Genomic DNA, 72,089 nt, shown 5'->3' on the forward strand with positions numbered 1-72,089 from the left:
TCTCCTTCGTATATTGGATTAGTCGGCATTTATTTGAAACGAAAATCAGCTAATAATAAAGCATGAGTAACATATTCGGAACTAAGCTCGATCCCTACGCGGAGATTAAAACAATGATGGCTATGAAAGGTAAGAAGCAGCGTGTAAAAGTAAGTCATGTGCCTAGTACGATTAATCAGAACGAGGATTTGTATTTTGACATCCCCAACATGGGGCAGAACGATGTAATTTTTCCATCTAGTATCAAACTACTTTTCGATCTGGAACTTACGGGAACAAACACGAAGCAGACTATCGTCAGCAATATAGGTAAATCCTTGGTGCAAAATCTTCGTATCACTTTGAATGGCAACGAGGTGCAAAATATTAGCGACTACAGGGTGCTCGCTACCTACAAGGACCTATGGTTACCCAAGTTTGATCGGGAAAACAACTTGATCCTAGAGGGGATCAATCCCAACGACGGTACAATCCGCGCCCTACAGGTAAAAGCGACTGATCATGTAGGCACGGACGAGGAAAAAGCGATCGTCGCAGCCTATGGCAGCACGTTTTGCATCCCTATCGGTAAAATGTTTGAATTGACACGAGACTTGCCGTTCTACCAGCCAGGGCTACACGATAGGTTACAGTTTGTGATCCATTTTGCGTCGTACGGTGACGTTATCAAAGATGGTGGTACGGCAGCTATTGGAAATACCGCAGCTAAACCACCGGATGCTGCCTACAAGATCACTAATATTTCGCTAGAATTCGACAAGGTTGTAAACGAGGGTCTCGCTAGCGCTATGATGTCGAGATACAGCCGTCTCGCCCTACCATATGAAAGAGTACTCCGTAGCAAGGTTGTCACGATGAAAAAGGCTGACACAAGCTACAATTTGCAAATTAATACGCCTGCAAAAAGTTTGAAAGGCGTCTTATTATTGTTCGTAGATCCGGGGAAAGTGAAGGCTTACTCGGGTGCTAACGAGGTCTTCTACAACCCAAAGATCGAAAAAATCTCGATCACTGTCGAGGGTGAGCCTAATGAGTTCTACACGCACGCGATGCTCCCGAAAGATCACCTCGAGCAGATCGTAAACTTATTCGGTAGCCACGATTCAGGGGTGACAATTGGGCAGTTCATGACTGAGCGTTATGCGCTGTTTGTTGATTTCCGAGCATCACCCGATCATAGTCTCCACGGTTCCGGAAGGCAATTACAGAGATTGTCAGACGGTATAACATTGCATATGACAAAGAAGGCAGACGGAACAACGGGGGATATTAAGTGCTACGTTTTCCTACTTCAAGATGCTCAGCTGAACATCTTAGATGGGCGTTTTCACAGTGTTGAATATTAAAATAAAGATGGCAAGCATATTAGTACTCACGGGTGGGGCTATAATCAATGCCCTCGCGTTTAGCGGATCGAATTACTTAATCAGTAAGCTGTCAGGCCATGGCGAGGCCGAGCGTAAAAAGCGTGATAAAGCAATTGAACAACTTCAAGCTGCTCAAGCACAGCGGGTAAGAGATCGGCAGGCAAAGATCGATTGGTATAACCATCAACGAGAGCTGAAAAGGCATGCTGGAGAGAGCTTGAAGGAGCTCGATGAAGGTATGAGAGACTATTACATCGCAACGATCGAGAAGGCTCCTAAGTTATCCGACTTCTACACGCCCAGCAAGCAGCAACAAGACGGCGAACTGACGTTCATCGTAGGATCACTAGCCCTCCTTGGTTTTGCAGTGTACAAATAGGCGTAAAATGTTTTCGACATGTAATAAACATGTCGAAACATATCATTACCCAGGAAGAAGCGGAAAAGCTAAGCAGTATTTACTATACCCCTGAAAATTTATGGACTGGTCGGAAGGGTGTTAAATTGCTCGCTGAGCACAGTGGACTACCTAAAAAGAAAGTCGTACACTGGCTATCTCGTCAGTTGCTCTGGCTCAGACATATCAAGGGGCCCAAGCGCATCAACTACCCGCATTTTACAATCACAAGGCCTAATGAAATGCACCAATTTGATTTGCTCTACATGCCTCATGATCGCCTGTATGGCTCGAAATACAAATATATCCTCACAGGGATCGATGTAGCCTCGTGCTACAAGGTAGCTAGACCACTGAGAACGAAGAAAGCCAGCGAAGTCGCCGACATGATCAAGGACATTTACGCGAAGCCCGGAGGCAAAGCAGGACCTTTACGCTATCCGAAGATCTTCCAGTGCGACAACGGTAGTGAGTTCAAGTCAGATGTGACAAAACTGCTAGAGGGCAAAGGGGTCGAGATTAAGCGCGCAACCACCAAATATCATCATACGTTCACAGGCTTTGTCGAGTCCTATAACAAGGGGCTTGCGGAGAGACTGTTCAAGTCCCAGGACGCGCAAGAGTTGGTCACTGATGAGACTAGTACCACATGGGTGAAACATCTGTACACCATCGTGAAAAGCATGAACAATACCAAGACTGCCATGATCGGCATGAAACCTTCAAAAGCGATCAAGATGGATGAGGTACCGCTTACGAAAGATCGCCTGGAGCAAGAAAAGCCTCTACCTGAGGACGGTCTTTACTTGTACCTGCTACAACCTGGAGAAGAGCACGGTAATGCGAGAAGACGTGCTACTGACGCCTGGTGGAGCAAAAAGACGTATAGACTCGATCGTGCTCTTGCTGAGCCGCTAGGCGATATCGAGCAGCAACCAAACAACCGTGTGCTATATTACTTGCAAGACGGGCCAGAGCGGAGCTTTGTTTCAGAAGAACTTATGGAAATTCCGGAAGATGTTGAAGTACCTCCAGAGCATGTGAAACAATGGTAAATTTCTCGAGCCCGACCCATTTCACAGGTTCCCCTGCTACGGGGGAACCGCTCAGTTGATACCCATAAGCGTAGTTTTTGTAATCTATCAGGGTTACAAAAAAAATCCTAGATCTCGGCAAGCACCATCAATCTCTGATGTGTATAATTACGACCTAATCGAAAGTGTCTTAGACGTTCGGGATTTACTTTAATGCATCCACGCTCTCGGAGCCAGTTGTAATGTACAATGGCATTTGGGACTTCTGCAAGAACGACGAGTTGACCGTTGGGATGATCTGTTAACTTGTTGCGAATCTTTTGCGCTACATAGCCTTGTTGGCCACATATAACGACATACGGATATTCATCATCGTTATTCTTTTGGATTATAACCATTCCGTTATCCTTTCTAGGGTCCTCAAGGCGAGGAACGGCTCGGTTATGTAGTTCTTCAATTTCTTGCTCTTGTACGGATATCGTTCGATCCTTTGTACTCCAATTCGTCGTTGAGCAGAGCCAGCGCCGCTTGATTTTCTTCTACAATTCCAGCAAGCTTGCGGACCTCTCGAGGTAAAACCTCTTCAACAACCCAATCCAAAAATAGTGCTGCTTCAGGTCTGCCACACCTCAAGAGGAAGCAATAAAGGCCTGGCTCCGTCAGTAAAACTGTATCTTGCTGGGGGTGGACAGATCTGTCCACCCTCTGGAGGTCAACAACAGCGTCACCTTTCCGTATTTTGTACTTGTTGGTAACAAGTCTCTGAATAGCTTTTACTCCCGCTTCCCTCTTATAGCCCGCGGCTCTCCAAACATCGGAGGCTACGATGCATTGACCTTTATCCTGAACAAAGAATGATCGGACTTGCTTTCCTTCAAAGTAATCAACCGTTACAAGAGACATTTTGCTTGTGAGTTTTTGGAATTCCCGGGATCATGTTGCATGGACGGTGCTCTTTGAAACAGCATGTGTAGTTAATGTGAGCCACAGGTTCACATTAATACTTACCTCGTCCCCAGGGCACCATCTAATGGGACTAAGCCGTCGTGCTATATGCATCTATAAGCGCTCGCAGTCTACCTCGAATATCGGGGTCTCTTGTATTGCTTTCTATCCACTTGAGTCCCTTAAGAGAGATGAAGATATCGTGGGATTGCCGTTGTTATTTCTGAGCTGCTTGCGGGTTTGTTTAAAACGGGCTGGAAGGGATCTGAAAAGACGATTTATCTCAATATTTTTTATCTTGTAGTTTTTGGAATAATTTCAACAATCTTGCTTGGGACAGAACTCAAAAAATTTTCCAAGTCCTGGGGTGCTCCAGTCTTACGTACAAGCAAGCATGCTTTGACTTTTTCAGCTGAGCCTTGATGTTTTCCCAGTTGCTGATCATGTTTGTTTCCTCGTCGATCAATTTCAAATCCGATCGTTCGTGGGGGTACCACATGAACAACTGCTTCTTCTGTCGTCTGAGGTTCTTCGGCAAGGCGGTATACGACTGCGTTAGTAGCCAGAGACTGTGTTTGCGATGTCTACCACTGATGGCAAGCTCAAGCAAGGGCTGTCGCTTTTTATCAAGGCTATCTTCGGCTATCATATCGTCAACGATAAACAACGTCTCTTCGCCCGCTAGCAATGACGACAGTTTTTGGATCCACTCGAACAGCTGCTCCTTGGGCTCCACCAGGAACACATAGTCATCCCTCCATAGCGAGGATCTCTCCTGATAGGTCTTGTTCCAGCGGATTGTAGGGCAGAGAATGACAATGTTGTTGAAATGCTGCCTATACTCGTTTTCAAGCAAATCCAGGACACGCTGCGTCTTGCCACAGCTTGTCGGTCCAGTAAAGATTGCCGTATGCGGCTCCTTGACAATGTCTAGAGTCATTTTATTTTAGGTCCTTCGGGTCACTCGTGTTTGCCTTGGGCAGACACAAACCTTGTAGGGCGCTTACTTAGAGATGAAGCGGTTACCTTTTCTAATGTTCTCGCTTGCCCACATTGGTTGGGTATTTGTATAGTGTAGTCTTCTCGTTGGTCAACTATTTTGGAGGCATCATGGAACGCTTATACCACCCTTGTTTTATCGCGTAATCGTCGAATAATATCGCTCCTGTCATATAGCCAGCGAGCTTCAAGCCGTCCTCCATGTCCATCTTGGCCCCCGGTCTAGAAACTCCCAGAGCCTTTTTCGCGCCTAGCGCCAAGACAATAGTATAGGATACTAGTCTGACAGATTCCCACAAGGAATCGACGACTTCTTTCTGATACTTTTTGCTGCTCATTTATTAAAGTTATCGCATCTTGAAAATGTCAATATGACGCCCTTCCGCTGACACGGTCGCCAGGCGATCGCGTTGCTTTTGCGTGGGTTGAGACGGCCCTTCCGCTGGCGCACCTGTGGAGACGGTTTCAGCAGGCTTCTTACGTATGTAATAGACTGCCACGCAAGCGGCAAGTACGGCAATACCTCCAGCGCCATAGAGATATGCACTGTCCCGGAACTTGTGAGGACTTGCGATAGGTTCCTGACCCTCTTGGGAAGTACTTTTGCCTAAGTTCTTCTGTAAGTCAGCCTTGTTCTTGCGATTCCATTCAGCAAGTCTCTTGCCAGCAGCAACACGACCCTCATTCTTCTTGGTTATGACTTGGTTAGATTGTTCTTCACTCATTTATTCAGACTTGCCCTTGAAAAAATAGAAGATGAAAAGAGGTTTTTATCCGAAGTGCCCAGATCGGGGGTAGAGGTGACTGTCGATTCAACAGGGACCTATAATGAAGGAAAAGCCATCTACTGATTTAAACGACCAAAGGCACGCTTGGGCTAAAAATTTTGTAAAGAGCTTTACAAAATTTCCTTGTAGTGACGAATCAGTGAATTTTCGACTTTTCTAGTAGAGCCAAGTTTTGCTCAAAATTTCTTCGTCTACCATCCAATACTGCCTTTTCAATTTTTTTTGTTAAATACCTGACTGCTCCCCATCTTCTTCTTGCTGTTCATCATCTCGCTCTTTATCTGTCTTGGACTTCACGGAGAGCTGAGTGTGATTAATAGTATGAGCAGCAACCAAGAGTGGCGCTAGAAATTTTCCAAAGGCAGAGTACACAAGGATCCCCAAATCTGCCATGGAGTCCTTGATAATCAGATCTTCCTCGATGTCTTTTTTCAGACCCTCCGCACTATCGATTTGAACAACATTACCTACGGCCTTCGCGTGCATGCTAATCGCATGTGAAGATAGTGCCTTGGCGGTCTTTTCTCCTTTCTCGTGAATTTCACGTTGAACGAATTCCGCATACGCTTTTTCGATCACCTCATCTGATGCCTTGTCAGCAAAGCTTTCAGTACATTTCTTCGGCAAGAGATGCTGTTTGCCTTTGCGTATAGCATCCTTCAAGGCTTGACGTTTGTCGATAGGTTTTTCTTTGGGTTGAAAGGCTTCCGCAGGTGTGTCTACAACATCAAATATAGCTGTAATCTCGCTCATCTTTATTAGAAGCCTTATTTAATTTATTTTGCCGTTGTAGAATTTACAGTTTTCCGTAAGAATAAAATACAAATCTTAAGCTATTATATCGTGTAATCTAAAGATAGGATTGCATATGCTAAAAATATTAGCTAGAGAGGTAAAAAATGGCAGGAGCGAGAAGAAGGCTATAATAGCCTTATCACCAAGCCCCCAACCTATATAAAAGGTTAGCATTGAAGATGATGAGGAGTTGTGTTATATGTGTCGTACGTTGTAACTGTCGTGTGTTCTCCCTTCCGCCCTGTGTGTTTTCATCTCACCAAACAGTTTCTTCCTAATCATTCTTGTTTCATACGAGAAGTCTTCGTTTATGTAAATTCCTGTCCCTGCAAGTTTATTAGTATTCTTTAAAAGTTCGGTCTTAGCTTTATAATTTAGAAGCTTCAAAACAATAGTTCGTGCTGGTGGTTTCTGTACATCTTCTTGGTCATAAGTGTCTTGTTCTGCCTTCTCCTCGTTCTTTTTTCCAATCCTATGCGCGCGCTCAATGACAACATTTTTAACTCCAAGCTTATTCTCAAATAGATCCAAAACTTTCTTTTCCGTGTCATCCCAGCTCTCACCATCATTCTCCTGCAACCCACTGATCCTTAAGTTGTTCCGTCTCTGTCTATCTTCAAGCTGTCTAAATTTCTCTCTATCTTCCTCTTCCAGTTCTCTTAACTTCTTTCTATCTTTCTCTTCTTTGTGGTTACTGTGTTTTACCCTTTTTTCCAATTCTTTAATTTTCTTTTCCTGTATGTCTTGTGTTACGGTAACACTCTCCTCCAGATCTTTTTTCACATCCTCCAATTTTTTAATCCTTTCTTCGTTTGTTGTAACTTTGGATTTAAGTTCTTTATTTTCATCTTTTAAGCAAGTACATGTTTCTTTTATTTCTTCTAGTTCATTTTTCATTTTATCAAGTCTGTCGTTCAGAATTGCCCTGTTACTACTAATAATCTTCAAAATATCTTTTTGTTGCTGTAGAAACATTTCTTTGAATATATCTCTGACTAGCTCAACTGAAATCGTTAAGTTGTCTTCTTTCTCCATATTTTTATTTAGCTATTATCTATTTACTTTTATTTCTACGATTGATTTATATTTCACACGATCGATATTTTTAAATTATTTCTGTAGAGCAAATTAAAACACGTCCGGTCTCTTTCAATGCTCAAGTATTTTTTTTTTCTATAGCGCAAAAAGCAGAGCACGATCAAGACGTACGGAAGAATTATTGCTATAGTGAGGGCTATGTCGTTCATCATAAAACCCTCGCAAGGGAACCCTCTGGGGTTTTTGTTGTTGTTTTTGTTGTTGTTGTTTGAACCCAGAGGGTTTTTGATTCTGTGAGTATACCACTCAGAGCCTTTGGTTCACCATATCCAAGGTGTTTTTCAGTGCTGTCCTGCTTTGCAGGCTTAGCGTGCTTGCTCTTTATACTCTATACAGAATGTCGTGCTTGTACTACGCATTAACGAAACCCACCTTTTTAAGTGAGCACTTTCAGAGGCCGTTCCTTGCACTGACATTTAACCGGCATTTTGGCGCAATTTTCCCCGACTGGCACAGTGTGTGGGAGAAACCGGGGCGAGACGGCCGCTTCCAGCTAGGACGTGCTCTCGCCCGCGCACCCCTAACCTTCCGCCAGGATCTAAGCCTGCTCCCACAATTTTACTATAATTCGAGCTTCGTATATAGGCTATTCAGTATCACCTTGAGTACTACCTGTGTGAAAATTCACGCATCACTGGCTAGCTCGTTTGCCTCATCATGCAGAAAACCTCTTGATTATTCAGAAATGTGTTTATCATTTTTGAATGGATGAGGCAAATGAGTTTTATCTTGTTGCTACCGCTTCATACTGATGAGGAGTGACTCGAAGTTGCGATAGAAAAAAAAAACACATTTTTTCAACGCGACCTTTACTCAGATATATATCGATGGCCCTTGCTTTGATTCTCCGCGACCCACATTGGCTGCATCTTGGTATAGTGGAGCCTTGCTAATTGCACCTCCTCGCTGGGGTATTCTCCGTTCTCTCTGTATTTTAGTGGCACCTTGTGATCAAACTGCCACTGCCCTCGGTTTCCCCAGCACATTCCGTCTTTGAATTGATCCTGGATATGACCGATAAATGTGCAAATGCCGCACCCAGGTACTCAGTAGAGGCTATCTCCGTGTCATGGTTTAAAGCCTTGTGAATTCTATTTAGAATGAGGTTATACTGATAAGCAGGGTGATCACATATGGAGCATCGGTGTTTTTGATGTCGACATCTGTTACGTTCCCGCCACGCCTTGAGGGTATCGCGGCATCTGTTGCACCATTCCATTCGCTGGCCTTTGTTTTGGATTTTGAAGTTGTCGAGGGATTGGGGTTGTTTGCATTTTGTACATAGCCTTAACTCCATTTTTTGTTGCTTTTGTGAAGTAGCACTTCACAAAACTCTGGACGGGAAACCCTCGCCACTATTCACAACATAAGAGGGGAGGTATGTACGCCGTCAGCGTGCACCTTCCGCTTGTCATAAAACGCCGAGAGGCCCAGCTTGTTTTGTTCGTACGTAACCATCCCCTGGTTGCGCACCCGGAAACCTACGTTTTTCGCAGTGTCAATAGAGCCATTCAACGCGTTCTTATACCTCTCCCATGTCATAGCGTTATGCTTCTTCGACATCCCCTTACACGAAAACTTTGTGCCCTCTTTCCCTTCGACGAAATAGCACTTGGCTGTCGTGGCAATCATCCTAAACCCCATAAACTCAAGCTTAAACAGACCTCCTGTTCGACTCGAGTACTTATCAGTGACGAGCCAGTTTTTCACGTCTTTATCGTACTCGTCAAGCAGTTCAGGGCGAACGACATCACGTAACTCTTCTCCAGAGATGGCAAAATACGCGCTATCCGTATCCATGTAAATATATTCAAAGTCTCGACGATCCACGTACTTATCTAGAAAATCAAAATAAAACTCAAGCATGAACAATTTGGCCAGCTGGTATACCGCAATGCCGCACTGGTACGCTCTGTCGATATGCACCTTTTTCTTTCCTTCTCGGATCTCGTAAGCATCGCCTATCTCTTCAAGATCTTCAAGGTATGGCGATCTCATCGCTGCATCCACCTTCCTTTCATCTCTCGTAAAGATGGTGTTCGCGTGTCTCGCTAGGTCCTCGATCATTTTCCCATAGAACGAGTTCCCTTTCAGCTTGGCTGTATCTCCCGCAATACGCTTGTCAGGGTCTTTATCGGCTTGTCGTCGTGCATCCGCAATTTCTTCCGGAAACCATGCAAATGGCTTACCTCGTTTGTACTTGATAAACTGGTGAAACGCCGTTACTTTCAGGCCATGGTCGAGGTACCATTTCAGCACCGGAGTGTACAACAAGATCTTTTTAGCTTTCATCAACCCTAGAAGCTTACGTGTGCCTGAAATACGTTTGCGCCCTGTTGCTTTTAGGTACTCGTGCATGTGCTCAGGGATTTGATCGTCGGGTATCTCCTTGACCACAAATAGCGGAGCCATCTCGCTGAATTTATCATACAGTTCCAGAGGGACCTCGATGTCGACCTGCGCAAAACCGAATAAGCTGCCGCTCTGCACCCCTTCTGTCAACAGTCTGATGTTGTGCTCAGCCGTGGGTGTAGGCACCTTGATCAACTTCTCCTTCCCAAAAGGAAAGTCTTGCATCAACGTACTCGGGTACAGCATGTTCGCGTCAAGCCCCAGAACAGTTTTGCACTTCCGTGGCTCCTGGTAGATGTGGGATCTGATACCTGTCACGTCTCTCTCGTGGTACCTACAGAACACGATGGCAGGCCCTCCCACCATGCCCGTCTGCAAGAGCTCGTAGGCCTCATTCTTCGTGCACTCAGTGCAAGCCTTTTGCACCTTTTTGCACGCCTTGCACTTCTTGGAACTATGTTCTGCGTTGCTGTTGAAGCAGTCTTCATTACACTTATGCTTACAAGGCTCTCCTGGAGCGTATAGCTCTAGCTTTGGATTCAGTCGTAGAGACTTGTTCAAGACGTAGCGCATCGATACACCTGGAATGCTTACTGCGTCTTTCAAAATGTCTATCTCGTCGTCGTAGTACTGCCGCCTTGTCTTGTCCACGGCTTCGATGAAAGGTTCCACGTCGGCTAGATTGTACTCGCGCAACCAGTCCATCATGGTGACGCAGCCTCGCTTGTAAAACTCTGCACGGAGTGTTTCGTACTCATCAAGAGAGAGGGTGTTTTTCCCAGTAAGACTGCTATAGAAGTTCTTGTGCTCCACGGGGCCGACGTGGTTTAGCTTGTCATAGCTCGTCAGCCACTCGTATGGGATCACCAGCTTTTCGAGCTTGCAATCCAGAGACTTGAACCATAGGTCGTAGCTCATGCCAGGAGCTATAAAATTTTTGATATCGATAAATTTGAGGCTCGAGGTCGTGAGGAACATGTAGTCGTTGTCTTTCTTCGCCACTTTGATCTTATCGCTATCGTATCTGGCAATTTGATCGACAAAGTACCGCTTGATCATATTCAGGTCATACTTGCCACTGTTAAAACCGATCACAGGCACTTGATGCTCCCACACGTCCCATGCCTTCTGAGTCTTGTCTGGAAGCATGTCAAAATCGTCAGGTCTCGGGTACATTCTCTCCATCTCTTCCACGATGAGGGCGTGTCTCTTTTCGAGCTGCTCCACAAACTGTTTAATCAAGATCTTGGGATCATCGTGCTCCAAGAACGTTGGATCTCCGTTCAGACTATCGTGAATGGCGACGCTGACCGGTACATGCTCCGAGATGTATGTTAGATTGGATGTTTGCCGCTGGTGTAAAGGTGTTAGGAGGGCCTCAAAATCAAAAACGATGTAGTGAGGGTAGGGTCGAAATTCTTTCTTGAAGTACCTCTTGGCTTTGGGTGGGTTCTCACACTCCCACACTGTCACGAGGTTGTGGCCAAGTTTTCGGATGCCTTCCTCCTTTGACTTGGTGGCAATATATCGATTTTTGTTTGTTCCTTGGCAGGGGCATCCGTGCCACTTGCAACCGTGGTACTCATAGACTGTCTCAGTCTCTGGCTCATAGCCGTCTACCTTGTAGACCTCGTCCCCAAAATCATTTCGTATCACACGCTCTCCTCCATGCCCACAGAGTGCGTGATGAATGTGCCTTCCAGTTTCCCTCGACATGTGCTCGAGCCATTTACAAGCGTCATAGCTGAAGCCCTCACCGTAAAAGACCTTCTCTGACTTGCTAGGCATGCACTTGACCTTCTCGCCTTTGCAGATGATAGTCGGCTTTCTTCCTTTACATATCTTCTTATGTCTCGTAAGATCTCCGCTGCTTGTAAACATTTGCTTGCAGACTTCGCATTCCCATTTCTGTCGTGCCAGTACGTCTAAATCCTTGATGTAGAAACAGTGTCCATCCAGCATACCAAGGTTGATTGTGTCTAAATCTTTTTTGTATTGATTCTGACCGTACACGAGTCTCCATGGCGCTTTCTCAGAGTTGGTCTTGGGTTCAAAGACTCTGATGTTGATCTTGAAACGCTTCGCTATGCCCTCGAAGTCAACAAGCTTCGTAGCACGTACTTCTTTCCGCTTTAGTTTGGGATTCTCGTAGTACTCGCGTGCTAGTGCGAGAGCTGGCCTTGTAAGGTACTTTTCTTTTTGCTTCTTATCTTCACGTGAGTGTACGACCAGGCATCTCCAGACACATAGGTTGTCCGTTCTTTCATCCTCCTTATCAAAGCTGTATATGCACTTCTTATTTCGCAACCAGTCTGGCAAAGGTCCACAGCCTAACAGGGGCTCCCTTGTGGAGATGATCTTGATCTGCACATGTTGGAAGACTATTTTCCCTTCGTACGATCCTTAGGTCTCGATTGTTCTTTCTGGTGGCAAGTACGCCTTCCCCCAAAACTCATTATCTCCAAGATCTAATCGCTGCATTTCGCATTTTTCAACAAAGGCCTCAATGTCAGCTAGGCTCGTAAGCGATCCTTCGCTTCCTTTGGTTTTGTGATACGGAGCTGTGCCACCTCCTGCTTCGTAGATGGTGCAAGCAAAACTGTAGACTAACTTAACTCGCATCTCTATGTAGGGTGTAATTTTTCGGATGATTGCATCTGCCAATGGCTGATTAAGGTTCTTGTTGAACCGCCATGTCTTGGCATGATTTCCGTCTTCCAACATCTGTGTGTCATTTTCGTCAAAAATGTGCTGAATGTCTTCGACGCCTTCAGATCGGTTTTTCTCTTGTGGGAACATGTGCTTGATGTCTTCGACTCCACTGTATTCGTCTTGTATGTCTCCAGCATCGTAAAAGTCCTCTCGCGCTTCTCTCTCGATTTCATCGTGCAGCGTCGTCCTTCCAACAATTTGCTCCCTCGCCCTGTTATAATAAGAAGTAACAGTATCTCGTACACTCTGCAGTCTCTCTGCAAGAGCATCACGTGTTGCTGCTACTGGCGCTGAGAAAGCGCTATATAATTTACTGATTGCATTCTTAAACCAACTCATTTCTTTTATTTATTATAGATAGGTTCCAACCAACATCGGTCGCAATTTGAGTAGGGAATTTCCCTATTCAAACAGATTTGTTGATGTCAGCAGTTTTGTCGAGTGCCGTCATTTTTGATGATGTCAGCAAATTTGTCATGATGTCACGTGGCGTGTTTACTCATTTGAGGCATGATAAAATCTGTGACGTCACAGATTTTTTAGGGGGTCTAAAAGCAGCGTTTTTTAATAGGGGTTTGACCGTGGAAAACCTAAAACCTGATTATCGGGGTGTACTACTCTAGCTCTGTCCAGGGAAAGGATGATACGGGAAAGGGGCTATAACATCCACATCCTCACTACCTGGTACTTGATTTCGAAGCCCTCTTATCACCTTTAAATTACCAGTAAACCTCCGATCTAACATACTTTTCGAGACATGTTCCGGTAAGGGTTGGTATTGGCGATAGTTTGAATAGTCGCCCGACGTTCATTGAGCACGAAAATCCCAAGGTTTTAGTCAAGCAGTTTGTGGAGGAGCTGGAAATGAGACATGCCCTCATTGTGAAAGAAGTCGAGAGAATGTATCCGAAACCTGACAACTTTGACATGCTCTCCAGAAAGAACCGGGAGTTGTTGGATGAGTGGGTAAATCAAGTAGCTATAATAGGGTTTAACTCTGGCAAGTACGACATCAACCTGATCAAGCGTTATTTTGTTGAAGAGATCGCGCAAGGTGATAAGATCAAGGTGGCGAAAAATGCCGATGTGGAACCATTCATTGAAGCCGTGGACAAGACGAGGCTGCAGTATTACGACGACGAGATAGATATTTTGAAGGACGCGGTCAGTATTCCGGGCGCTACGTATTGGACAAGTCTCTATGGTTGAACCCCAAGCTAGAGCTATACACTCCGGGAGACCCATGCAGGCATAGGTGTAAGGACTCTTGTTACAGCAGGACTTGTAAGGCCTGTAAGAAGGTACGGAAAACATGTGAAAAATGTATGGGGAATGAGGCCTACGAGCTCCTAAGGACGGGGATGGTCGGTGGTCCCGCGATCGTATTCTGTAGATACCACGAACGAGACGTGACGGGTATCAGATCTCACATCTATAAAGAACCAAACAAATGCAAGACCATTCTAGGCTACAACGCAAACATGCTTTACCCAAGCACGCTCCTACAGGACTTTCCCTGTGGGAAGGAACAGTTGATCAAGGTGGCCACGTCGACATCGGCACATAACTTAGAGCTACTGGCGCGGGGTGTGATGGATGGATCGTTGTTTGGATTTGCCCAGGTTGATATTGAGGTACCGGAGTATCTGGGTGACAAATTCAGCGAAATGGCTCCCCTGTTTGTCTTCAAGGAGATACCTGATGATCAAATCCCCGTGCACATGCACGAATACTTAAAAAATACGGGTCGCAAGCGTTTTCCGGGTGCACGTAAGCTTTTAGGGTTGCAAAAGGCTGAAAAGATCCTACTGTATACCCCTGTGCTAAAATGGTACCTTTACCATGGGCTGAAAGTGACTGCTTTTCACCCATTCCTCAAGAACGCCCGAGGTAATCCCTTTGTCTGGTTCCCGGAGGAGATTGCCGATGCACGACGGGAGGCCGATAAAGACCCTGATAAACGTATTGCGGGGGATACGGCTAAGCTGAAAGTCAACTCGTTCTATGGCAAGAAGATTAAAGATTTGGCAAGGCATGCAAATGCTACATTTACGAGGGATGAAAAGGAGGTTGGCGCTGCTCTGCGGAGCCCGTACCTTGATGACCTTGAAGAGATTGGGGATGCGTATGAGGTAAGAAGGGGCAAGCACAAATGTACTATCCATAGAGCATATCAGTGTGGTATCGCGGTATATCAACTAGCCAAGCTTCGGATCTTGGAATTTTACTATCATTTTCTCGACAAGTACGTGGATCGTCGAGACTTTGAGCACATTTACATGGACACCGACAGTGCGTCTTTTGACATCTCTGGGGAAGAGTTGAGGGATGTCATTCGCCCCGAACTACGTGATGAGTATGATGAGGCTGTAAAAAACTGGCTTGTCACTGAAAAGTACTCGAGTCGAACAGGAGGGTTATTTAAAGCGGAAGTTTTGGGGTTTCGGATGATTGCCCTGACAGCCAAGTGTTATTTCTCTCAAGGGAAAAGAAGGTACTAAATTCTCATGTAAGGGCATGTCAAAAAGGCAAAATGCTGTGACCTGGAGTAGATACCTGAGTGCGCTGAAGGGTGGTTTAGACATGGTCAAAAACGTAGGTTTTCGGGTACACAAACAGGATATGGTTACGTACGAACAAAACAAGCTCGGGCTCTCGGCCTTTTACGACAAAAGAGTTGTACATGACGATGGGGTACATACCTCCCCGCTTATGTTGTAAGCATTTTTGGATGACGAGGTTTTCCAAAAGCTGTCCAAAGTTTTGTAAAGATAGTACTTTACGAAACAAGAACAATATGGAGGGGACCAGGAAATGTACAAAATGTCAACACTGTGTAACCCTGGAAAATTTTAGGGTCAAGAGAAACGGACAACGAACAAGGCTATGCATCAAATGCCTTGATATCGGCAAGGCATCACAGGAACGTACCAAATGCCTGCATGGTAAGCAAGGTCGAAACTGTCCCATATGCGATCGCCCCGGGTATCAGTATAGGTTATTTCTAAATAGGATTCATGGTGCCCTAAATCGTGATACAGAGATAGCATCCCGGGAATATATAGGGTGCGATGTTGTTACATTAATGAGGCACATCCGAGCAGAGTTTAGGGGTGGGATAAATTGGGAGAATAGAGGACGGTGGGAGTTTGATCACAAGATACCAAGAAAATATAGGGAGAACGGCGTGTACCCTAGCGAAGAGGTGCAAATTGCAAGACTGCACTACAACAACATGCAGCCCATGTGGGTTTCAGATAACCAAAGGAAAGTCATCGATATATCTCCGGGTAGAATGTAGTCTGCCTCGGTTGATCAAACACACTTGCTATAAATGCAAGTGTGTTTACTAATCGCTATACTCCTACCCTATGTGATAATACTACTATCCTATCTTAAATTTCGACGTATAATAAAAAAGAAGGCTGATATCGTACAAGTCTTTGACAATGCCTCCGCGGAGTATGAAAATATAGAAAAGTCCATCGATAAACGCTAGGTGCTGAAAGAGGCCCTACGCAAAGGCAAGGGTCACCTTTTACCAAAGAAGTGTACAGAAGGGTTTGTTGACAAGGCACCCGAGGAGGCCATCGACAAAGTCCATACCGAGTATGAACAGCGAGAACTCCAAGAGAAAGGGGAGAAGACCGCAAGGGCACTGTCTACCCATGTTATAAGTCTCTATGCCAATACGATTGGAAACTTCGTCGATATTGACTCCGTAGATGAATTACGTCGGGATATCGAAGAAGACCCTATTATCGGGGATAGTATGACGGACCTTGGTATCCTCGTGTACTGCCCCATCGGTAGGTGCTTAGCCCCACTGTTTGTAGCAGGACACACGGCCCGTCATAAAAGCAAAAAGAAACAGGAGAAGGTGGTGAATGAGGCAGAGACCGTGCTATAAGATAAATGAGTGAAGAAGAACAAAAGCAAGAATAAAGAGTCATTACTAAACCACCGAAGAACGAGGGCCGTGTAGCAGCAGGCAAGAGACTTGCGGAATGGAACCGGAGGAACAAGACTAACTTACAGAAGAACGTGAGCAAAGTTTCTTCACAAGATGATCAAGAACCTGTCGCAACCCTTAGCAAGTCAACAGATGTATACATGTACGGAATAAGGAGTTTGCGATGGGCGACGGGGCTTGGTACATGTTCGGCAGGCGTGGGAATGAATCCAACAAGCCGGTGACCCATCCGGAGCCTCAGTATGGCAACCAGGGCAAAACCCAACCAAATATCGATATTTCTAAAATGCGGTAATAAATAAATGAGTGCAAGCAACGTTACCCCGAAAGAAAATGAGATTTTAGATATGCTGTACGAGTCGTAGACCTTGGTTTCACTTGCCTATGCTATGATGGGTAAAAAGTTCCTGGGCATAACAAGGCCCTCTACAAAGATGGACACTGAAGACGTCCTTAAGATGGTTGCGTACTTCGCGGCAGGGAGAGCAAGTCGTGAAATAGCCGTCTCCAAAGGATGGTTGCCGGCAAGTATAGTGCCGAAGCCCAAATAGGGTGGACAAGCATGAGTTATGGAAGGAGTCAAGTGCTCAAGCCCCAATAATAAAATGGATATAAGATGTTGTCGCGTATGTAAACAACTATTACCACCACACAAGTTTAAAATTAGGGGCAATACTTTAACGAAAAGTTACATGGCCTGCCTGGCTAAAGCGAAGGAGAGACGGACTGTAGCAAATAGAAGATCATCGAGGATAGCCCCGAGAAGGCAAGGCTTGTTGAGAGATATCGCAATACACTGCGGTGCCTACAGGCTAAATTATTATTTACCCCACCACTCCTCGAATACCAGGCTCGAAATACTAAGCTCTGCCCTGCCTGTCAGGGGTCCCTGGAAAAAGGGCATGGCGGTGTATTGGTTTGCTCTACATGTGCCAGGGCATACCCTAGAATTCATGATAGAAAGTGAAGCAACTATTGCAATGAAAATGCTGGATGTTGTAAGAGATTCGCATACAGCAATTTTCACAGACTCGAAAGCTGTGGGAAAACACAACGTGTACTGAACCTCCTCGAGCAGGAATATAAAAATCACTATCATAACATAGTCATTTTGTGTCCAACTATACGGTGGAACAGTACCTACCTCAAAAGGGCCTCACTTTGGAAAGACCCCTATGTATTTCTGATAGACCCTGGGAATGAGCTGTTTGAATGGATTCAGAAACTGTCCCCATTACTGGCAGGTGAGGAAAGTCTCTTCATAGTCGATGATTGTATATCGAACGAGGATTTCGATAAACGTCGACAATCCCTGCTTGAATTGGCTATCAGTGGTAGGCACAGAAAGCACAGCTTGTGGCTACTCACGCAGTCATATACAGCTCTCCCTAAAAGTTTGAGGAGGCAAAAGAAGGTCTTGTTCCTCTGGTTTCTTCATGAGAAGAGTGACATGAAAATGATAGACGAGGAAATGAATCTCATCTCAGACTGGGATGAGATTAAAATTGTACTGAAAAAATCCAAACATGCATGCTTGTATGTCAGATTGGAACACCTTAGGACCTGGAAGATTCTTGAGTGAGCACGTTGAAATCCTCCGGCCAAGCATTAGTATATAGAAAGATGTTGTCGCAAGTTATGTTCAACGCAGAGACTATCGAAACCCTGTTCAGCAATCAAAATCAACCTATGTTTAGACGTGCCGATATTGGACGTTTTTTAGGCATTGTTGACATAGCGCGCAGTTTTCAATATTTGGCCGGGGAAACTATAACAAGGCAAGAAATTGCGGATCTGAAGGCCCAGGGTGCTACCCTAGGCCTTGGAAGAGGGAAAAATCCGCATGATGTATTTGTAACATTAGATCAAGCATTGAAAATCATACGTCGTTTTCGAAAACCAAAGGCCGAAGGGCTAATCAAATGGTTAGCCCGGGCAGGTGTCCAAAAATTACAAGATGAGCTCAAGGAGCAGCGTCAAGCCCTCGAAGACAGAGATGTTAACATTGCCATTCTCGAGAACGATCTTGACTCCAGGGATGAATAACTCGTGGAGCTGGGTTACGAACTCGAAGTACAGACCCTGGAAAATGCAAGGCTTAGAGAAAGACATGTACCCAATGCTCAGGACCCCGGAATAGACAACGTCATCATCATCCACCGTAAGCACAGCGCATGTTAATTATTTATGTATTTTTAACACGTGACTTTTAAAGCCACGTGTGACGAATGTGATGTAGATGTATACTTTTTAGATGCTTCGGCAGTACAGAAAATGTTTTGTTGATATAAGACACGTTTTCATGAGTTCCTTTTTACGAGATATTACATGGTCAAACCGAGCCGGATAGTTTGATATCATTTATACGTTATTTATTAAATTATTTATTATATTAAAAAAGGAAAGAAGACGTGGTTGTGTGTGTTAGAAGAAACAGAGTATTATTTATTTTGAACTTATTATAAACAAACATGTTGCCTTTGGAAAAGAAGTTAAGAATAAGAAACACGTTAGTAAAAGTTATCGAAAATTACTTACGAGAAGAAATAAAACCTTGTTATGAACATTATCAAGAAGAAAAACTTACGTTATTGCAAACGTTGAACACTACCATAGAGAGCAAACTTGGAAAATAAAGTATTACGGAAGAGATTTCCGAAATTATTGAAGAGGAAGATCAATTAATAAAAGATGCTCAAGAAGGTAGTGACTTTGAAGTACGGGTAAGAAATGAACTGCTAATACTTGATCGTTTCCTAAAATCAAAACAAGATAGAAGTGACACAGTCAGTACGAGGTCAGTTAGTGCTTCAAGCTCTATTAAACTGCCAAAAAGTTGATGGCGATCCAACTAATTGGTTTTCATTTATTGATTCTTTTGAAGCAGCAGTTGGCAAAAACGATCACTTGTCTAATGTTGAAAAAATGAATTATTTGTTAGGATTTGTTGTTAAAGATGCTGCATCTACGATAGGCGGTTTAAAACTGAGTAATGATAATTATGAGATTGCTTTAAATTTGTTAAAAGATCGCTTCGGAGATCCGCAAATGATAATTTCAGGACATATGAATAAACTATTAAACTTGGAGCCTGTCATGGCTATTTCTGACGTTCGTAATTTACGCCAATTGTTCGATATAACTGAGGCGCAAGTGCGTAGTTTACATTCTTTAGGAATTGAATCTCAAACTTTGGCTCAATGCTTATACCTGTGTTATTGCAAAAACTGCCAGGAGAATTGCGTCTGATTATTAGTTGCCAACTTGGAAAAAACGCATGGAAAGTAAGCGAGGTTATGCAAGCTTTTAAAACTAAATTAGAAGCGCGAGAAAAAGTTTCAACCGGTCAGGAGGAAAGCCCTTGTTTTTCTGGTGCTTCCCTTTATGTTGGAAATCGACGGAATTTCGATGCAAAAGAAAGAAAATGTGCTTTTTGTGAAAACCCAGAGCACAAACCGCAATTTTGCTCTATTGTTTCCAAACCGACTGCGCGCTCTTCCATTTTAAAAAGGAAAGGATTATGCTTTTTATGTCTACAGTCAGGTCATGTAGCAAGACATTGCACAGTTACATGGAAATGTTTTAAATGTAAGGGACGTCATCATGTGTCTATTTGCAATAAGGGTAATCGAGACCAGGATAGCAATGATCAGAAAGAAGGTGAGGGAACTTCAAATAACGTGGCGAATACTGAATGTGATTTTAACGCAGTTTTGTTACAAACTGCGTCTGCGGAAATTTTTTCTGATGATAAAAACTGTCACAGGTGTAGAATTTTGTTTGATAGTGGCAGTCAAATGTCATACATTTCTCCGCAAGCGGCGGAAAAATTGAAATTGAAAACAATCGACAAAAAACAAATGTGTCTTAAAACGTTTGGAGGAGCTAAACAAACTTTGGACATGGTTAGATTTACCGTTAAAACGAAAAATGACGAAGAAAATATTACGGTAAACGCGTTCGTATCCGAAATATGCTATCCTTTGACAAGCCAAAACATCGAGGGTGCAAAATCTAACTACCCTTTTCTGTGTCGTCTCGATTTAGCAGACAGTAATCCAAAAAATCAACCATTAAGTGTGGATATTTTGATTGGCGGGGATTATTATTGGTCCTTTATGAAAAACGACATGAAACGTAGCACCAAAGGTGGGCCCACAGCAATTTCATCAAAACTGGGATATATTTTAATGCCGGAGTCATACTACTAAATTGGATACTTCAGTGAACATTGTTAATACTCATGTTTTAAAAGTGCAAAATGAGTTGAGTGAAAATAAAACACTTGAAGACTTGGTTTAGGGATTTTGGAACATCCAGACTATGGGAATTAAAAAATCAGAAGAAAACGAGATTTCGGATCATGGTATTGAAGCAGGTGTGACATTTAAAAAAGAACGTTATGAGGTCAAGCTACCCGTAAAAGATCACGATCTGCTTGAAGATAACTATGATCTTTCAAAACAAAGATTAAAAACATGATTATTGTTGAAACAATACGATAACATTATTCGAGAACAAGAAAGTTGTCAAATAATTGAAAAGGCACCAGATGAACACGTTGTAGGACACACCCATTTTTTGCCGCATAAGCCAGTGATGCGGGAAGAAAAAACAACTACGACGGTGCGCATGGTTTTTGATGGGATTGCAAAAAAAAAAATGTATGGAACCTGGCCCCTCCATAGCCACGCCTTTGTTCGATGTTTTAGCCAGATTTCGAGCCAACAACATAGCTTTTATTGCTGATATAGAAAAAGCTTTTCTACAATTATCCTTGTTTCCAGGCCATCGAGACTATGTAAAGGCCGTTTCACATGACAGAAATATATTGAATCCAATATATTGGAAATTACTGATAACTATTGAAAAATATTGCCTCAATTAATTGACATAATGTGAAACCAACTTTTGAGACACGTTCGAAAAAACATTACGCAATCGCTTTCAATACTTGTCAAGACTTTTTAATTCAAACACGGTTTGAATTAAAAAATATTGCAAGGGAAATTCTTTTGTTGTGAGAAGACTCAATTGTTCTCCGAACAATAGAAAAATCGAATCAGCAAAGTATTCGAAATTTGTCTGTCTGAAATAAACAGTAAATGAAACATACGATCGAAGATAAAAGATGGAGCAAAATAACATTTATTATTTTGAAAGTCAGCCACACGATTTTGCTACGAATGATCAAATACTATTTCCTCAAGCTACGACGCAACAGCAACATGCCGCACATGTCTTCACTCAGAGCTCACCAAAACCAACCTCGTCAATCTTGAGCCAAAACACACAAATATTCGGTCAGAGCGTGCCACAGCAACTTCAACCTTCACTCAGCCCCGTATTTCAAAATCCAGAAGATGAAACTTCTGCGAAACCTCAGAAGCGAGGAAGAAAAGGCTTGAAACATGAGAAAGTTTGGAGTAGTGGTGAAACTGAACATTTGATAAATTTGTGGTCACAACACGAAGTTCTATACAAAGTTAGTTGTCCAGGATATATGGACAAAAACAAAAAACAACTGGCACTTGTAGCGATTGCAGCCGAGCTAAATTGTAGCGAGAGTGAAGTACAAAAGAAGATGCACAGCATGAAGACTGATTATGGGACATTACGTCAGAATTATGAGGAATCGAAGAGGAAAAGTGGAAGCGGGAGAGCTGATTTGAAGAAGCCTAATTGGCCTTGGTATGCACTTATGGAATTTTTGAACGATAACTTGACTTCCAAGCGCACATATTCCAACATGAGACAAAACGAGGCTTCATCGGAGATTGACGATTTAGAGTCTCACGAATCTTTCTATGTGACCCCAAAATTGAATTACAACATAATTTAAATGGACATTTAAAGAGACATTTAAAGAGACAATTTGCAATAATTCGAAATATTTTCCAATATAATGAATTCAATAATTTTCAATTGATATCATTATTCATAAATATATTGCTGTCAATATTTTTCTATATATTGCTGTAATGTGAAACGGCCTTAAGATTTTTGTGGTTTAACCCTATTCGGTCCGGGGGGGGGGGGGGGGGGGCGGATTCCGCCCCCCCCTGACGGTTTTTTTTTAATAACTCCTGATTGCTTTGTTATATGGCTATGATACTGACTGAGTTTCAACACTTATCTATTAGACACCTGCATGCTAATTTTTTAGGTCCCATACCTTTCAGAGGCTTTGATATTGGCAATTACTCGAAACTACCCCTAAAAATCTCTATGAAATCCTTATAATGGGGAAAATATAATAACTCCTGTTAGAATTATCCTTAGAACTTGAAACTTGCAACACAACTTTATTTCATCAAGAAGAATCATTTTGAATAATTTGAACACGTGACTAATCCGATTTCCAGATTTTGTCGGATTTCACCCGAAAATCGAAAAAAAACTGATTTTCGGGCAATTTTTGGCAATTTTTTATCCGATCCATGTAAAAACCGGAAGATATGTTAAATAACTTTTATTTAGCTTTCAGAAACTTCAAACAGAATGTAAAAATTCGCTCTAGAACGAAAGTAATTATATTTTAAGCAGATAGTGGCATTTTTGACAATTTTCAAGCTTCTGATGACGTCACAGAAAATGTGCTGACGCAAGCAAAAGTTTATTGGCGCCATTTTGTTCCTTTTATGACGTACTATAAGTGTGCCAAGTTTGATTCAATTTGAACAATCCTATGAAAAGTTATTGAGGGGGGGCGGAATCCCCCCCCCCCCCCCCGGTCATAGTATGTTCGAAAAACCCCGGACCGAATAGGGTTAAGAACATTGATACTATAGATTTTGACAATTTTGATAATAACGTTTTAGAGGAATGGCGAATTTGTAGAGTTTTATTTGGTTTAACAGCCTCGCCATTTTTGCTGAACGCAACGCTTTCGAAACATATTAAAAATTATGAGGACATTGATCCTAAATTTACCGAACGATTTTTAAATTCTTTACATGTCGATGATTTAAATGGCGGCTCTAAAAATGTTGACGAAGGGTTTACGTTTTATTGTAAAGTTAAAGATCTTTTAGCAGAAGCAAGTTTTAATATGCGTAAATTTCAGTCCAATGCTCCAAAACTTGAAGCTCTCGTTAACGAACGTTACAAAGGGCCTCTTGAGGTAAACCATGAAGGCAACACAACAAAAGTTTTGGGATTACAGTGGCTTAAAGATAGTGATAAGATTGGGTTTAATTTTGAGGAGATAAAGCAGAAATTTCATGCGAAGCCCGATACAACGAAACGCAACGTATTACAAGCAATAGCGTCAATTTTTGATCCACTTGGCTTGATAAATCCTATTATCGTTAAAATGAAAACCTTTTTTCAAGATTTATGTATTAAGAATGTAAAGTGGGATTCTCCTTTATCGGAAGAACACTTAGAGATATGGTCAGGTATTGTGAAAGAGTTACACGAAGTCCCCTCTATTCAAATTGATAGAAATTATTGTTATAATGATAAGAACGATCCGTATAAGTCTGTCCAATTTACATGGTTTTAGTGACGCGTCTAAAGCAGCACACGGATGTTGTGTTTATATTCGATTTGAAACCGAATCCGGTAAGATTAAAACTGCTTTGGTATCGAGTAAATCGCGTGTTGCTCCAATTAAGTCACAAACCATACCTCGCTTAGAATTATTGGGAGCTTTAATGTTAGCAAGACTGTTGGATACAGTCTCCCGTGCTTTAAACAATGTTTATCCAATCGAACGTATATTTGCGTGGATTGATTCTAGTGTTGTGTATTCTTGGATTAAAAACAGTGATAAAATTTATAAACCTTTCGTACAAAATAGATTGACTGAGATAAGAAGATTATTTGATGTAAAATGCTTGAAATTAGTTGGCACTAATGATAATCCTGCCGATATTAGTTCCAGAGGTTCTTCGCTATTAAAGCTCTCCACTAGGAGTCTCTGGTTTGAGGGTCCAGGTTTTCTAACTTTACCAGAAAACGAGTGGCCGCGTCTGCAAGTTGGAGACAAGTTCCTGCCGGAGTCTTCCTGTGAAGAGAAACTTTCATTGAATGTTAATACAGAGTTCACGTGTTTAAAAAGTGACTCTGATGTAGTTAATGATCCTTGTTTATCTGAGATCATTAAAGTTGATAATTATAATAGTTTTAAAAAATTGGTGCACGTTACGGCGTATGTATTACGATTTATAAGAAGATGTAAAGAAGAAAAGAAGAGAAATGAAAAGAAGACTACTAACACATTATTACTAACAAAAAGGGAGTGGCCCGAAGATTTGTCGGTGGAAGAGATTAAGTTTGCGCAATTCAAGTGGTTAAAACTGTTTCAGTGGAAGGTCCAGAATAACAAGAATTTTGAAGTAGAAAAAGTGAAACTTGGTCTTTTTAAGGATGACGATGGAGTTCTGCGATGTAAAGGTCGTGTACAAAATTCACCTTTACCACACGACACTCGGCATCCAGTGTTTTTACCTACACAATGTGAGCTTTTGCCTCTTATTTATTCTTTGAAACCGTTGTTTTTTCTTTTGGAGCATTTTTTGAGAAAAAATCGACCCTGGGATTTCACGTTCCTCTGATTTTTTGTTACCTAAATGTCATTTTACGCCAAAATTGGTTCAAAAATTAAAACTACTTTATTTTCCACAATATTTGGCACAGTTAACAAAAAAAGTATACTGAACATGATGGTGACATCAAAATTTCGATTTTTTGGCCCCCTTAAATGTCATTTTAGGCCAAAATTTGTCCAAAAATTAAAACTACTTTATTTTCGACAAAATTTTGCACAGATCACAAAAAATATGCTGAACATGATGGTGACATCAAAATTTTGATTTTTTGCCACCTGAAATGTCATTTTAGGCCAAAATTGGTCCAAAAATTTAAACTACTTTATTTTCGACAAAATTTGGCACAGTTAATAGAAAAAATATGCTGAACATGATGGTGGCATCAAAATTTTGATTTTTTGCCACCTGAAATGTCATTTTAGGCCAAAATTGGTCTAAAATTTAAACTACTTTATTTTCGACAAAATTTGGCACAGTTAATAAAAAAAGTATGCTGAACATGATGGTGGCATCAAAATCTTGTTTTTTTGTCAACTAAATGCCGTTTAAGACCATAAACGTTTCAACCATGAATGATAGGCTATAATTTTTGTTCGCAATTTCTTTTAAAGTTTGAGTTTATTTTGACACGTTTCGTTTTGTTTGCGTTTGTTGTAAGATGTAATGTCACTTGTGTGTTTTATCTTCAGAGCTTCAAGCACCAAACCTCTTCGAATGTTTGGCACGATAACAACGAATTAGCAGGTTGTCATCAAATATTTTGGTAGCGAGCGGAAATTCTTAGAGCCCCCAGGGCTTCTTGTTTCGGATTCACATCGTGCTGTTGGTCATAATGGACCACGTGACACTCTTTGTCACGTGCGTAAACAATTTTGGATACCGCGTCTCAGACAAGTTGTTAGAAATTTATTACGTAACTGTACATTGTGTAAAAGATTTGAAAGTAAAGCGTTTACTTACCCAAGTACTTCTGCGTTACCTGATTTTCGTTTGTCGTTGAACTTTGCCTTCACAAATATTGGAATCGATTATGCAGGTCCGTTGTATATACGAGATATTTATTCACGTTCTGATGTACATAAAGCGTGGATTTGTTTGATTACTTGTGCTAGCAGTAGAGCTGTTTATTTGGATATTAGTACTGATTTGTCTGCTTCAGCTTGTGTTAATGTTTTAAAACGTTTTGTAAATAAAAATGGAACTCCGAAAGTTATCAACTTAGACAATGGTTCTAACTTTATTAGTAAAGAAGTTCAACATTTTGCATCATCACATGGCATTAAGTGGTGTTTTAATATTGAAGCTGCCCCCTGGCAGGGTGGATATTTCGAAAGGCTAATTCAGTCTCTTAAACGTTGTTTGAAAAAAGTACTTTTTAAAACTTTAGTTGATTATGAAGAGATGTTGACTATTTTGTCAGCAATTGAACGCATACTTAATAACCGTCCTTTGACGTTTATTTACGACGATGTTAACGAAAGTCCATTAACTCCGAATCAATTAATATACGGAAAAAACGTTAGTATCGATTATGAAGAATACGATGGCAAAAAAAGTGACGAGTTGACAGTTCGCGCGAAGTACATAAAAACTGTGCTCGATCATTTTTGGAAACGTTGGTTAAATGAATACGTTGTCGATTTACGCGAATTTCACAAACAGAAGAAGAAAAAGCTACAGTCCTCTTACGAAATTGAAGTAAACGATGTTGTTCTTATACACGATGATGGTAAAACTAGAGCAAAATGGAAGATAGGTCGAGTAACGGAATTGTTGAAAAGCAAGGACGCTCGTATACGTGCAGCAAAGGTATTAGTCGCAACTAACAACAATCGTAAAACGATAATTACACGCACTTTGCACAAACTTTATCCTGTTGAACAGTCTGATCGCGACTACGAGAATGACAAGGAAGATAACGACGAAATTAAAATTGACTTTATAAACGAAGATGACATCATCGTTTTTGGTGGGGAGTGTTAATTATTTATGTATTTTTAACACGTGACTCTTAATGTAGATGTATACTTTTTAGATGCTTCGGCAGTACAGAAAATATTTTGTTGATATAAGACACGTTTTCATGAGTTCCTTTTTACGAGATATTACAACGTAAAAGCTCATTTTTTTTGTGAAAGAAAAAAAATTTTCTTTTGTGGATGATCAAAAATAATGCCAATATATATATACAACGCATATATACACTTTTGCAAATAAAAAGGGAATATATATGTAAAGACAATATTGAAGACATGAACTTTCATATATTTTTAACGAATCCATCAATAAAATGCTTTTTAAATTTTACTTTTTAAAAACTTTTAGTCAGGGCGCTGAGAGCCGAAAAATACTAATAACAGCCCGGACAAATTGAGACTATTAAAACTAGAAATTATGATGGTGTGGGATACTAAATCACTCTACTGGCCTTTCTGAAATTTCTTATGGCCCCAATCCAGGATGATGTTAGGTCCTGATGACGTTACTCATTAAGGAAAAAAATTGATGACGGCAATTTTCCAACACAATTAGACTTTTTATAGAGGATAAAGAAGAAACAAAATATATATAAACACTATGTACTTTAAATAAAGTATTAGTTTTGTAAAGACATTTAAAATGCTCGTGACGTCACGATCTCCTAAAGTCGTAGCTTTATTGTGTCTTGTGTAAAGTGCCTTTCAGTGCAAATTTAATGCAAATTCTAATTGTTAAACAAACACTTTTATTATTACTATTCCATAAGCAAATGCATTGTGATCCCTACAAAGGATATGTTCTTTTCATGGTGGAACTCGTCGGTAAGCATGAACTCAAGCCTGTCTGTCGAGCCTTCTTGGGAAGATTCCGGAGTGTCAAAATTCCAGGTAAGAGACCTTGGTGGGAAGCATGGCGAGAATCTTGGATTTTTTACCATCAAAGAAGCAATCGTTTTCATCCAGCTGAGGGCAGACAAGACGTAGTCTATGGTAAACATCAGTCTTGTACCATCCAGCATAGTCGCCCTTCGTATAGTACTTCCCCCCTTTCGTCACCCAAACAAACCGTGTAGTTATCAGCCGGGACGGAACTTCGTACCAAAAAGGTTTTTTTCCAACAATCACAAAGGGAGTTCCGGACCAAAGGATTTGTTGGGGTGACTCCTTGTTCTTGATATCTTCGAAGAGAATTTTGAGATTTTTTAAACTAATATCTAAAAAATTAAGTTGGTAACACACACAAAGATTTTCTTTTTTAAAGTAGACTACGGCTTTTGGTTTCTCTTGGTCAAAAGATCAATCTTTTTTATTAGCTATATCTTTAAACTCACCAGCAACTCCGAATGATTTATCTTTTTGATAAACACAGAAATGATAATGATTTTATCTCGAGATTTCTAACTGCTACATCGACATTTTCCATGGATTCTAATATATATTTCTGTTTCTCTTTACAATCTACAAAGTATCCAGTGGAAAAAAATTTTCGATTTTGATTCAATTCTAGCTTTTATTATTTCTTTATAATATCCAATAATAATAAAAAAAAAACTTTGACAACTTACCATCTAGATTTTCATTATTCGTTTTATTTATTTCGATTATTGAACGATGATTACAGATCGAAAGGTTTTATTTTAGTTGAAAACTTCAACGGTATACAAAATCTCAAAAACACGTGCGTGTGCCTCCAGGCTTTTTCCGCGAATTCCTGCTCAATGCGCACCCAATGCATTTCGGTATTACGCAACAATACGTCATATTGGAATGACGTAGTTCTAATAATAATTTAAATTTAAAACCACGGAATCGCATTTTGGATGAGGCATCTTCCTGTTCAAGCGCGCCATATTGATTATACTCCAGCTTGTTCACGCTGCAAAACGAAGTTATTTTTTTGAAGCGAAGAAAAACATTTGCTTGGGTTAGTATAATTATTCAACTGCTTAAATTTCAGTTCTGTCAACATTTAAGATATTCTCTTCATTGTGTCTAGTTTTGCCAAGCGGCTTTCTTCAACACCTTTCTTTTGCCAAAGGTCTTCTGAATTTCGTTGTGTTTCAGGTGGGGCACAAGGTCTTTTCCTTCCTGTCAGTTTGCCCCAAACTGACCAAAGAAAATTACTGAATACTTATTGAAAGAAAGAACATATTGAAACTATATATATAACCGAAACTTGCTAAAGAAAGAATTGTTGAAACACTTAATTAGCAAAAGCTTACATAGTTTATACCATTGTGTTATTTCAGTAGGTTTCTGTCGGCATAGGCTACAGTGTATATAGCTATACATATTTTTAATACATCAGTATAGGCTACATTATTAGTTAGCTAACTACCCTCTCGTTTATACTGTCACAATTTAGTATGAACACTCCCAAAGCGTTCGTGCAGAGAGTAACCCAGGCGTTGCTTACAGTATTGTCAAGTCTGTTCAAGGAAATTTTCATCAAGGCAATGACAAATTTGGTGAAAGTGCTGGTACTCCATGTGTAGCAAATGCCACGCATGCTATCATTTAGTCAAATATTCGCAAGGCTTCACTCTGGACTGATTTGGATTTAGACCATATTTTAGATAACGTGATTGTTTATATAAGTCACTTCTTACAACTGGTGCTATTCTTTGATCAACTCCCAATCACTATTTCTATACCTAGAGGGCACTCAATTATCTGTAACCTTTAGACAATTTACATGGTGAACTAACTTGGTTCCAAAATAATTTTTTGAACCTTGCAGAATGTAGTGGGATGATGTTTATGATAGGTGGTTTTACAACATCAACTTTATATAACAAGTCCTGCTTTTTTATATTTGACTCCCATAGTCGGGGAAATAATGGTTCATTTACTGCAGATGGTTATTCTGTGTTGTTAAAGTTTAAAAATATTAGTGATGTGGAGAGCTACATCAAGGACTCTTATTTGACGAAACAAAGTAAGTCTTCTCTTCAATATGAGTTACAACCTGTTAAGGTTCATATAAGTGAAAAACAATTGGCTCAGATTTGGGCTTCTATTAAAAGAAAAAAGAGGAGAGAAAAATACCAAAATTCAAAGGAGCAAGTTACACAAAGGTTAAGAGAGCAATATGCTACTAATGAAAACATTAAATCTAGAAAACGAAAACGGAGTAAGGAATACTATGCCACGGAACAGCAGCAAATAAAACTGAAAAGGAAAGAGTATTACGAGAGTGAGCGTGACAATGTGTTGTCAAAAAGAAAAGAAATTTATGCAAATAATAGTGAGAAATTCAAAGAACGATCCAGTAAATCATTTTATCATAAGAAAAGTGAGACGCTGTATAAAGCTAAGTCCAATTAAACATTTCAACCAGCGTTTACTCAATTATTCACAAAAATTTGCATCAGATGCAGACTACATATTTTATGCCCATCATGTTATTCAACAAATCAATTTGAAAAGTAGAATAAATATCGCAATGAAAAAATTTTATGGTAACAATCTAACAGCTGGTATGTTCAGTAACAATTTTAAGGAAACTGTTAAATCTTTTGTTGCTAACGACGAGGCTTTTAATTTCATGAATACCATCACAGGTACTCCAGCATAGGTATTAACATGGCAAAACAATTTGGAACGCCTACATTTTTTTAACATTGTCCTGTGCTGACCTTTGTTGGAATGAACTAGTTTCAATAATATCAAAACTCAATGGCTTTAATCTTACTGAAAAGGATTTGGATGGTGTGGTTACCATATTTGTTTATATCTTCCCCAGTCCTCTAGCTGCTCTTCTTATGTATTTATATTCTCGCACATGTTAGTTTTAGATTTCGTTCTTTAAAAATATAGTCACGTTTTAAAATAAAGTTTTATTTGTATCCGAATTTATCTGGAAATTCATTGGAGCCCTCGGAGAGATACTTTGCTTATGTATCTATGGTTTTATTTAGTGGTTTTTAGTTGTCTTATTTTTATTGGTTTGGTTTAAAGTTTGGTGTTGTTTTGATTTTAAAAATGGGTGATTTCGCGAAGTACAACAAAGTTAGAAAGTCTGTTGTTAGAACTGCAAACAAATTAATTACAAGGGGAGAGACAATTATTTCGTCATATACCGATAATGTTGCAGATGTTCGTCAAATTGAGTCGATCCGTGATACTTTGATGGAAAAAATAGCGAAAGTTGCTGAACTAAACGAGTCGATTATGGATTGCTTGACAGAGCAGGATGATATCGACAAGGAAGAAGATTCTAGTACGGAGGAAATGATGATGTTAAAGGATAAACTTCGTCTGTTTGAATCATTTTTAGAAAAACGATCAGCCAAAAAGGATTTTTCAGAAGCAGGAAGCACTTTCAGCCACAGTAAACTAATAAAATTGCCTCGCTTACATTTACAGCCCTTTGATGGGCATCCGGAAAACTGGTCGACTTTCTGGGATAGCTTTGAATGTGCCGTACACACTAATGACGATATTTCCGACGTTCAAAAAATGACCTATTTAAAAAATCTAGTAGAAGGTCCCGCTGCAAGTTGTATCGCTGGGTTTAGACTTAGCAATGAAAATTATAAAACCGTCGTTGATTTACTGAAAGAGAGATATAATAATAAACAGTTACTTATTTCAGCACATATGAAAAAATTACTGAAACTTGAACAGGCGAATAACTTAACTAACATAGAAACATTGCGTAATGTATTTGACAACGTTGAGACACAAGTGAGAAGTCTGGAAAATTTAGATGTCACGTCTGAAAATTATGGTCCGCTATTAATACCGGTACTTATGTCGAAACTTCCAGAAGAGCTTAATTTAATTATTAGTCGTCAATTTAACGACAAAGATTGCTGGGATATGAAGTTAGTTTTAAGAGCGTTAAAATCGGAGATCGAAGTTCGTGAGAAATCTGCATATTCTTTACAACAGCCACACGATAACAACCCGTTTTCATCATCGGCATTACCAGTTCACTATTCACATCAATCGAACCGTGATCTTCCGCACAATCAGTATCAGAACAATCAGCATAATTATCGCAATCATCAGAATAATCAGAATAATTATAGATGCATATTTTGTGACAAATCGCATAAATCACAGCAATGCCGAATAATCACTAATTTCGACGCAAGGAAAAACGTGTTACGTGACAAGAAGAGATGTTTTGTTTGTTTGAAAGGTGGACATTTAGCCAAGTCTTGTTATTCTAAGATTAGTTGTTTAAAGTGTTCGGGTAGACACCATGTTGCTATTTGTGATAAGAAAAGGGACGTTGACCAAGGTCGTAGAGATAAGGATGGAACCGAACAAGAAAAACCAGAAAATGTTGCTGGTGCCACTTCGTTGGTTACAAGTTCAAATTCGCTCGACATTCCGAGTTCCGTTATGTTGCAAACCGCTAAAGTTAAAGTTGTTAATACTACTGATCCTTCAAAAATTGAGAACACGAGAATTTTGTTCGATAACTGTTCCCAATTAAGTTACATATCGCCCGAGTTATGTGAAAAATTGCAATTAAAGGTTGTTGGTAAGCGTGAGATTTGCATCCGTATTTTTGGTAAACATTCGTTCAAAGAAACTTTAGATAGGGTGCAGTTTTCAGTGATCGGTTTAGATGGAGATAAAATCAACGTTGATTGTTATGTGAAAAATATTTGTCATCCTTTAACAGGACAGAATTTTAACGATTGTTTGAAGTATAAACACTTGAAAGACTTACGTTTAGCTGACAGTAACTGTAATAATAGAGATTTGAAGGTGGATGTCTTGTTGGGTGCTGATAATTATTGGAAATTTTTTGATGGTGGTATAGTTCGGGGTGAGGATGGGCCAGTTGCTTTAAATTCAAAGGTTGGATACATTGTAAGTGGACGCATAGGGTCGAGTGAAGGTAGTAGAAGTGCAGTCTTGGTAGCAAACGTATTGAAGATTGGGGCTGAGTTTGTCGAAGATAAGTTGGATAATCAGTTGGAAAAGTTTTGGTCCTTCGAAAACGCTGGTATCGAGGAACAACCAGCTGTTGAAAATTTTTGTGAAAATGTTAAATTCAGCGCGCAGACTAAACGTTACGAGGTGCGGCTGCCTTTTAAGGATGATCACGATGTGCTCCCTGATAATTATTGTGTTTCTTCAAAGAGACTTGAATCATTGAGGCATAAATTGAAAAATAATCCCGAATTATTGCGTAATTATAACAGTATCCTCAAAGAACAGCTTGAACAAGGTATCATTGAAAGAGTTACCAACGACGATTGTACCAAAAGACAAGTTCACTATTTACCACACCGACCAGTCATTCGTGATGATAAACCAAGCACCAAAGTACGCATGGTATTCGATGCAAGTTCAAAATCGGTGGGACTGTCTTCATTAAATGATTGTTTGTATGCTGGACCATCTTTAACGGAGCCTTTATATAACGTTTTATTGCGCTTTCGATCTCACAAAGTAGCCTTCATTGCTGATATCGAGAAGGCATTTTTACAAATTAGTTTACATCCAACCGATCGTGATTTTGTTCGTTTTATTTGGTTTAAAGATTTACATAATTTATCAGAACAAAACATTGAAACTGCAGAAATTGGTATTTATAGATTGAGTAGAGTATTGTTTGGTGTAAGTTCGTCACCATTCCTCCTTAGTGCCACTCTTATTAAGCATGCTGAATCGTTTAATCATGTTGATCCTTTGTTTGTACAGAAGTTATTGAGTTCACTTCACGTTGATGATCTAACTTCCGGTGGCGCTACTGTTAATGCAGCACATGATTTTTACCAGAAATGTAAACAACGTCTCGCTGAAGCAAATTTCAATCTGCATAAATTTCATTCGAATTCCGAAGAGTTGGAACAATTAGTTACCAAACCCCATGTTGCTCATACCGGACATGTTACCAAAGTTCTTGGTGTTTTGTGGGATAAAAAGAAAGATTCGCTCTTATTCACATTCGACGACATTTTATCGTTAGCGAAGGACATACCGACAAAACGACAATTGATTAAATTTACCGCTTCCATTTATGACCCTCTTGGTCTTATTAACCCTATTGTTATGCGATTAAAAACATTGTTTCAAAAAACCTGTGTAGGTAAAATTGGTTGGGACATCGAGTTGAGTGGACAGGTTTTGGACGAGTGGCGAGTTACGTACAATGATTTTAAAAGTTTTTCACATTTGAATGTACCACGATGTTACGATGGCGGGAATATTGTTGATGTACAATTGCATGGTTTTTCTGATGCTTCTTTGAAAGGTTACGGTGCGTGTGTTTATTTGAGGTTCGAACATGCTGATGGTAGTTTTTTTACGAAGTTAGTGACGTCTAAGTCGAGAATCGCGCCAATTAAACCGGTCACGATACCTCGATTGGAGCTGTATGGTGCAGTGATGTTAGCGAAGCTGGTGAAGTATGTTCGTGATGAGTTGAGTTTGGTTTATGATATTTCTGTGACACGGTGTTGGATTGATTCGTCTATTGTTTTATATTGGATTAAAAATGTTAATAAGAAGTATGAGGTGGTTGTCGAACGGCGAGTTGGTATCATTCGTGATTTAGTTTCATCGGACAGTTGGTTTCATGTGGAGTCAAAGGCAAATCCTGCGGATATTTTGTCGAGAGGTTGTTTGGTATCTGAGTTGGTGAACAATAACTTATGGTTTTCAGGACCTGATTTCTTGCGCGACACTAACATCTCAGCTTCGAGTTTTAATTTCAGTAATTTCAAGGTTGATGATTCGACTTGTTTAATTGTTGGTAACGACGAATCAGAGGAGAGCACCGAAGAAGAAATTGATTTAAATTTTATGAACATTGCACGATATTCTAATTACACACGTTTATTGCGAATTACCGCATTGGTTTTACGATTTGTTGGAAACCTCAGAAAAAAGCGTCGTAAGGAAGAATTGGTTTTACATACATTTGTTACAAAGGACGAGCAGTTGCATGCAGAAAAACTGTGGATTAAATATGCGCAAAAAGATATAATTCAACTTCCGAGTTACAAGCAGTTACAAAAAGATTTACGATTTCAAAATATTGATGGTATTATTCGTTGTAAGGGACGCTTAGAAAACGCTCCTTTAGACTTTGATACTAAGTTTCCGATATTTTTACCGAAAAAAAATCCTTTAACTAGGCTAGTCATTTTGCATTATCATGTTCAAGTTTTGCATATTGGTTTGAAAGAAACACTTAATGCCATCAGATCGAAATTTTGGATTCCAAAAGCACGAAATTACATAAAGCAGTTAATCCGACAGTGCTATTTATGTCGTTATTATGAAGGGAAATCTTATGCGTATCCTGTTTCACCAGCATTACCGAAATCACGACTATCCAATCATCATCCGTTTAAACATACTGGTCTCGACTATGCCGGACCTTTATATGTTCGAAATGTTTATCATGGTGGAAGTATGTATAAAGCTTGGGTGTTCTTATTTACTTGTACCAGTACCAGAGCTTTACATTTGGATTTAGTTCCTGATGCTTCGTCTTCAGGTTGTATTCGTAGTCTTCGCCGATTTTTCAGTGAACGAGGTATTCCCTCTGAAATTATTTCTGATAATGGTAGTCAATTCATTGCCGAAGATACGCAACGATTTTCGTCAAATCGAGGAATTAAATGGCATTTTAATTTAGAAGCCGATCCTTGGTGGGGAGGGATGTTCGAAAGACTTGTAAGATCCGTTAAACGTTGTTTAAAGAAGACTTTACACAATACCAGATTATCGTATGAAGAACTACTGACTGTTCTAGCTGAAATTCAAGCAGTTATTAATAACAGACCGCTGACATTTTTGTATGAAAACATAGGTGAGCAACCATTAACACCTAACCATTTATTATTTGGGAGAAAAATTAATTTGGAAGCCTCACATATTGATAGCGATGAAAATGAAAAAGATTTGTGTCAACGTTATGATCATTTGCAACGTATCATAAACCACTATTGGAATCGATGGAAATGCGAATATTTGACAGAGTTACGCGAATATCACAGAGTTGGCAAATCACGTGGTGAAACTTCTATTCGAATCAACGATGTTGTTTTAATTGAGGAAGCAAAGCAACCGAGACAAAATTGGAAAATGGGAGTCGTTGAAGAGTTCGTACCATCACGTGACGGCAAGAAACGGGGAGCTGTCGTTAGATATGTTCTCAATGGAAACACACATACAATAAGAAGACCGATAAACAAACTTTATCCTGTTGAATTAGCGAAAGACGAAGCTGAAAAGAAAGAAGAAGTAAATATCACATTCATTGACGAAAATGATATCATAACGAACATTTAAATAAGAAACATAAAGACATTATGTTATACATTTGTTGACACTTTTATAGTTTATCACGTATTTGTTATATATAAGATATTTAGGCAGCTAGGGGGGAGGATGTGGTTACCATATTTGTTTATATCTTCCCCAGTCCTCTAGCTGCTCTTCTTATGTATTTATATTCTCGCACATGTTAGTTTTAGATTTCGTTCTTTAAAAATATAGTCACGTTTTAAAATAAAGTTTTATTTGTATCCGAATTTATCTGGAAATTCAGATGGAACGCTGTAGAATTTTAAACATGAACCCTGTGTTGGTAGCGCGCAATTTACAATACAGAGTAGATGTGTTTTTCAAAGAAATGGTTCTAGGTGGCCCCTTGGAAAAGTTAAATATCATGTGATTCGCGTTGAATTTCAGGTTAGAGGTAGTCCTCATGTCCATGTATTTTTATGGATAATTGGTGCACCAGTGTTGACAAGAGAGAATAAAGAAGAGTATATAAGTTTTGTTGATAAAATTATAAGAGCAGACCTTCCAGACCCTGAAACAGAACAGAAGTTATTTAGTGCTGTAAAAATGTTCCAGATTCATTCCCATTCTAAAACTTGTCGAAAGTATAAGAATAGTGTATGTCAGTTTAATTTTTCACAGATCGAACAATAGTAGCCGGCCCTGTTAGTGATAAAATGCCTTCTGCGTACAGAGAAGATATAATATCAAAGAGAGAAGAAATATTGAGCAAAGTCAAGGATTATATAAATTGCAACCTTTTTCCGAAGACAAGGAATATCATTGATCCTCAAAGTGAGAATTTTGAATCTCCAGAAAGCATACCTGGTATACTGATAAGTTTAGATATTTCAGAGAGTGAATACTATAACGCCCTTTCTATATCATCAGACTCAGATTTCCAAGTTCATTTACGGCGCCCTCCCAATTCGTGTTTTGTGAATAACTATTTTTCAGAGGAAATTCTTGCATGGCAAGCAATCATTGACTTGCAGCCGGTTTTTAATCACTATAAAGCAATAACGTACATGTGTAAGTATCTTTCCAAATCAGAAGATGAATGTTCGCGTGCAATGAAGCAAGCATTGTCAGAGGCACGTGAAAATAGCGACAACAAGTATGAACAGATGATTAAAATTGCAAATGCATTTTCAAATCATAGGGAATGCTCTGTTCAAGAAGCAGTGTATCATTTAATGCCTGAATTGTGACTTCGAAAAACATTTTCTAAAGTAATCTTTCCAAATAGTAATTTACCAGAAGACCGGTTTAGAATGTGCAAAAGTAAGACAGAACTTGAAGGGCTACCTGATGACAGTGTTGATTTATTTGAAACAAACATGCTTGATCGTTATTTAATCACACCTGATACTACTTTCAAAAGTGGTAAATATGCTGCTTTGTATAAAATGTGCTATGCAGAATTTTTAGCATTTTATTATTTAGAAACCACAAAATCTGAAATAGGTGACAATGACAACCAACCTATAATTTTGAATGATGAGTCCATGGAAATTAATCACATTCCTTCTACGTATCCATTACCGATACCTCTCATGAATTCTAAACAAAAACTAAAGTGTCGTAAGGTTCGTGCTTGTGTTATATCATATACACCTAACCAACATACTTAGCCAGAAAAGTATGCTCATCACTTGTTGTTTTTATACTATCCTTTTCGTTTTCAATCTGATTTACTTGATGGTACTTACATGGAGAAGCTTAACCATCCAGGAGTTTAAAATGTTGTCAATGCGAACAAACAAAAGTTAGAACTAGATAGTGAAATTGTTGACGAAGCTTTTGCAACCTTTAGAGGTGACTTGGACACTAATCAAGATACATTTGCACAACAGGAAAATGAAGAAGTTGACTTCTTAGCATCAAGGGAGCAAGATGACAAAGAAAATGAAACTGAACCAACTTGTTCCAACTTATCGTCTCTACCTAGAAACAGTTTTGTTGTGGCAACAGACCAGGAGATTAATAGAGATATCAGATCTCTGAATTCTAAGCAACGGAAAGTATTTGAAACAGTGTTCACTTGGGCAAGAAAATTTATAAAAAATCGTAACTGTATTTCACCTACTAATTTTAAACAACATCTGTCTATATTTTTAACTGATGAAGGTGGATGTGAAAAGTCGTATTTGATCAAAAATATTTACAAATCTCTCACAAAATTATTAATGTACAAAGGTGAAAATGCAGAAAAGCAAAGAGTCTGTCTTGTAGCTACAACAGGTGTAGCTGGTGTAAACATTGGAGGTACAGTACACTCATGTTTTGGAATTCATATGCACCAAGTTGTACCAATTGGAAGGACTGATACAGATATTCACATCGAAAAAAGAAACCTGTAATCACTGGTTATCAAAAGAACTCAGTTACCACTGATGCTTTCTTGGGCTTGCACTGTCCATAAAGTTCAAGGGAAAAGTTTACCCAAGGCTGTTATTAGTTTTGATTTATTCAGACAAACTCAATTCAATCCATGCCAAATGTATGTTGCTATGAGTCATATTACATCTTTAGCTGGATTGTATTTAACAGGTGAATTTAAGCAAAAGGCAATCAAGGCAGATAAACATGCATCTGATGAATATAAAAGGTTGAGATTGAAAAGTATAGTACCACCATTAGTATTTTGGCTATTGACATTCATGATGAGGAATTGAAAGAATCGGACATATTATGTGTAACTGAAACGCAATTGTTACCTGACCATGACATGACAGAAATAACAGGTCGACTTCCTATGTTTGATGTTAATACTAATTGTGATGTAGACAAATTTAAAAGTATTGCAGTGTGTTACAGAGATTGTTTTCCTTTTATTTACCAGAATGATACTCCTGGTTTCCCTTTAGTACAAGTTAGGAAAAGTTCGTTTGCAGAGGAACTTTTTTCTATAGGAGTTTTGTACCGGTCAAATTCTTCATCTTTATCATCTTTTTGTGATGACCTATGTGAGCGTTTGAATGCACAGGATTTTCATATTTTGTTAGGAGATTTTAATGTTGATTATTTCAATCCACGCTCACATCGACTTGCAGAAGTATTAAGTAACTATACTATGGTTGTGCATGAGCCAACTCATATTGATGGTTCTCTTCTTGATCATGTTTATATTAATAATAATGTATTTGACCATGCAGAAATTGAAACTGCAGTAAAATGTGTTTATTTTTCAGATCATGATGTTGTGAAAATCAGGCTGACCTGTAAATAAATATAACAAAGAGAAGCAAATTATGAAATGACCATGTGTATCTATCAGCAAGAAATGAAATTACCAATTAGCGATGAAAATGGAATAATTTAAAAGTAACTGCAATATATATGTATGTAGATAGCCACAATGATAGCAGCGGGAGGGGGAGGGGGTTCTTTTTTTGTTTGCATGTGCATGTTTTTATAAGAACTTTCAGACTTGCGTGTTGTTTACAGTAATAAAAATAAAAGTAATAAGCTTATTAATTGTTTACAAAAGAGCAAAAGAGAGTTTGAATTTCTTATGCAAAACATGTACTTGTTCAGTATTTTGAATTATTTATTTTTTTGTATTATATCTGTATCTTTTTTATTTTTGTATAAATTTATATAATAAGGAAATATTTTTTAATATTAATATGATTTCACTTTTTTTAAATAACTTTGGATATACATTGGATATACAAATACATCTTGCATTTTATGAGCTTCCATTTTTTGTGTAGTTCTAAAACTTTTAACTCTAGACAGCATTATTGCGACTTTTTCCTTTCCTTCTAAATTAATTTAATGCACTTTTTGTTATTTTATTTATTTTAAGTCTATATTAAGAGCAGTCGTTATGGATTATGGATTAAAAGTACAGTTGAATTCCAGATTATACCATGCAACAGAATGAAGAATCAACTGAGAAATTGATTTTGTGATATGGTATTTCCTTCAGACCCTATATGATGCTGTGTGGCGCAAGTGCAATGATATTAATAATGAATGAACCGTATACATACACTATTGGATACATAAACTATTAGTTCGGGATATATAATTTTCTCCTCTCAACAACAAATATTCTCTGTGAAATTGAAGCGTTATATCAAAGGAAACCTGGACTAGCTATTTTCATTTTTCATTTAACGTGCACACATTTTCAAAACTACCCAGTCTATCTTAATTCATTCAACCCCATACCAAAATAAATACTTTACTCTGTGTTCCCCATAAAACAAAGAAGAAAAAAGAAAATATTGCATACAATCTTTACTCCCGTTTTTCGATTAGAAGACGTGGCCATGGAGAAAAACTTTAAAGACAAAACATGTAGAAAAAAGATTGAAGATTCTTAATATATTACTTTGCACCTTTAAAATAAAAGAGATATACCATAAAAATAAGCAACATAATGTTACTTATATTTTTTAAACACAAAGAAGTTTTAAATGTTTTTGCTACAAAAATTGAATAGCATATAAAATTTGTTTACTATAAAATTCAAAGGATCACATTCTGAACTAGCTCGCTCATCTTCAGTGCTCTCCCTTGCAGATATCTTTAACTCATATTAAATAAAAAATGTTAGTATCTATTCTTTCAAAAATCTGTACGTTGGTGCGCTAAATTAAATAGATTTTTTATCTTCAGAAATATATTTCTGTGAAAGTTTATAATTCAAGGGGTTATAATATGTCGAAGCGTGCTAAAATAACTAGAAGTATTCTCAATTTTTTTAAAAAAGTTTTCACTCTTTAAAAATTATTTAATAATATAGGAAGTTTTATATGGTACACTAACATAAATATTGAAAGAATCAGGGGATACTCAGGGGCGGATCCAACATTTTTAACATGTCAGTCACATTTTTTGCGAAGTAAAAAAAAGCGCAGCAATTTTCTGCGCCCAAAACAGCTGGAGGTCATGGGGGCGCTGTAAGCCCCCCATGGCAGGTCCGGGGCACAAGCCCGGAAACTTTCGCTATTTTAAGCCTCTATGCATTAAAAAAGGCCTAAATAATGTCCAAATTATTAGCTTTGTTAGAGCCGTTTTTTGCTCTAAAGTTTTGAATGGACAAGAAAATAACAAACCATCTTTTAAAGGGTTTCAAAAAAGTGTATGAAAATTAAAAACAATAGCTTAAATTCAAATATTTTAAGACTGTTTCGCCCAATATCAGGGCTCGTCAGCATGTCTAGGAAATGGCTAATAACGTAATGTTAGCTATTCCAGACATGGACAGTCTGCTATATGCTAAATTAGGCTTAACTAGGGGAAGCTGAATTGTTTTAACTAGAATTACAAAAAAGGTTGGCTTTAAAATTATCATCACATCCTTCATCAACACCTTGCAGACAAAACAGAATATGAGCTTGAGCATAAGTATTTTTAGCATTTAGTAATGTAAATACAGGTTCAACTTTGCACTTTTCACCACAGTTAAGAAAATAAGAAATTTGGTTTTTGGTTTTTGATGTACAGTCTGGAGACACAGCGTAATCTTTTTCAAGTAAAAACAGCTTCATTCCTAACAAATTCTATTGTGTTACACCAGTTTAATTGTACAAAGCGTCGTCATCATATGTAAGATGGGATACATAAATGACTTACCTTGATGTTCTTCTTACCAAGAAAGTAAAACAGAATTCTTACTATATATATACCTCAGGGTAAAGGAAAAACCCTAATGATGGAATGTTGCAGCACGTCAACCAGTGTATTGTCACCAACATGTAGCTAGGAAATTTTACAAACAAATCTCCAGTGACTTTAAGAGCTAAAAATAATTATCCCAGGAAATAAGTAAATTGTCGAAACTAACTTCTGTATTATACAACATGTTGAATGTAGCACTACAGTATAAAACATATATACACCGTTTTGGTTGGTCACTGCCTATTCTGCAAAATGCGTTTGCTCAAATATTATTCAATTGATAACATAATAAATAAAGGACAAACAAAAATTTTATCACTTAAACCGTAGTCGTAATCATGATTAAGTTTTTGTACCAACATAATTAAGTTGAACATTCCGGTACTTTACAATTTCTTTGGACTGGTTAAAAAATTTGGGCTTAAACTAGTTTAATTAATTCCTATCTGACTTATTTCAATCACAAAAATTGCTTTTAATGGTTTTTGTACTTATATCTGTGTTAAAAGGGATATGCTGTAAAAACTGCCTTATCGCTGTCCCCGAAAATTCTGAAATTAAATAACTTATGAACTACAATGATAGGTCAATGTATATTGGGCTCTCTTTCATTGATCTGGTCTAAAACTATACCATATCAAGTTTTAAGCCATTGTTTTAATTTTTGCACAAGTTATTGGACTTTTACCATTACTTTTACCATTAGCGAAAAGTATGCTTTATTATACTACCCACATAAAATTGCCACTTTGACTAATTGGTTAGGAATTATTAATTTTTTTAAGAAATTCACAGACTTGTACTAATATCAAAATTCCTGCAGATGATATATCCTAGTGGTAAGCTATTAACATCTGCAGGAAGTTATTATCAGTCTACGTGTGGGCCTATTTCGTGAAAATTAAAAATTAGTATAAAAAGGATTTTTCATATAAAGGTTAGATGATGCATGCTTTTATTAGCTATATATTACAAGTGTTTAAGATAACAAGAATAATTAAGCATTATCTTCTTAACATAAAGCAATTGCAGAACTCTCTAAAAGTTTTTGGTCAACAACAACAACTTTAAAAATAACCCACTCTGCATTGAAATTTCTAGCTAGCTAGCTAGCTAGCTAAATATGTTCCAATATCTATAGCTACGCAACTGTAATTATATTTTTGACATAAAGACTTGATTTAATGTAATAACTTTACGTATCTTTCTTGCACATTTATTGCATCTCATTGCAGCACACATGGTGAGTCACCATACATTGTTGCATGCTTTCGTTTGGTCCGAAAAGCTCTTGATTGCTTTCATTTGGTCCGAAAAGTGATTGATTGCTTTCGTTTGGTCCGAAATTCAAATTACACTGCATCGGTTTCAAAAAAATTCAATGTTTATTGAAAAATACATGCTGTGTCACATTTTGAATGCCGTAAATATGGGTTAAAGTCGTCAGTTTTTTGTAAACCAATCAGAATACCTTATTTCGGCCGGCAAGACAATCACATTGCATGAAAATTCTTCGGACGTCGCTTTTTGCCGTATCCATCAACTCAGTCACACAAGAGAAAGGTCTGTAAAATAAAAGTCAACGGTCGCAGGGACTGCAGGATCACAGTACCCTATTATTTTTTACGATTCTTGTCAAAATTGTCAGTCGCGTGACGACTCTGACGTACACTGGATCCGCCCCTGTAACAGCTTTGCATTCTGCTTTTTATATATAAAAATGTTGTCACGCTTTCTAGCCATACATAAATCTTTAAACCAACCAATTTCAAGATTTTGGCCACAGACGTGGATTTCGAGGGCACATGCTAAGTCTAGCTGTAGGTAGCTAGCTATCGAGCCTAAATTATTGCTATTATTTTTAAGTTTTTAATCAGTTTGGTATAAGAGCTTTTTATCCTGCACAAAATTGCCCAAAATTATTTATTTTTATGTTAGAGTTTGTGGCTATCTAAATGGCTGGCTATCTAAATTTTTTCGCAGGAATACACTTTTGGGAATTTCCAAAATATTTGTATAACTTTTGTGACCCAAAATACTTGAAACCAGCAAAAGCTTATTTTTCATTAACCAGCCATTTTACCTCTTGTGAGTCCTACATTTTTACCTATACAAAAAAGAGTGTACATGCCTATTGTTCTGAAAATAAAATCAAAACAACTACGACATGCAGAAAGTGGTCTTTATAAATAAATTAAATCATGACGAGTGTTCCTAGTTTTTGCGGACAAATTAGAACATGTAAAAACCAATTCCTTATCACTCGAAGATACAGAATTTCTTTACTGGCCCTTCCAATTTTTCTTGTATAGTGAAATTTACAAAAATCTTCACATAAAAATCCAACAGAATACTCACATCTAGGACGCCATATTTTTACACAAGGAAAGAATTTTTTGTTTTTAACAGCGTGACTCACATATGGATCAGGGGGTACATTTGAAATATTGACCAGCTTTATATTTGAATACTGGCTGCAAACATATTGCTGTTTTAACGCAAGATTATCAAAAAAAATGAAATAATAATGTACAAATGAAAGTTACATTTTTAAAAAAGAAACGAATGCGGTATCGAAGTTGTTTTATTTAAATCTGACCCCCGCTTTACTTTAAAAAATTAAAACGTTCGATTTCCAGAATAGAGCGTTGTGGTTGATTTCCGGAAAAGAGATGAAGGAAAATCAAAGAGTCAGGAGGAGAAAAGGGGAGAGGTGGGTGGGAACATGAAGCAGAAAGGCGTTTAAAAAATGTTTGTGGAAAAAATGTTTTATTAAAATTAAAATTTACATAAAAAATCTTTTCTCGTTGAAAATTATAACGTTTTTTTTTTGAAGCTGAAAAGGCTCATCCGATATTGTTGGTATGCGCAGTTTAATTTAGAGAATTTCAATCTGAAATAGTTTTTCCGTCTTACTAATGACATTTTTCTATAAAAACAAGAATCTGGAATTTATAGGAATTTTTTCAAGGAATTTTTCCATTCCGGGAATCCCAAGGACCTCTTCAGTCTTGTTCAAGATAGAAGAGTAGGTCACATTTGGCGCACCTCCATGCACACTTGTGCACATTACGCATAGTTATGAACATGGCGCATGTATTGATGTTCACAAGTGTGCAGGGGCACTATCCCAAAGGTAGTACCGCACATGCGTAAAAAATGAGGCATGCGTTGAGTAGCGATGGAAATTCCCTACTCAAAAAATTCCGTAACCTTAAACAAGTTTGGATCAAATCTATAATGAAACGCCCTTGCAGGCTAAAGGATTTCAGATTCTTGTTTGCGTGTAATTTTGTTCCCCATACCTTTCGAGTTCGCCAGTAGCCCGTTTTGTACAGAACTTCTACAATGTTGTTCCGTCATTTCAAACAAGTAGGTGTTCACATTATTATCTTGAACTTGCAAAATGTTTCATGTAGAACAGAGGGCCATTAGTTTAAGTAGCCTAAAGCGCTAAAAAACAATAATAAAAAAAACTACCCAAAACTTGCGCGAAAAAAAATACACGCGAATGTGCTCGTGAGCAAAGAGAACGGGTCAATACACTTATAACAAGGTGGTCGTAATATCTAACCATGACAATGCACAAACGATAAAAAGCAGTTATTGACTACAGTTGTTTTATTAACGATTAGAAAATAATGTTTTCGTAAAAATGTCACTGTGGCGGTTTAGTTTATGCAGTTGTATGTATCAACATGGCGTACAATCAATGTTCTTACGAATTCGACAGCGAATTGTATCTGAGCATGCGCAGTTTTGTTTGTTTTGATTTTGCATCGAACTGCGCATGCTCAGATACAATTCGCCGTCGAATTCGCTGCTCAATTCGCTTCGTGAAAATCCCCCTTAAGTGTTTTTATAATACGATGGTATTTAAATTATGCCGGTCGGAGTTATATATTAAACAGACCCCAGAAACGCATATATGCGTTTTGGAAAACGTCTTTGAATTCCCCACAGACGCATATATGCGTTTCATGCTAGTGCTTGTGTTTGTGCTCATAACTAAAAAACTAGTGATCGCTAGAAAATAAAATTTGTACAAAAATAATCACAAAAAAGGTATTGTTAAATTTCTGATATATTTAGTAAAGGTTCGTGGTGACAAACTACGAGAAATGTTGAAAAAACTATTACTAAAAATATAGCAGAAAGTTTATTTTACCTATAGAAATTATGTTATTTAGTTTTTGTTTCAACTATGTCGCTTTAATTTTCTTGTACTCCATCTTAGCGCATTGCGTATCATGACTTTAGAAAGAAATTATTTACCTTTTAAAATCCTTGTTTCCATCAACATAAGTAAATATAAATTAATAAATGTTATGAAATATTAATATTTCAGTGTGATTTTTTATGTTTGAAAACCAAGTTCCAGTTAGAAATAACAATTTTTCTTTCTACCACATCCTTCGCAAAGTTCCACTAGCTATCAAGGCTTCCTTCTTGTTCGTTTAGCTACCGCATTTTTTTTATTGCACAACCCTAACCATTACTTTATGGAGATAATACAAAATCTCCGATATGCTTATTGTTTCTTCTCTTAAAGTTAATATTTAACCATGTTATCTCTCATATATTATGCTTAGTTTATAAACACCACAACGGAGTGTAAAACATTTGAAATTGCTTGCACATGGGTTGTGTTTAATAATTAATATTTAGCTCTTTCTCGCGCAACTTTGATCTATTCAATAATTTACACAAAGAATTTCGCTAAGCTATTGAAATAAATATTACTAAATTCATAAAACGAATGTACATATTCCTGTTTTTCTTTACCACTTCGATCCCAGGCCACTTCTTTTTATAGTATACTAACTATGAGGATTAAATAGGTTGGGTTTTAAATTAGTTTTCATTCCATTTTTTCTTTCGTCACTTATTTTTATTGTTCTTTTACGACCCTTTCTGCTACCGAATTACCTAAATAAAATTTTTTCCTTCCATATCCCTATCTCGACTTTAGACAAGTCAGTAGTAATACATTTATCAAAACAGCATTTTTTATTTTATTTCTTTCTTTCTTTATTATACGTATTCCAAATGGAAAAAAATTATCTCGAAACTATGTTCGCTGATTCTTCTGATGAGGATGAAGCTTTCCATGGATTTGACGCAGGAGGATACGGAAGCGATATTTCTGAAACGTTTTCTGAAGAAGGGTCTGACGTAGAAGAGGATGATGATGAGCGAATCGATGCTGAGGGAAATGGCGAGGCTGACGATGAGTGGAACAGCGTATGCAAAGAATACACCAGCTTTGTAGAGTTTTGTGGACCGACCCCGGGTGCAACATTTGAGTTACAAAATGAACACAACGAACTTGATTTCCTAAACAAAATTTTCGTACCAGAAATACACGAATTAATTGCAAGGGACACCAACAGATATGTTCTTTGGAAACGGCACCCACCACACGTAGAAGATAAAAATTGGGAACCCACTACATCCGACGAAATCAAACAATATTTTGGGATTCGCGTCGCAATGAGCATCATCGATTTGCCTCAAACAAAAATGTACTGGAGCACTGACGAGATGTTTGGTAATCTTAGTATTCCAAATATCATGCCAAGAAACCGACTTGACAAGTTATCTGAATACCTTCATGCAGCTAATAACTTCGAACTCGATGGCGCCACACGAGGAGATCGAGTGTTTCACGTGAAAACAGTTTAAGACATCGTTAACAATAGGTATCGTAAATTATACAATCCACATAGAGAATTTGCGATCGACGAAGCCATGATAAAATTCCGGGGTCGATCGTCACTAAAACAATATATGCCAGCCAAACCAACAAAATATGACATAAAGGCCTGAGTACGAGCAGACTCGACAAATGGTTATGTTAGTAACTTTGATGTATATCAAGGGGAAAAACAAAATGTAGTTGAGGTTGGTTTAGGGGCTAACGTGGTTTACCGTTTAACAAAGTGGTTAAATAGACTTGGTTACCATGGATACACGGAAAATTACTTCACCAGCGTCGCAGGGTACGTGGAGCGAAGTAGCAGTGGCGTTTATATGTGTGGAAAAATTAAAGCTCGTGGTCTTCCTTCAGAAATGAAGCAAAATAACGTTTGCAAAGATGCTGGAGAATGTAAAACCTGGCAGAAGGGTTCAACCAATCTCGTAGCAGCAGTATGACGGGGAAAAAAACAAGAAAGCCAGTTCGTACGATTTCTAAGAATTTGAACCCTTCTGCACCACCGGGTGTGATTTTACGGAGACAAAAAGATGGCAGCCGAAGAGAAATTACCTGTCCTATACAGATCGTTGAACACAACAAATACATGAATACTGTGGATAGAGCCGACCAAATGCGAACCGAATATCCGACAGCACGAAAAAGTAATCGTTGGTGGTTGTATTTGTTGTGGTTTCTGTACGATCTGTCGATCTCCAACGGATTTATTTTGATGAATGAGTCAAGCTCGAAAAAACTGCGGAACACTGGCCGAGAAAAGAAAGAAAAAGAAGGCGATGTCTAAATTGTAAATTTTTCCAAAATGACAAAAGAACTGATGGCAACATAGTTTGCGCTGGTTGTCCTGCCTTCACAAAAGGGGGTCGTATTTTTTGCAAACAAACTTATGTCTGGATTGTTTTCAGGAATATCATAAAAATATTTCTAGTATCAGGGGCGGATCCAGTGTGCGTCAGCGCCGTCACGCGACTGACATAATTTTTACTAAGAATCGTAAAAAATAATAGGGTACTGTGATCCTGCAGTCCCTGCGACCGTTGACCTTTATTTTACGGACCTTTCTCTTGCGTGACTGAGTTGATGGATACGGCAAAAAGCGACTGACGTCCGAAGAATTTTCATGCAATGTGATTGTCTTGCCGGCCGAAATAAGGTATTCTGATTGGTTTACAAAAAACTGACGACTTTGACCCATATTTACGGCATTCAAAATGTGACACAGCATGTATTTTTCAATAATCATTGAATTTTTTTGTAACCGATGCAGTGTAATTTGAATTTCGGACCAAACGAAAGCAATCAATCACTTTTCGGACCAAATGAAAGCAATCAAGAACTTTTCGGACCAAACGAAGGCATGCAACAATGTGTGGTGACTCACCATGTGTGCTGCAATGAGATGCAATAAATGTGCAAAAAAGATACGTAAAGTTATTACATTAAATCAAGTCTTTATGTCAAAAATATAATTACAGTTGCGTAGCTATAGATATTGGAACATATTTAGCTAGCTAGCTAGCTAGCTAGAAATTTTAATGCAGAGTGGGTTATTTTTAAAGTTGTTGTTGTTGACCAAAAACTTTTAGAGAGTTCTGCAATTGCTTTATGGTAAGAAGATAATACTTTATTATTCTTGTTATCTTAAACACTTGTAATATATAGCTAATAAAAGCATGCATCATCTAACTTTTATATGAAAAATCCTTTTTATACTAATTTTTAATTTTCACGAAATAGGCCCACACGTAGAGTGATAATAACTCCTTGCAGATGTTAATAGCTTACCACTAGGATATATCATCTGGAGGAATTTTGATATTAGTACAAGTCTGTGAATTTTTTAAAAAAATTAATAATTCCTAACCAATTAGTCAAAGTGGCAATTTTATGTGGGTAGTATAAAAAAGCATACTTTTCGCTAATGGTAAAAGTCCAATAACTTGTGCAAAAATTAAAACAATGGCTTAAAACTTGATATGGTATAGTTTTAGACCAGATCAATGAAAGAGAGCCCAATATACATTGACCTATCATTGTAGTTCATAAGCTTTTTAATTTCAAAATTTTCGGGGACACCGATAAGGCATTTTTTACAGCATATCTGTTTTAACACAGATACAAACACAAAAACCATTAAAAGCAATTTTTGTGATTGAAATAAGTCAGATAAGGAATTGATAAAACTAGTTTAAGCCCAAATTTTTTAACCAGTCCAAAGAAATTGTAAAGTACCGGAATATTCAACTTAATTATGTTGGTACAAAAGCTTAATCATGATTACGACTACGGTTTAAGTGATAAATTTTTGTTTGTCCTTTATTTATTATGTTATCAATTGAATAATATTTGAGCAAACGCATTTTGCAGAATAGGCAGTGACCAACCAAAAGGGTGCATATATGTTTTATTCTGTAGTGCTACACCCAACATGTTGTTTGTGGCGCCGTAGATTAGTGGTTATAGCTCTCGTACTCAGTGCGGGAGACCGGGGTTCGATTCCTCTTGACGGCGATTCAACATGGGCGAGTGAATGTTACCATAGCCCCGGGTTAACCCAAGCCATGTGAGGGAAATTGGGAAGATGGCACACTGTGTGGGCCGTTGGATGTTGCCGGGAGTTGTCTAATAGAGCGCGGGCTCTAATTGGGTCTGCGTAGCTCAAAATGAGCATTAAATACTCTAGGACTCTCCATCTACGCCATGGACCCCCCTGGAAATAATAGACAGGGTATATCCCTTGATATTTGTGAGGCTAGCCATGTAAAATATGCACATCTATCTATCTATCTATCTATCTATGTTGTATAATACAGAAGTTAGTTTCGACAATTTACTTATTTCCTGGGATAATTATTTTTAGCTCTTAAAGTCACTGGAGATTTGTTTGTAAAATTTCCTAGCTACATGTTGGTGACAATACACTGGTTGACGTGCTGCAACATTCCATCATTAGGGTTTTTCCTTTACCCTGAGGTATATATATAGTAAGAATTCTGTTTTACTTTCTTGGTAAGAAGAACATCAAGGTAAGTCATTTATGTATCCCATCTTACATATGATGACGACGCTTTGTACAATTAAACTGGTGTAACACAATAGAATTTGTTAGGAATGAAGCTGTTTTTACTTGAAAAAGATTACGCTGTGTCTCCAGACTGTACATCAAAAACCAAAAACCAAATTTCTTATTTTCTTAACTGTGGTGAAAAGTGCAAAGTTGAACCTGTATTTACATTACTAAATGCTAAAAATACTTATGCTCAAGCTCATATTCTGTTTTGTCTGCAAGGTGTTGATGAAGGATGTGATGATAATTTTAAAGCCAACCTTTTTTGTAATTCTAGTTAAAACAATTCAGCTTCCCCTAGTTAAGCCTAATTTAGCATATAGCAGACTGTCCATGTCTGGAATAGCTAACATTACGTTATTAGCCATTTCCTAGACATGCTGACGAGCCCTGATATTGGGCGAAACAGTCTTAAAATATTTGAATTTAAGCTATTGTTTTTAATTTTCATACACTTTTTTGAAACCCTTTAAAAGATGGTTTGTTATTTTCTTGTCCATTCAAAACTTTAGAGCAAAAAACGGCTCTAACAAAGCTAATAATTTGGACATTATTTAGGCCTTTTTTAATGCATAGAGGCTTAAAATAGCGAAAGTTTCCGGGCTTGTGCCCCGGACCTGCCATGGGGGGCTTACAGCGCCCCCATGACCTCCAGCTGTTTTGGGCGCAGAAAATTGCTGCGCTTTTTTTTACTTCGCAAAAAATGTGACTGACATGTTAAAAATGTTGGATCCGCCCCTGTGTTAGAAAAGAAAAAGGTCAAGAAAGGTCTACAAACTTTCAAAATGGCCACCTTTACATTGGATCGTCCACCAAGCATGCCCTCATCGTTAAAACTTGTACTCAAAAAAATAATACAAAGGATAATCATGACAACTTCGTAACAACGGCGTGAGTGATAGCAAGTGTGTTAAACGCTGAAAGGATTGGAAAAAATCTCGCTCAAAACAAAACGCAGCCGAAACTAGAAAATTGGGTACCTCAATTAATTAATTAATCTACGCTAAAAGAAAGCACGCGTACCACCGAAAAATCGGTAACATTTATTAACCACTAATAATACCAGCGCGGTCTATCATTGTGAAGTAATAGCCACAAGTACATCAGATCATAACATAACATTATGTGTCCGTGAGATAAATCACCAGAAATTTAATCCCAAAACTGTAAAATGAAAAACTACGATCTTAAAAAATTATTTGAAAATCTTTCAAATCATGACCTTAGTGCGCTTTATTAGCATAACAGATGTAAAGAAGACCTGGTTATGTCTTAAGAACATTCTTATTGTGACATTAAACCGGCATGCACCAGTTGTTACAAAACGTATTAGAGGACAGGCATGTCCCTGGTTAACCGAAAATACGAAAGAAATTATGAACAGACTAGATTAGGTACTTCGAAAAGCCAGGAAAACAAAGGCGCGAGAGGACTGGGACTTATACAAAAAAATTTAAGAAACCAGTGCAACATTCCATCCGTAAACAAAAAGGCAATCACGACAGAAACCTTCTTTCAGAATCTAGTCGAAACCTAATATTTTTCTGGACAATTATTAAATCGATCGTTCCTGGCTTTCCTGGGAAGGCAACAAGACAAGTGCTTCAGTACCATTCTTAGAGACAGGTGAAAATAACACCGTACTACTATGTCGCTATTGTTTAACAATAGCAGGGAATCTGAAAACAACATTCTTTGAATTTAAAAATTTTAAATGGAAAAAAACAAAAATCCGAAAGTTTTTCCGTCCGAAAATTTTCGTTTCTAATGTAATAAAACAACATTCTATCAAGTTTGTGAGAAAATGTATTGATGGAGAAATATGTGACCGGTTTAAAAATTATTTCGACTTTAATTGTCATGAGAAGAGAACACGAATTAACTTTCATCTTCTGAAAGTACCCAAGGTGAGACTTGAGTGTACTAAGAAAGGTTTTCTTTTTACGGAAGTTAAGCTTTTTAACTCCCTTCCAATAGAAATTAGAAACACTCAGCCAATTTGTGTAATCTAGTAAAACAACACATTTTTAATTTTAAATGTGTATAACTTTTTCTACTTTTAAATAAATTTAGTGATTTTTTTGGGCCGCCGACGATATAATCATGCACTGCGAGTAGATATCTTTGACAGTCATCTGACCTGTTGTTTTATCTGTTAATACTTTTTTTTAACAGGGCCTCTATTTATAGCAATATTTTTATGTTGGCGGAAACACCCTGTAGAAATATTATTAATAATAATAATAATAATTATAATAATAATTATAATTATAATTATAATTATAATTATAATTATAATAATAATAATTATAATTATAATAATAATAATAATAATAATATTTTATTTACCCCTTAAGTTATATAGACGAAACTTTTGAATTATATACTTACTAGTTGATCAGGCCCGTGGAAGAATCCACTCGGGCAGAAGATTAGGTTTTTTTGCAGGTTTTGCTAACGTCAGCAGTGCATATACAAAAAAATTGGCGTAATGTACTTTATCTGCTGCCTGTAATGCGTACAGATTGAAACGCTGATAAAAATAATGTATAGGATCATATGTGTTCGCAAACGCATAAGGATATATAAGTGTTTTAAAATTTTGCTGACGTCAGTAAAAGTCCTCTAAAGTAAAAAAAAAATTTGCTTTACAGATTTCCACTGTAAAATCCAATTAAGCAGGAGCACATTGGAAGGAAAAGAGAATCGTAACTTGTATTTTGATGACGTCTGCCAGGATCCGTCAATACACACAAAAAAATTGCTTACACGTTGCTTCCAATGTGTAAAGCTTGAAACGGTGATCAAAATAATGTATAAAATCATGTACAACACGAACAATAATAATAAAGTCAGAAATAACACATCTTAAATATTCACATCTTATAAAGTGATTACGTTTGATTCGTTGAAAACCTTTAATATTTTAATTAAAAGTGTCAAAAACATCAATTTTATATCTGGAAAATCATTTATTCGGTTGCATACTATCCTGTTCCCCAAAAATATACACAAAATGTAAAAATTAACAAAACACAATTTTTTTTTAATATGATGATCTGTAGTGATTTTTACCAACCATTTTAGACGAATTTTTTTTTCTTTTTTTTTCTACGCAAGGATGAATACAATTTTAAACACGCTACAAATAAAAAATGAAATGAAGTAGTACACACGAAAACAGACGGATACAGCAACCCACTTTTAAAAGATACAAAAAATGGGTCGGCTACAGAATTTAATAAAAGTAATATATTAAAAAATAAAAATAATAATTTAAGATGGGTCCAATGCTTGTTTGTAGATGTGACTATAAGGGTATTACAATAAAAAAAGATCGCCGTCAAAACGTGCAGTTTCAATTAGGAAAGTAATAGAGGAATTGATAATTTGACTGTTCTGGACAAAATTAAAAAGAGAACTATCGCCGTATAACAAAATACGAGATAAACGAGTTTTAGACAGACAGTGATAGAAGGGTCAATATTAGAAAGTGATTCAAAGAGCCTTTTTTGTGATGTTGCAAACATTTGCCAGCGCAGTAAAAGTGTTTTGTTGATTCTGGTTCAGCACCACAAGAACAAAGTGGGTTAATGGAATCCTGAAAATTGCGTTTAAATTTATGTTCCCGTAAGTGACTCAGACCTAATCGTAGCCGTGTTAAGTATTTAATTCCTATCGGATGAAATGTACCAGAAATAGAGTAAGGTGATGGTCTTATGTACTTCAGCAAACTACTCTTAAAAACATTGAGCGGTGAAGCCGAGCGTAAAACGCTGTCCAGTCTGTTCCACTGTCTTATACAATAAGGAAAAAAACTATGTTTGAAGAAATCAGTTCTAGCAAAAATCTGTTTGATTTTGCCGGTCACACGAGTAGGATAACATCTGTTTTCCAAAGGAAGAATATCAAACAAATAAGTTGGCGTACGCTTCTGTACAATATTATAAAAAACGCAGAGTTTACGAGACCAACGACGCTCAGAAAGGTATTCTAATCCCAATCGCTGGTAGAGCTTTTGCATAGATGTTCCTCTTATGGCACCTGTTATCGATAAAGCAGCATTATATTGGATACACTCAAGCTTTCTCTTGAGCAGTTCCTTATATGGTTGGTCAAAAATAATGTCAACGAATTTCAAAAAGGAAAACGGAGTAAATTTGAATCAACAAAGATATTATTTTTTGAAAACATAGTCCGTCCTCACAAAAGTTTACACAAAATGTAAATCCAAATCAACAAAAATCAGTTCATTTAGCATGTTCTATATTACGATTGCAATATAGAACATGCTACAAAAAGGTTATGAAACACATCAAATTATAGAAAAATCAGGCATTTCATAAAATATAAAAAATAAAAAAGTCAGAACAATTATTAATTTTTTCATCATCAGCAAACTACAATTTTAAAATTCTTAACAAAAACGTGAAACCGTGGAATTTACTTCTGGCAAAAATGACATCACATACAGTTTAGTTCTCCCAACAAAAGTTTATAATACGAAATATAAAAAAGCTATTAACTTACACAACAGCCTTCAGTGGAGGCCAATTCCACAAAAATTTGTTCTTTCAGTATATTGCATGTGGTCTTTTTTTCCACAAAAGTTTACACAAAATCTTAAAAAAAAGCAATTTGCAAGATAGACAAAAAACACAAACAACCATACCATCCTCTTAAAAATTATAATAAAGTCATAAACCCACGTAAATTTCCAATCAAATGTCTACCCCCGGTAAAAATAACCTGGCATTTTACATATAGGCTGACAAAAGTTTAACAGGATGTCAGAAACAAAACAATAAAAAATAACTTAACACACACGCTTTAAATTCCGAAATGTAGTAAAAAAATATGGCTACGTACGCGGTAAAATATAAAACTTTAAGAATTTGAGGCTTTTAAGTAGCTTTTCCTGGAAAATGCGAGTCTGGTTTCTCCAGCGACATAAAAACCAAACGTCTAAAAATATCAAAGTTCTTAATATTTGTGATTTCAAATCCACTTCAAACTCTAGCCTTTATTTTGTACTTTATATCTAGCTCCACTTCTCACTTCACTTTTCTATTTCTTCACTTGGTCGTTTTTCTTTTTAAATATGCTTTCTTGAACCACTTTTTTTACTTTTTTCAAGATAAAGGGATCGTTCTTTAGTAGTACTACGGGATGGATTAAAGTACACCGGGACCTTTACCCCGTCAAACCCCCACTAAAAACGCTCCAAACCCCCACCCCCTCTTCCACCCCTCTACAAAACGGTAAATCGGACGGCACCCAAAAATTTCTAATTCAGGCAATTCCGACAAATAATGCTGACATCAACGAACTTCGAGCATGCGCACACGCCGCTAGTAATAATGCTGACATCAACAAAAACCAACGACTGCGTGGTTGAGTGAGGGGTATTCCCATACTCAAAGCGGACCGCGCTAATTGAGGCTCGGTTGTACCTATAATAAAGATGAGTTGGTTCAGGAACGCTATTAGCAAACTATACGACACCGTGTCGGCACCAGTAGCAGCAACTCGCAACGCTCTTGCCGATAGAGTACCGAGCGTGCGGGATACCGTTACTTTCTACTATAAAAAAGCGAAGGAGCAAATCTCGAGAGCGACAACGCTTCAGACGAGGTCCAACGGATCACCATCGAAGACAAATATCAGGGAATCGGAGACCTCAAACACATGTTCGCCAAGGAATCGAAACAGAACACGAACGAGGAGGGAATCGAGGACATCCAGCGCAAATGTTGAAAGACGGAAACCGCATCAAGATGTGGCAGTTCAACAAGAACCTTAACCAACCGCTGACAGAGTCCATCATGCGAAAAATCACGCCCCACGTAGACATGCGCGTCAAGGTGGTCTACAGTTTCAGCTGCGATATTTACCGAGGTGGTGGCGACGTGTCGGTTTACCACAAGACCAAGAGCTCCAGATCACTATCGAGCATGGCGGAAATCCAAGTCTTTATGGAAGAATGCGAGATGAAGCGTCTCGACCTCGGAGATCAAGACTTCTGGACTAAAGCATACATACCACCCGACAGAACCATCGAGACCTCTGGAGAGTACGAGGGCAAGATAGTCTTTAACCACGTGCGGGTCAAGCTCATCTCTACGAGAGAGTCTTTACTCGGATGCGGCCCACTTCCAGATTGGCTGCGGGGCAAAAGGTGCATTTACGGCTTTGACAAGAAAAACGAAAGGACCGACAACATGTGCTTTTGGAGATGCTTGGCCGTGCACTGCCGGGAAGAGCGGAAGCAGCGCGAAAAGCATATAACGCAAGAATCCCTCGCCCTGGCACGCGAGTACTACGAGGACTCTGAGCTAAAGCGGCAAGATATACGTGCCACTAAGCTCGTAGACTTTGAGGGTTTCGCCAAACACTTCAAGATCAACGTCAGAGTCTTTGAGACCAAGAAGAACTCTGAAGAAGCACCATGCCGGCTCGTCTAAGGTCAGAATGAGTACAAGGACGGGTTAGACACGATCCGGTTAAATGTCAGTGCTAGGAACGGCCTCTGAAAGTGCTCACTTAAAAAGGTGGGTTTCGTTAATGCATAGTACAAGCACGACATTCTGTGTAGAGTAAAAAGAGCAAGTACGCTAAGCCTGCAAAGCAAGACAGCACTGAAAAACACCTCGGATATGGTAAACCAAAAGTTCTGAGTGGTATACTCACAGAATCAAAAAACCCTCTGGGTTCAAACAACAACAGCCAACAAACACCCAGAGGGTTCCCTTACGAGGGTTTTGTTTTGAAAAATAAACATGCTGAGCGAAATATCCCTATGTCTCGCTGTACTCCTTCCGTACGCTCTGATCGTGTTCTGCTTTTGTAGGTACAGGGGGTTATCAATAAAGATGTCAGATCTCGCTGATATATTTGATGTAGTTGATACCCCAGCAGAAGCCTTCGAGCAACGTGAAAAACCCCTCGACAAACGCCAGACCTTGAAAGATGCTATACGCAAAGGCAAGGGGCATCTGTTGACGAAAAAGTGCACAGAAGGCTATGTTGACAAAGTATCAGATGAGGTGATCGACAAGGTACATGCTGAGTAAGTTCAACACGAGCTCCAGGAAAAGGGCGAGAAGACTGCCAAGGCCTTGTCAAGCCATGCCATCACCATGTACACGTAGGCTGTGGCCAGCGTAATTCAGCTCGACAGCGCCGAGGTTCTGAGAGCAGACATTAAGAGGATCCCATCATCCGGGATAGTATGGCAGACTTGGGGATCCTCATGTTCAGCCTTTGGGAAGTTCCTGGCTCCGCTGTTGGTAGCTGCTCACACTGTTAACCACTGCCAGCTCACCGCGACCAAGGTGGGTGAAGAGCAAGATGGTGAACAGCGAGATAAAGATGGAACAGTCTATCAAAGATACGAATGGACAATCGTGAATTATATGAAAGAGAAAACAACGAGACTCAATCCAAGCTCTCTAGAACACGGTATACGGACTGGTGCAGCATTTACGGAGACTATACCGTACACGGTCAAGAAATTTTGATACCGGCAGCTGATAGATTTCCGCCTCACGTGTGTATTATAGAGATGAAGCCCTATCAGAACGTGATAAGATACGCTGGTAGAAACGGTTTGAAGGCCGGCTAGAGAGAAGTGCTTTTTGTAAGTCTCAGACGTACAAGAAATGAGCGAAGAACATACGCAAGAACAAAGTGTTATCACGCGGCCAAAGAATCCGAGAAGAGTTGCACAGGGTCGCAAGTTGGCGGCACTGATGAACCAGAGGAAGGAAGATCTTAATCAACAAAAGGGTACAGTAGAATCTACAGTCAAAACCTCCTCTGGAGCGAGTTCTGGGGTCTCTTCTGTACAGTCAGGCTATCTCTATGGCGCTGGAGGTCTCGCTGCCGTACTCGCCTGTGTAGGAGTTGGGTTCTATGTTTTTCGTAAGAAGCCTGTAGCGTCTCCGCAGCCTGTCGAAATCCCGGAGCTACGTGCGCCTCAACCCACACCTCAGCCTGATATCGATATTTTCATGATGCCATAAGCCTATAATAAACCATGAGTTCAAACGTGACACCTCAGCAAAAAGAAGTCCTTGACATGCTTAACGAGACCGTCGTAGACCTAGGCTTTACATTCGCTTATGCGATGGCGGGGCGCAAATTCCTCGGTATCTCGAGCCCATCAAACAAGATGGACACCAGCGACGTGATGAAGATGATCGCGTACTGGCCAGGCTAGCTGCGAGATGGGGGTGCAAAAAGGGTGGATCCCCGCAAGTATCGTACCAAAGCCGAAATAAGTAAACAAGCTTATGTGTACCCCAGGGTACACACAAGCCTAGAATAAATGCTAGACATTGTCAAAGATCCGCATACGGCCATCTTCACAGGACCAACAAGTTGCGGTAAAACGCAGCGTGTCCTCGACCTACTGGAGAATGAATACAGGTACCACTTTAACAACGTGGTGATCCTGTGTTCAACGATCCGCTCTGAAAGGATGATTACGTTTTTCTGATAGAGCCCCGGGATCGAATGGGTTCAACGGTTGTCGTCGTTGCTAGCGGGAGAAGAAACCCTCTTCATCGTCGATGGCTTGATCGCCAACGATAGTCTTGACAAAAAGCGTCAATCCTTACCTGAACTCGCCATCAGTGGGGGGCACAGGAAGCATAGCCTATGGATATTGACGCAGTCGTACACTGCCCTCCCCAAGAATCTTCGCCGACAAAAGAAGCAAATCTTCTTGTGGTACCCGCACGAACACAGCAACATGACGCTTATCGACGAGGAAAGCAATATCATCAACGACTGGGAAAATATCAAGACCCGGCTGAGCAAATCCAAACATGCCTGCTTGTACGTGAGGCTAGAGAACCCCAGGTCATGAAAAATTTTGGTGTGACCTGAGCTCCAAAGGGAGGTCAATATTGATATGTTCCCGACAGATACAAAATGCGGAAAGGTGACGCTGTTGTTGAGCTCCAAGGGGTGGAAACCAGTGTCCACCCCCGGCCAGATACAGTTTTACTGACGGAACCAGGCCTTATTGCTTCCTCTTGAGGTGTGGCAGACCTGAAGCAGCACCCTTTTTGGGTGGGTTGTAGAGGAGGTGTTACCCAGAGAAATGCGAAAGCTTGCCGCAACCATCGAAGAAAAAGTTATAGCCCTGGCGTTCCTTACGGTTGATCTTGATCAAAGGGACGTAGCCATATCCAACCTAGAGGATGATATCCAGGAGAGAGAGGAAGAAATTGGTGAGCTGCGACAGAGACACGTCCCGCGTCGACATCAATATGACAACGTGCTATGCGTGGTTGACAAGAAACATCCTCATGGTAAGCATCCCTACTACATGATCAGATGTCAGCGTAGACAGCCGGGCAAGAGCATGGGCATGCTGATGACAAAGTACCCCGAGAGCACTATAATCGGGAGATGTGACGATCCGAACGCGATGCACACCTGGTATCGGTTTAAGGAGGACACCCTGGGGGCTGCAAACTCTTACAAAAACCACTTTACCCTGCCCGATACGCGTGAGTTGTTCGAGAAGCTCTTCGACATTGACATGGCTACAAAAACAACACATTTACCATTGTTTCACATGCTCCGGAGGTACTTCAACATCTTCCGGTAGTAGCATCAACTCCTCTGCCACAAAGCTACGTTCGGGCCCACTGTCGAGATAGTACAACAACCTTGTACTTGTCACGATACGGTCCAGCCTATACATTTTCTTGCTCCACCAAGCGTCAATCGTGCGTCTTTTGGCATCACCGTGCTCTTCTCCAAGCTGCAGCAGGTAAAGGTAGAGGCCGTCATCGGGTAGAGGCTTTTCCTCCGGGTGCTCCCTCACTTTCGTAAGCGGGACTTCGTCCAGCTTGATGGCCTTGCTAGGTTTCATCCCGATCATAGTGATTTTGCTGTTGTTCATGCTTTTCGCGATAGTGTACAGATATTTGACCCAAGTGGTACTTTGTTCGTCAGAGACCAATTCTTGCTCAATTCAATAGTTTCTCCGGGCGCACCTTGTTGTACGACTCAAAAAAAGCCGTAAAAGTGTGGCGATACTTGGTAGTTGCCCCCTTTAATTCGACCCCCTTTGCTTCTAGCAGCTTGCTCACGTTAGACTTGAACTCACTGCCGTTGTCACACTGGAAAACCCTCGTGTATCGCAGAGGTTTATAAATGTCCTCGATCATGTCAGCGATCTCGTTGGCTTTCTTCGTACGCAAAGGCATCGCTACTTTGTACCGTGAGGCTACGTCGATGCCCGTCAAAATGTATTTGTATACGCTGCCTTTGGATTTGTCGTGGGGCATGTAGAGCAAGTCAAACTGGTGCATTTCTTTGGGTTTCGTAATGGTGAAATGTGGGTAATCTATCCTTTTAGGCCCTTGAATATGTCGGAGCCAGAGCAGTTGACGAGTCAGCCATGAGAATACTTTCTTCTTAGAGAGACTACTCCCCTCAGCAAGTAATTTGATCGCCTTTCGGCCAGTCAAAAGATGCTCCGGAACGTAATATATCTTGCTTAACTTTTTGGCTTCTTCAGCCGTAACCATTTGTGATTTTGACATATTTATTATATCTCAAAATGCTTAATCATATTTGTACGCTGCGAAACCTAGTAGAGCCAAGGAGCCCACGATAAAGCACGTTCTCTTTTCTCCTTATAGCACGTGCTATAAGGAGAAACATGAACATTTACAGCCATAACCACAAGGTAAAGTACAAGTCCAACAGAGGTGAGTGGCCTCTTGGTGTTACTAACTTGGAGCATCAAGACCTCTACGTGTCTACCACCTCGCATATTCCCATGGCCTTCCCAGAGTTCATCAAGTACCCCCATCAAAGTCCCCATCAACCTGCTGAACGACCCGGTGAGCGTAAATTGGGCTGGTCAAGCCCTTGACTACTGGAACATCCAGGTGAATTTCGCATGCCATTGCGCGACCACGGCCTTGGGCATATCCGCCAAACACCTTGACGGCTCAGTACCCCTCGTCAACAGCATCTTCAAGTTCCACGTCTACTACCACATGAGACGTATCCTAGCGAGGACGAGCGTGCCCATGCCATACGACGACGGGTTGTCCCAACACGAGAACCTACTCTACCTCTGGATACGCCCAGGTCTGCCTTGAGTATGGTGCCGACCCCATTGCTATCTACAAGTTCAAAGCTGTCAGCTCCTCTCTCACCAATGGTAGATAGTGGCTCTAAGTAGCCGGCGATTCGGCCAAGTTCATCATCCCCACAATTCAAGGTCTAACGTCGGAAGGCCTGACGAAGCTTAGCGAGAGTATCCGCATTGGCAAGATTGTGGGGTACAACAACAACGTTCTGATAGCGCCCTCTAACGCCAGCGTAGAAGTAGTGGTAAACCTAAACAAAAAGGCTGTTGCCGGACATGTAGCAACACCAACCTTCACCACACCTCCCCAACGGCAACTGAGCCGGTGAAAAGACAATCCGAGTCCAAGAAAAGCACGTCTCACCATGCTTCCAAGGGTGATGCGTCTGACGCACCCAGCCCCAATGAAGCTTGAGGAGACGGGAACTCTCACGAGGATATCAAAGCCAGCTTGGTTACGGTAGGAGTAGGACTGATCCTAGCCTACATCTGGCTGAAGACTTAGTCTAGTATGTCTCGTCAATATACTAGATCCTCTAGGACCTTTTTTCCCTCCTCCCAACGTAGGCCACGACAAAAGCGGCTACGGAAGCTAAAGCCATGTACAAGTTTTTGGCTGCGAATTTGACAACTCTCGCTGCTACCTTGAAAAAGAACGACACGATTGTTCCAATGATTCCAGGTAGCGCGGCACCCGCTTTGGCTGCTAGATACTTCAAGAATTTCCCGAGTCTTGCCAGCTGCTTTTGCACGAAACCCTTACCACCAGTACTTCCTCCGGCTGCGGCAGCTCCTCCAGCAGCGGCTCCTCCACCACCTGTAACCGCGAGCACGATGGTTGACACGAGCAAGCCAACGCTGGAAAAAACGCTGTCTTCGTTCCAAGTAGCTACCTGCTCTTCGGTTACTCCAGGTATAGCTTTCTTGCTTTCGAGCCCCTTCATATTAGCCTCTACCTTGTCTACCTCACTATCGTAAAAGATCAACTTACTCTTCAAGCGCTCGAGGTTACCCCGCAGCGTTTGAATTTCAAGGTTGAGCTCCTCTCTTTCACGCCCCGTAAAGATTCCACCCCCACAAGACTCTTGTATAAGGCTCGCCGTCCCATCGAGAACGTTCTCGATCTTCTTCAACGATTCCATCTCAATATTTTCGGGGTTCTCAATCTCCTTTTCTATTTTGCTATACCTTCCCAAGAGGTTCTGAACCTCTACCTTGTTCAACTTGGTATACTCAGGAAAGCCTAGGGCTCGTAGGCGACCCTGGCCTAGCAACATTTCTAACTGCCCACTGGTTGGAGTGCTATCTACTTTCATAATCACTTTCTCCATCAAGTTACGATTCCCTATCATCATCTGTTTGACAATGAGCATCTTTCAGCTTAAACCTGTCGTAGTGTCTCGCGTTTGACTTCATCTCCAGCCCCTCCTCAAGAGCTTTGTAAAGACTATCAACTGTGGAATTTCTTAACTCTCCCTCTGCGTCTAGCGTAGTGTCTAGTTTCATGGCCTCTAAGCTGGACCCTTGGAAGTCCGTAGTGCTGATCCCTGGCAAGTAAATTTTTCTCTGATGTAAAGTGGTCTCCTTCGTATGTTGGCTTAATCGGCATTTATTCCACCACAAAAAAGTTAAGACGATGCTAGCCCTTAAGGGTAAGAAACAGCGCGGAACAAACACCAAGCGCACGATCGTCAGCAACATTGGCAAAGCATTCGTGCGAGATCTTAGGATCTCTTTGAGTGGGCGCGAAGTTGTCAGCATCAGCGACTACAACGTGCTACAACGCGGGGATTTCAAGTGCTATGTGTATTTGCTCGGGACGCTCAACTCAATATCATGGACGGGCGCTTCTACACGCTAGAGTATTAGAATGAATGGCAACTGTTGGCGTTCTAGTGGCTGGGGCGGCTATCAATGCTTTGGCCTTTAGCGGTTCAAATTACCTATTCAGTAAACTGTCGGGCCACGGTGAGGCCGAGCGTAAAAGGCACGATAAAGCTCTTGAGCAACTGCAAGCTGCACAGGCACAGTGAGTAAAAGACAGGCAGGAAAAGATAGAATGATATGCTCGTCAACGAGAGCTCAACAGATAAGCTGGAGAAAGCTTGAAAGAGCTCGACGAAGGCTTGAGAGAGTACCATATCGCGACCATCGAAAAGGCTCCCAAGCTCTCCGATTTTTACGTACCGCTTTATCGTATCGTATCGTATAACTTGCTCACTAAGAGCAAGTTCAACATCTATAAGGCGGGGGCCAAGATAACTGAAGTCGGGGATTTTGACGCCCTCATCTCGATTGAGAAGGGTTTGTATCGAATCGAGGATCTCGCGGCCATAGTAAACAGTCAAGCAAGTGGCAGGATCAAGCTCTTCGTACTCAGGAACGGAATCTGTAGACTTGGGGTTAACAAAGGGTACGTTGTCATAATTGATCAACCACTTGCAGGATATTATGGGATGGGAGTTTGATAACAGGGTAATGTTTACCGAGGGCGACCATGACAGCTTCTATAAGACTGACGTTTACCAGCGGCTGAGACTAGTATGCTCTCAGCTGGATCCAGATATTCTCTGTTTAACGGTGACAAATCCAATATACTAGCCATGCTTCCTGCGAAGGAGTTACCTGCCTGGGGAGACATTCTTACCTGGAGTTTTGATAACCCCGTGTACCTTCCCTTGAAAGGCTCCACGGGCAAGCTGGAGTTCATGCTGACGGATGAGTATCACAAGGATAAGAACGTCTTGTTCGTGTGAATAACGATGTGTCTCATCATAGAATAAAATGACAGACAATGCTAAGCTTTATCCGAGCTTACCTTCTGCACCCCCGGAGAGCACAGAGGATACTTCACAAGTCTACAGACTCGGCAAAATCGAGGAGGTTGAGCAGTACCTGCGGGCTGAGATTAAAGAACGAGACAAGCTCGCTAAAAAGTTCAAGATGCATGGTACGTGGGTGCGCTTCTCCGACCACGGCTTGCTTAGCATCAGCATTATCACCTCAGGTGTCGGAATAAGGGCGTTGGCGTCGGGTCTGGTAGCTCCCCTCTGCATTGCCATTGGTGGGATTACGATCGCCGTAGGGTTGAGGCAAGCGGGTCTGCGGAACGCGGGAAAGAGGCTAAGTGCCAAGAGCAAAAGGCATGAGGGCATCAGGCTATTGGCTGAGACCAAGCTCAACTCTATCGTTGACTTGATCTCAAGAGCCGTGGAGAATGGAGTCATTAGCAACTACGAGTTTAGCTCATTCATGCAAGGGGTCTTTCGGGGTATTCGCAGAGATCGAATGACATTGTGAGCGCGGAGCCTTCGCAGAAGCATGAGACACCATTGGAGTAGACCTTTTCGGGTGTCTTGAGCAGTGGCGGGGCTAGGTTGCCGTCTTAGTTCTTGTAGCGAATTACGAATTGCTCATCCTTGTCTTTGTTTGCTGAAATGGGGTCGCTCAGCACGAGGTTTTCAATGTTCACTTCTTTGATGTTTAGCGGAGTCGTGTTAGTGTAAAATTCCATTGATTTAACAGTTTTGTCACCAAATTTCATCAATATGTTTATTGTGGAGACAAAACATCAACCAGGGCCTTCTATGTTGTCTTGGCGCAAGAGCAACTACCGCCGTTGTAAGTGATGTACTCTTGGTAGCAGTGCCAACAGAGCAGCTTGATCCCTATCAGGAGTCTGCGCCCGCAGCTGCATTTGTCGTACGATTCTTATTATTATTATTCATTTATTTATAGTTGACTAAGTATAAATACATATATAGCTAATAAAAGCTAGTTAATGTCAACTTAAAAAGAAAGATTTTAAAACATGAAATTAGCGAGAAGACATCCGCGAGTCATATAAAACCAATTTGTGGGATGTATTTTTTACATCAGGAGCAGTTTGGTACCCACTTTTTAATTTGGGATTTAAAGGATTGCAAGGATGACATTTCTTTGATTCTTACCGGAATTTGTTGCTTTTTCATGTATTTCATGTACGAGTCGAGCATCTTTTCACTTTCGTCGCATTGTTCCGTCATCATTTATTTGAGCGTTTGTAGTGGGGTTTTGACGGGGTAAAGGTCCCGGTGTACTTTAATCCATCCGCTAGTACTACTTCTTTTGTGTTTTTTTTGGTGGAGAAAGTTAGCCGTTAAATTTATTTCAGCAAATCAAATTGAGTCGTTTTCATCACGTCATGTAAACAATGTAAACCCGCTAGCAACTTTAAAAGAAAATGAACACATCCACTATGACTGTCACATACACTTCGTATTATTATATAAGACTAGTCGATAAGGCCCGTGGAGAAATCAAGTTAGGCAGAAGGACAATGAAAAAATAGGTTGTGTTAGATGTTTTGCTGACGTCATCAGTGCAGTGCAGATAAAAACAATTGGTCAAATTTGTTCATTGTATGTATGTAATGGGTAGAGGTTGAAACGCTGGTCAAAATGATGTATAGGATCAAATGGTTTCGACGAACGCCAAGGAGATAAAAGGTTTTAAAAATTTTGTTGACGTTAGCCAATGGCCCGTCAAAACACATAAATTCTTTTTAGAAATTTGTATACCCGTTGCCTTTATCGTATATATCTTGGAACACTGATCATGAAAATTGTTATCGTATATATCTTGGAACGCTGATCATAAAAATGTATAGGATCATGTACTTTTGACAAACGGTTGCAGAGATATTGGGGTTTGAAGGTATTTTGGTGACGTCATCAACCCGTCCATTTCGAAACGGATTTGGGGACCCAGGTTTGGGAAAATTACCCAAATTGGGTAAAAAATCATTGACGTCACCACCTCGTTTCCAAGTTATTTGGCCTCAAAATTTTAAGTGCACTGTAATAGCTTCATTTATGTATTATACTCTTCTTTGGTAAAATAATATTTTTATGATGAATGCTGTCAGTCGGAAACATAGAAGACTCTTGATATCTGTTGATTCAATACTTCTGTGAATCGAAATCTGAAAATAGAAAAATTACCTGAAATACTAGACTAACAAAACTTTCTATTTCATAGTCTAAGCTAAAAACAATGAATTTTTTTATTTGAAGCTTAATCAATTTAAATAATTTTGTGTGTAATCAAAGTTACCTTTTGCAATGTCTAGTTGTCATTGTCTTCTTCGTCATCGATTGATTCATCTCCACTCGAACATCTTCGTCTATATCTGGATCTTTGACAACATTAAGGATAACAAAGGGAATTTAATCAAGAATGAAAATTAAGTCTAAAGTCAACTGCTAAGAATCTAAAATTATTAATATTTCTCATACGTTGCTCAGGCCTCAAGTGTGTTTAAATTCCGTCGTCGACTTCAACAGGTTGTACTTTTAATGTTGCAGACATCCATCTTTGTGCTATCAAATGGGTTCGTTCAATCTTTTTTGGAAGAACTTTAAAGCATGGTGGTATCATTCCAGAATCCAATCTTTTTGCTGACGAAATCTTTGATGCGTTATATTTTTCGTAAAACATTCTTGCCTCGTTGACGTTTTTGCAATTTTGATAGTTTTTTATGCCATGTTGATGTTAATTTATTTGCCAAATCATCCTTACTTGTGCGTCCTTGACTTAGTTCTCTTTCTCTTTGATACTTCACACATCAATGAGAATGGTATTTGACTTCTTTGGCGACAAAATTTGCATCAGAAATTATTCTTAAAATTCGTTGGTCACCTTTCCATCCAGCATACTTCTTGATATTATTTTCTAAGTCTGCTGTTTCTACAGAAACCAATTTTTGTTTTTCCCCTTTTACGCGTTTTTTTTGACTGTTGACAAAACAAACAAACCGAATTAAACACGCCTGTGGTGGAGTTGGTTGTCAAACTATCTTTGTTTCTTTGTCTTGTTTCTCTTGTAGATACTGTGGCTGTTGCTTTCATTTTCTCACGTCGACTTTGAGGTAATGCAACAAATTTTCTGTAGCAAGAAATGTGGTATCAGCTAGTTTAGGGATGGTTTATAACCAGTTTTTTTAAAAAACCACGGTCAAACTCTCATAAAAAATATCATACAGAATTTTGTTTGTGACGTCACAACTTTTCGTCACCCCCCATTGCAAAAAAATGCGCTGATCATCAACGCATCAACGTGATCCTATTGACCACCCTTCAAGGTTGAATTGTGTACGTAGGGGAAGATGAATTGGTTAAAGTACGCAGCAGAGGAGATCAAAGGAGGATCCTTTGATGCTTGAGTTTGTACCATACCGGTTTAAGACACAGGACATGCGCAGCAAAGCTTTCAATAAGAACTACGAGATGTTCTGGTTTATTCCGAAACAATTCAAGACTCAGGACATATGTAACAAGGCTGTTGAATGGCATGCCTGTCTTGTAAGGCTTTTACCAGACAAGTTAAAAACGCAGGACATGCGTGACAACATGTGCTCCATATGTAGATGAAATTTCCAAGGTTATCTTACAACCTTGTTGTAAGATGAAAATTCAAAAAAAACTATAATAAATGTGCAATACCCAATCAAAATTTGAAGTATTTGGAACTGCAGTAGTTATGATCTTTATAACGGGCATTGGTCTCTCTCTACCACTAATGGCTCTGGCCTTAGTACAATAATCGTCAAAGGAGATGGAGAATGAACAAGCAATTAGGGATTTGGAGGATTGTATTCATGCCTTGGAATAGATACCCTATAAGATAAATGGAACAATGTAATCACTGCGAACGTATGCTGGATGCTTATGATCGATGCACCTGCGGACGAAGGTTCGTGGTAAAGGCTAAAATGTTGTGTTGGTACTGCTATCTGGAATATATCACATATAACGGGGGGTACCTGTGTATGCAGAACAAGAAGCAATCCTCGGACCTTGTTTGAAATTCAATAAAGGATGCTGAAATTTGAGAATAAACTTGTCAACCCCAGAAATTTCAACAACTTTGCTACTACGTTTACAGATATCAATGATATCAACATAGATTACCTCACGGTATCAGATCCCATTCCTGCCAATGGAGGCAATGATTTAGCCGGTACAAATTCAATGCTGTACCAGATCTGGATTTCGAAGAGTACCCCGACCGGGTTGAAAAGTATCGCCAAATCTGGAACAAGATCGAGGAGTTGATATCTGAGCAATTGACGACAGAGCCTGTGAAAAAAGGGCGTTACATCAATACCAAACTCAAATACTACAAAGACGAGATCACGACCAAATTCCATGGTATGTCAGTGCCCTATGATGAACCATGCCAAGTCTGTGCCATCCTGGCACTATCATCGGTGTACGTGCAAGGTAAAAACTACTACCCTCAGGTGCATGTTGTGGAATGTAGATACAAGGACTTCAAAAAAGAATGGCTGCTAGGTTATGATTAACAAACCCATATATTTTGCAGGTCCCACAAGACCTGCAAAATATACAAAATTGGATACCGCTTGCATACTGTACAGTTTGAATTCTTTTAAAACGTCATCCCTACCCTCTTGTCTTCCCTTCTGAACCAGCTGAGCACGCTCTTGTCCGTTGAGTCTATCAGCGATCTGTTTTACGCGTTGACATATTTGCTCCTTCAGCAGCATATACCGTTGTTTTTCCTGCATAATAAGACTAAACTCGTAGTCGCTGATAGCCTCATTTTCTACGGCGTTGCCGATCAGGTCGACGACGGAATTTAATTTGGTCTCCGAGAGTAGACTTGACTTTCCTCCTGCATGTCTGGGCTTTGCGCAGGTGCACTTGTTAAACTAGGGTAAAGCTTAGTCACATCATTCATTTATTCTATGAGCAAACACATCTTAATTCCAGTAAACGATACATTTTTGTCATGGTGAAATTCATCTGTAAGCATGAACTGAAGGCGGTCCGTAGAGCCCTTCAAGGGAAGGTACGTTGGCATGTCAAAATTCCAGGTCAGCATATCCCCCCAAGCATTCAATTCTTTGGTGGGGAGCAAAGCGAGAATTTTAGACTTTTTTCCATCCAGTAGGCAGTCCTCTTCGTCCAACTTATAGCGATCATTTATTGCGGCACAATACAACGATAAAAGATCAATTGAATATGTTCCGTTTGACACAGAAGAAAAAATACGCTGTTTATAAAAAGAACACTGTAGAATATCAGCGCCGAAACGAATCTACAGTAAAAGAACAACTAAACATGCTTCGATGTGAACATAACAGTAAATACAAAACTCTACATGATAGAAAACCAACACTACAGAAACGCTTAGAAAATCTTGCTGAATACAATGTTCATACTTCTTTAAATGAAAGTTGCGTTTCACATCATGAGTTTGAAAAATCTGTGACATATAAGAAATTATATTATACCACTGTCAGAAATGGATAAACCAAATCGCACAATTATACATGTTGGAACGAATGATCTTTGCTCTTCTAAATCACCAAATGAAATTTCAGACTCTATTATTGACTTGGTTACTGATGTCAGCAAATCTTGTCCTTCTGTAATGGTGTCTGGACTTACTATGCGAGATGATAATTTTAACAGAAAGGCATTAGAACTTAACAGAATTTTAGAGCGATCATGTCAAGAAAAAAATATTTGCTACATAAAACATAGTAATATCAGCAAACACCATTTGAACGGTAGTAAACTTCATTTGAATAAGAATGGAACAGAGAACATGACTAAAGCATTTGCCAGTTATATCAACAAGTGCTGATATGTACTGCACAGAGACGCACTTCTATCAATTGAATCTCCTCAAATTAGTGATGTCAAATCCATTAAATATTTGAAAACAAAAAACATGTCCAAACTTATGATTGGACACTTAAACATCAACTCAGTCAGAAATAAATTTGAACATTTAAACAATCTCTTGTGTAATAAAGTTGATATTTTCTTAGTATCAGAAACAAAACTTGATGGAAGCTTTCTGAACTCACAATTTCATATGGATGGTTTTTATCCACCATTCAGAAACGATAGAAACCAATATGGTGGAGGTGTTATGTTTTATGTTAGAAATAACATTGTTTGCAGAGAAATCGATAAATTGTCCTTACCAGAAGATATAGAAGCAATATTTTTGAAAATTAATTTACGTAAACAAAAATAAATTGTTGCTGGCATTTATAAACCACCATCCTTGAATACTAAATATTTTACAAGTTGCATTCGTGAGTCTCTTTCGAAAATTAATTCTGATAATATTATTTTAATGGGTGATTTCAATGCTGTTGAACATGACGATGATATGTTACTTTTTAATTCAGAGTTGCGTTTAAAAAACCTCATTAAAAAACCAACGTGTCACAAATCATTACAAAATCCATCATGTGTCGATCACATATGGGTGTCTGATTCTAAACGATTCCACCACACCAGCATTTTGGAAAACGACCTTTCTGATTATCACGATATAGTTGTAACTTTCCTAAATGTGGAAATACCAAAGAAAGATCCTAAAATTATAAATTATCGTTGTTACAGACTTTTTAATGACGAACATTTTAAACATGACCTTGAGTCACTTATTGCATTAAACAATGACTTAAATTACAACGACTTTGACGAACAATTCAGTCAGTTGGTCAGCAAACACGCCCCTATAAAATACAAAGTTGTTAGAAATAATAACTCTCCATTTATAACAAAAGCAGTACGAAAGGAGATAATGGTTCGATCAAGATTTAAAAATATCTACAATAAGCACCCTTCTATTAAAAACTGGGAAAACTTTAAAGAAAAGAAACAAATGTGTCACTGTTTGTAGAGACGCGAAAAGAATTTATTACACATCACTAAATATGAACAACATTTTTGATAACAAAAAGTTCTGGAAAACTGTAAAGCCGATATTTTCCAACAAATGTGTAAAAGATACAGTCCAAGTAATATTTGAAAATGATCAAATAATTCGTGAAAAAGAACATATAGCAAATATAATAAATGATCATTTTGTTAATGTCACGAATTCTTTGAATATTGATGGAATTCCGCACGAAAACTATAACGATATTAAAAACGATATTGAAAACGTCATCAAGAATTACGAACAGCATCCAAGTATAATATGGATAAAGAAACATGTTACCACTACCAACAAAATGTGCTTCAAATCAATTGAAATTGACATCATGAAAAAGTATATTGGTAACCTAAAAGAAAACAAATCTGGTCCCAAAGGAGCAATTCCACCATGTTTCCTCAAATATTACGTCGATGTATACAGAGAACATATCAACAAGCTGTTTGAGAAATCTATTGTCGATGAAGTTTTCCCTGGAGCAATGAAATTGGCTGATATTTGTCCACTATTTAAAAACGGAGATCGTTCATCAAAATTGAATT

General features: G+C 39.2%; 4 protein-coding genes across 4 annotated transcripts; 3 read left to right on the forward strand and 1 right to left on the reverse strand.

The window, feature by feature from the left end:
• Positions 1-6,520: 6,520 nt before the first annotated feature.
• LOC130629933 (myb-like protein X) lies at positions 6,521-7,360 on the reverse strand. Its single transcript, XM_057443311.1, has one exon. The coding sequence runs from the start codon at positions 7,358-7,360 to the stop codon at positions 6,521-6,523; it is 840 nt and encodes a 279-aa protein (XP_057299294.1).
• Positions 7,361-19,756: 12,396 nt separating this feature from the next.
• LOC130629934 (uncharacterized) lies at positions 19,757-20,671 on the forward strand. Its single transcript, XM_057443312.1, has one exon. It carries the CDS (start codon positions 19,757-19,759, stop codon positions 20,669-20,671), a length of 915 nt encoding a protein of 304 aa, XP_057299295.1.
• A 920-nt stretch (positions 20,672-21,591) lies between these two features.
• LOC130629935 (uncharacterized) lies at positions 21,592-26,998 on the forward strand. The gene is made up of 4 exons (XM_057443313.1): positions 21,592-22,195; positions 23,282-23,860; positions 23,907-24,957; positions 25,951-26,998. The coding sequence occupies exons 1-4, from the start codon at positions 21,592-21,594 to the stop codon at positions 26,996-26,998; spliced, it is 3,282 nt and encodes a 1,093-aa protein (XP_057299296.1).
• A 3,980-nt stretch (positions 26,999-30,978) lies between these two features.
• Positions 30,979-36,264, forward strand: LOC130629936 (uncharacterized). Its single transcript, XM_057443314.1, has one exon. It carries the CDS (start codon positions 30,979-30,981, stop codon positions 36,262-36,264), a length of 5,286 nt encoding a protein of 1,761 aa, XP_057299297.1.
• Positions 36,265-72,089: the final 35,825 nt, after the last annotated feature.

This window comes from Hydractinia symbiolongicarpus, chromosome 2, assembly GCF_029227915.1.
Source record: "Hydractinia symbiolongicarpus strain clone_291-10 chromosome 2, HSymV2.1, whole genome shotgun sequence".
Taxonomy (NCBI): Eukaryota; Metazoa; Cnidaria; class Hydrozoa; order Anthoathecata; family Hydractiniidae; genus Hydractinia; species Hydractinia symbiolongicarpus.

What these genes read in the sequence shown, in the direction of transcription:
- LOC130629933 (XM_057443311.1), bottom strand. Translation starts at nt 7,360, where the DNA reads ATGGAGAAAGAAGACAACTTAACGATTTCAGTTGAGCTAGTCAGAGAT.
- LOC130629934 (XM_057443312.1), top strand. Translation starts at nt 19,757, where the DNA reads ATGCAAGCTTTTAAAACTAAATTAGAAGCGCGAGAAAAAGTTTCAACC.
- LOC130629935 (XM_057443313.1), top strand. Translation starts at nt 21,592, where the DNA reads ATGGAGCAAAATAACATTTATTATTTTGAAAGTCAGCCACACGATTTT. An exon ending in ACACTTAGAGATATGGTCAG is followed by an intron (nt 23,861 to 23,906) that starts GTATTGTGAAAG and finishes TCAAATTGATAG; the next exon opens with AAATTATTGTTATAATGATA. An exon ending in CTTATTTATTCTTTGAAACC is followed by an intron (nt 24,958 to 25,950) that starts GTTGTTTTTTCT and finishes ATTGTGTAAAAG; the next exon opens with ATTTGAAAGTAAAGCGTTTA.
- LOC130629936 (XM_057443314.1), top strand. Translation starts at nt 30,979, where the DNA reads ATGGGTGATTTCGCGAAGTACAACAAAGTTAGAAAGTCTGTTGTTAGA.